Source organism: Enhydra lutris, unplaced genomic scaffold (genome assembly GCF_002288905.1).
Source record: "Enhydra lutris kenyoni isolate GAN:26980312 unplaced genomic scaffold, ASM228890v2 scaffoldscaffold3, whole genome shotgun sequence".
NCBI lineage: Eukaryota > Metazoa > Chordata > Mammalia > Carnivora > Mustelidae > Enhydra > Enhydra lutris.
Window position 1 is genome coordinate 47108175 of NW_019154087.1, and position 72089 is coordinate 47180263.

The 72089-nt window shown below is 36.0% G+C and overlaps 1 protein-coding gene across 1 annotated transcript; it reads right to left on the reverse strand.

Moving 5' to 3' along the window:
* Positions 1-2933: 2933 nt before the first annotated feature.
* Positions 2934-35392, reverse strand: LOC111155684 (microtubule associated protein 9). Its single transcript, XM_022515981.1, has 13 exons — positions 35096-35392; positions 34252-34336; positions 32803-33123; positions 26170-26399; positions 18333-18426; positions 16625-16863; positions 14727-14797; positions 13296-13464; positions 12277-12366; positions 10473-10634; positions 10196-10341; positions 9883-10015; positions 2934-3362 (listed from the first exon to the last, which is right to left on the reverse strand). The coding sequence occupies exons 1-13, from the start codon at positions 35168-35170 to the stop codon at positions 3240-3242; spliced, it is 1938 nt and encodes a 645-aa protein (XP_022371689.1). The 5' UTR covers positions 35171-35392; the 3' UTR covers positions 2934-3239.
* Positions 35393-72089: the final 36697 nt, after the last annotated feature.

Sequence of the window (72089 nt, forward strand, 5' to 3'; positions counted from 1 at the left end):
AAAAGTTTTATTGGGTTCTCAAAATTATGGGATGGGGGCAAATTACAACTAGAAAACTGGACACCTCATCTCTAACTCTGGATTCTTCTGGTTAGTGGTATGGGCGTGGGCAAGTCAGAGTAGTTTTGTTCAACTTGGAAATAGGGTTTGGGCCTGTTTTATTAAAGTATTAAAACCTCCCAGATGCAGTTTTATCACTCTAAGGTAATACAGCTGTGGACACTTAACTGTTATCAGCTACTGCTTTGGCAACAGTGAAAAATATCAGTTTCAATACTATTAAAACAATAAACGAGCCACTAACATTTTCAAAATGTGATATAATACAAACCACTGAAAAATTTTTATCCCTGAACATTTCTTATTTTCTTCAAGAAAACTGCCTCTTCCTTCTGATCTAAAATGCCATATAGTTTCTCTTTATTTAAGTAACACTATTTTCTTACAAACACTATTTTTTATGGAAAATACATTGTGTAAAAAATTTTATTTTTTGTACTGATAAGTAAATTTCTAGGGAAATTCTTTTCAGTAATGTTTTAGAATATTCATTAAATTCTTATTTTCTTTACTTTGAAGTGTCAAGTGATCAATACAATTTACAAAACTAGAAGCTTCACCTGAAAATCTATAGGTTTTTAGTGTCCTTAATTTGAATTCCCTCTTATTATAAATTAATGAAAACTTAATGAGTAAATATGTATATTTACATTTGATACTTTTAAGGATATATGGGGAACTCATACCCCTTAAACAGATAAATATATTCACGAGAATACTACTAGGCTGGATTTGCCCCTTTCGATCTCAGAAAATAAGTAGGACTTTATTTTCACCCAGCTCTCAAAACTCAACTTTATTTCTGCTGCAGGAAAAAAGAGGGTTTCATTCAACTAGATAACCGGCCAGCACAGGTTGCTGTAAACGGGAAATAATATATTATTTATCATAGTAAGACAAACTTCCCCATTTGAGGGAAACAACTTGTTGGGTCTTTGCAAACACCTCAATTTCTCTTTTCATCCTATTTCACAAGCAGTGCTAAGAAATTAGTATTTATGTTTCTTTTTAGGAACTCCCTTCTTGTTTGCTAAAAATGTATGTCAAATAACCATTATCAATGCCGCCTACATTAACCTTCTCACATACATGAAGTGGGGAAATGCAGGGCTCTTGATAGTCCCTAAATGAAAACAATGCCATGTGGTTTACTTTAATTACTAATTTCATTCAGTGCTCACAACTAAGAAGGGATAATGGCAAGCTACTAAATATGATAATGAAGAAGAAAATAATTGGGAAGTGTAAGCAAATATTTAATATGAAATTTATGACTTATTTATGATCTCAGATCCCTGATCTTTTTTTCCTTTTACTTCCCTGGAATTTGCAAATTCCTTTTTAGCTGTGAATAGTTAATTGGATATCAAAAACAACGATTCATTCTGGTAGGCATTATATATATATTTGGTGAAAAAGAGATGAGCTAAATCCCATGTTGATAGTACATACTGATGATAACAGTTTCAATTTCATGAAGTATGCTCCTAGTTCCTGGCAGTGTGCTTCTAGTTTTGTTTATAATTTTAAAACCAATTTATTCGTAGCACTGATGTGATCATAGAAAGTGACCCACGGTATCTCCCTTATTTTGCACATGTACCGCAGTGAGGTTAATCCTCTGAAACTTCCTGAGTGACTATCTCAAAGCCTCTGTTCCACAACCTGCTGGCTTTCCTGACATTCTAACGCTAGGTACAAGGCATTTGACTAAATCTTCAACTATTATGGAAACTTCTTCCACTTTATAGATCTAATAAAGTTCAACATCTCTAAATAACAAACAGATATTTCTTAAAAGAAAGATAATCTCCAGATAACAATACATGATTTTAGGATCCCAGAGGTGATATGTGTTTGTAAAGTTGATATAATATATATTCTGGAGGGAGAAAGACTTAATTCTCATCCCGATTCAATCACATGCTAAATGTATGGCAAGTTATTTCTCCGAGTCTCAGTATTTTTTAATCTGCAAAATAACACCTACACTGAATAACTGTTCTAAAGATAAGAATTGACATCTGTAAAGATCCAGCAGCAAGCATACATTAGGTGCTTAATAAATAATAATTATTTATTCTCATCTATCATTGCGCTGCATCATTGGCTAAAGTAGTACTGCAGCTCTGAGAGCATACATTTGGTTTGTGATAAACCAGCTGACCAGTTCAAGTATGAGTCCAATTAATTTAAAGATATGCAGAGATCAAATAAATAAATAAAGATTCTTTGGGCATTTTCTACAAATTGCCTTCCTATATAGCTGTCTTCTAAATATAAACTATAAGGCTCTGGAATAAGCTAAGAGATTGAAAATTACCTTTATCACCTTTATGGCTTTAGTCTGGAAAAAATTATTAACAGTGATAATGACCTTGAACTCTCATGGAATTTCCATAACTATTGCGTTAAGTATATCACTACCAAGAAATGGATATATTTTTGGTACCACTGAAATAATAAAGTGAGATAGAACTTAGAAGACACATTTTAGAGGTCTACTCATTATAAAAGTGCCTACGATTGTCACCTTAAGTGTGGGACAGATAAAACTCATATTAAAACATAAGGCAAACTTTTGAAATAAAATGCCTCAAAGATTTGAGTTCTACTGAACTACTGCCTTAACTGACTGAAACTCTAACTTGCACAGTGCAAGTGCAACTGCTTGAGCTAAAGATCAGTTTAAAAAAAAAAAAAAAAAAATATATATATATATATATATATGTATGTGTATTTACATATATGCATACCCCCAGAGATGATTCCTTTTAAAACCTGAATCTATGTGCACAATCATTCACAGATTTCATTCATAATTTCTATGATTATAGTACCTAGATGGTTTCCTATTCTGGGGAATAAAACCACTTAAATACCATGCACAGCTTTGGGAAAGTGACCATGGATCATCTGATTGTAAGGACTGTCGGGATGTGATGGTCATTCGAATGTTAAGAGCAATCTGATTATTAGCTTCGCATCTGAGGCAGTTTACCTACAGTCCAAAAAAAAAGCTTTCAATTATTTCACTGATTAAACTCCATAGCATCTTTTCCATTGTTAGTGGAAATGGCTGGCATTTAATAAAAATAGACTCTACTAACTATAACTAATTGAATAAATAGTGGCTAAAATGGTGAATTGATAACTAAATAATGTAAAAATGAGAAGTATCAGAACACTTTTGAGAATACAGTTCTGCTTGGAGGGCTCCAGGGAGGAAGTGCCTCATTTTCCAGAAAGGGATGACGCTTCTTTTGTTTTCGTTCGATTCTTTCCTGCCTTTCTTTCTTTTCCTAAAGAAAAAATAGAAAACTTTAAATTTATATACATATATGAACATTATTTTCAAATCAAGTTGCTTGCTAAAGAACAAAGTAATCTATTATAAGACATTAAAATGTCACTTCCTATTTAACTGGTTATAAAGGAATAGCAGCTGAGTATATTGCTCATCTATATTACCAATAGGTACTAATGCATCACTTAATCACTTATTTTTTAATATTTAAAGTGATAATATTTAAACAAAATTATGAAAAATGGAGGGAAAAGACCTATAATTCCATAACTCAAAGAGAAAATTATGAGAAGTTAGTGATGACTTGAGAACAGAATCTCAGAACTTAATTTACTGGGTGCAAAGGTTGAATATGCCACGACCAGCAGGGACAATTCAAAATTTTTATAAATAGTTGAAAATTAAGTCTCATGTTTCTTTTCTTATTAAGTTTGAGCACATTATATTTTTCTTTAGCCCTTTCGTGATTTTTTTTTGCTTAATTATCTGGCTACAGGTATCGATGGTTTTAATGCTTAGTAATTTGTATATTTTCATATATATTATCTTTGCAGCACACATTTTACCTACATTACTGTCCTTTTTAGCAAAAAAAAAATGAACTATTTCAGCCGAGACAATTGTTTAAAGAGTAACATAATCAAAACTTGTGTGCCTACCACCTGCCTTATGAAAAAAAACGAGGACTTTTGAAGGTCTCTGTGTTCATTCCTCCATCATACTGCTTCCTCTCCACCCCAGTGAGGTAACCATTACTCTCAACTTGATGCTTATCACTTTGGCGCATCTCTTAGTACTTGTATTATAAATGAATTAATCTCAAAACAAGTAATTTTGTTTTGCATGTTTTTATAATTAGAGTAAAATGTAACATGCTGTACTTTTGCAGCTTCCTTTTTTATCCATCTTAATATTTCTAAGAACCACCTATGTGAATTACAGCTCTAGTTCATTGATATTCCATAGAATATTCATAGAGTTCCAGCATGTCAACTTATCACCATTTGTTAACCTATTTTTGTGTTGTTGAAAACATGATTCTTTTTTCCCCCTCGTAAACATCCCTGTTTAATGCCTTGTACTTATAAGTCAAGATTTTCTCTCCAAGTATCTACCTAGGAGTGAAACTGCTGGTATTAATATAATTTGCTGGGAAATGATTTATTTTCCAAACCAGCTGTAGGAATCCACCCCCCAAGCAGAACCTACATGGACTTTTTATGTTAACACATTAATGATTTTAAATTCAGTATCTGTTCATGTTTTCCTTTTTATTTCTATAGCACTTCTCGGTTTAGAAAAGCATCTTATCCCTGTGAGACTTGATAGTGTTTTGTTTTCCTTCAGTTCTTCTATTGTTTGGCATTTTATATTTAATGCTTAGGTGCTTTCGCTTTGCTTTGAAATGATCTCATGCCCAAATGTCACACAAATAACCCAAGTTACAGTTTCCTTGCATCTATTAATTTGTGTTATTTATTATATAGAGCACATCCTTCCTTGTCACAGGTTCTAAGAGGTCCTGGGTGGGGGTGTCTATTATTTTACTGGTATTATACTGCTTTGATTTGTGTTCATTCATCCAACTATTGAGCACCAAGATCCTACTCTGGGTCAAGCAGTATACTACAGGGGACCACATATAACGTGATTCTAAAATCCAAACACAAATTTGGTCCTTGTCGTTCAGGGGATTTTCAAAACAGACAGTTAACAAACAACAGATCATTTCAAATTGTGAGAATTTCTATGGAACATATAAAAAAATTGTTGTGATTGCTAAAGAATAAAACAGACTGCATGACTTCAAAGAAAAGTGGATTCAGGGAAAGTCATTTCAAAGTGAGAGCAGCCAGATAAGAGAAGCCCCTTGTGAGACGCACTGAGGAGAGAGCATTTCAAGCAGAGCGAGTAGTATGTGTGAGGGCTCGGACACGTGGGAGAAACGTGGGATGTGAGAGGAAACAAGAGGGCCACTGATAGCCAGTGTGACTAAACTGGGCAGAAGACAGGAGGAGGTGCCAGAAAAGAAAGGTGGGCGAGTGAGGTGGTATGGGGCCTGCATGCCAATGGTAACATCTGGAACAGAGGTAAGAGAAGAGAAGTCAACAAGTGCCATTGAGGAGAAAGGCAGAGAAATGAGAGACACCAGAGGAGCAAGGTACCCAGGGGATGTGACAGTTGCCAGAAGATGAAAGTGGCTAGGGAGAATGTTTGAGAGGTCTGGGGAATGCAGCAGCAAACAACACGTTGGATTGCTAGATGGTTTGGCAAACTAACTTTCGGAGTATAGTTTCAGTATAGTGATGGCAAAAGAGACAAGGCTGGAGTGTGCTGAAGGTGAAAAGGGTATGGAGTGTAAATAAAACTTCCTTAGAGGTTTAGCTATTAAAAAGGGGTAGTGAGATGTGTAACCACAACTGGAGGCAAATGAGGAATTAAGAATTAAGAATTCTACATCTTGGAAAGTGATGGGACAAATCCAGGAGAGGAGAATGCTGGTTCATGGGAGAGTAGGAGGTAAATTTATACTTTATTCCTTGATAGAAACAGTCCTCTACCTCATCTTATTTTGAAAATATTACCTTCTATATTCTCCCATTTTTATTATGCTGGATGAATTTTAGAATCATTTTGCTTCCCTGCACACACTCCCTTCAAAGAAAGGACTATGTGAGGATTACTATGAAAATTAAACATTAATCCAGGAATTCCTGAAATGTTAGCAGCACTAGCTCTTTTCATCCTGCAGCTCAGATTGTCTCTTCATTTCTCCAAGTCTCTGCTAGCACTATAGAGTTCGGTGGTTTCCTCATATTGGTGATTTTCTCAAAGAGCAGCAGTATCCAGGAACCTTAGATAGTGTCACCTCTACAGGCTGGACGGCTTGGGAGGGGCAGCATCTTGGTACATTATGAGGTGTCTATGATCCTTTCACCAGCAAGTGTATGAAATTAATGTGTCACAAGAAGAATACGATAATGCAAGGCTTCCATAAGCATACAATTATTCACATACAATAAAAGGAATGAAAAGAGGTATGAAATTCTTTTTTACTGTCTTAACATTTTGCCCCATGCTTGCTATTCCTACTAAAGCAAAGAGTGATTCTCCTTTCATAATCCTAACTAAGAAAAAAACAGCAGCAACAACAAACTGGGTCTCTGTTAAACACTGAAGTATCTTAGAGAGCGGCACACCCTCTAGCTAGGGAGCAGAAAAGCAGTGTGGGGATGAGTCCACAGAAACTGACTGCACATACCTCTTTTTGTCCATTCCATTTCACATGCGGAGAGAGAGGGAAACATGAAACAAGTCTGCTCTTAAAAGTAGGTGCTAAGAAAGTCAGAATAGGAAACAGGTAACTAATTATCAACCTTAATATCGATTAAGATGATCAAAAAGGTTATCTGGAGTAATCATTAAATGAATCTTGTTAAACAGTCCTTTTGAGTACTGTTTTTTGGAGTGTGAATTTTTTACTCATTTTCTTATTAATGGTAACTATTCATTAATCTGGGAACCAGCATAAAGAAGAGAGTCTTACTGATCTTTGACTATAACTTTCCCCTAAAACGATAACCCATCCAATGCTCATTACTTAAAGCAGGTTTTATAACAAAAGTTTGAGATGTTTAACTTTACATTAAAGTTGAAGTTCTTAGATTTCCATAAGGGGGTATTTTTCCATTCTTTCTAGAAACAAACTGCAATAAGAAACTGGCAAGTTGGAGGACTAGATCTGTAATGTGACTGGATGTTTTTATAAGTAGCATGATATTTGTCAAGGTTGTACTACATATCAAAACAAGTTATTTTCATCTTTGATAAGTTTTTGTTCTCCAGAGGACTGATTAGAATAAGAAAGTGGCCAAATACTGTAATAAAACATAATGTACCTAGCAGTGACTTAGTCATTAAGAAAATTCTATTCCCATCATCAAAAGTATGTGAAAATAAAACTGAAAAACATGTCAGTTTAGTTGCCCTAAGTGATATAGCACAGTTGGTATATGCTTCCTTGATAGAAGAGTTTTAATTTTTCTTTTTTTTTTTAATTTTATATATTTATTGGACAGAAAGAGAGATCACAAGTAGGCAGAGAGGCAGGCAGAGAGAGAGGGAGAAGCAGGCTCCCTGCTGAGCAGAGAGTCCAATGTGGGGCTCGATCCCAGGACTCCGAGATCATGACCCGAGCTGAAGGCAGAGTCTTAACCCACTGAGCCACCCAGGTGCCCCAAGTTTTAATTTTTCTTGAACCAAGGACTATTTAATAGTTTAAGGAAGCCATCATGAAACACTACCTTTTTCATTCAAACCATCCAACCAATTCTGATCACTTTTTTTTCTTACTGTTTTTCTGCATGGACTTAGCATAAAGTAGCACTAAAATCAATACATAAACAAGAAGAAATTCTGTTGGCCTATTTATTAGGATTGCATTAAATTTGTAAACTACTTCAGGAAGCACGGACATCTATAACATCATTATAAGACTGAGTGTTTCTATCCAAGAGCAGTGTGGATCCATGTTCTCAAGTCTTCATTTGTGTCCTGCAGTAGTATTCTAAAATTTTCTTCATAGTGGTCTTGTACATTTCTTAAGTTTATTCCTAAGTGCTTCATCTTTTTACCCTATCTTTAAATAGACTGCTTTGTGTCCTGCATGCCTCTCTAGCTACTGTTGGTTCTAAAGCTGATGTGAAAAAGTAAACAGTAACAGGGGCACCTGGGTGGCTCAGTGGGTTAAGCCGCTGCCTTCGGCTCAGGTCATGATCTCAGGGTCCTGGGATCGAGTCCCGCATCGGGCTCTCTGCTCAGCAGGGAGCCTGCTTCCCTCTCTCTCTCTGCCTGCCTCTCTACTTGTGATCTCTGTCTGTCAAATAAATAAATAAATAATTAAAAAAAAAAGAAAAGTAAACAGTAACAGTCAGAAATACTTTGAAAGACATGCTAGGAAGAAAGATTAACCAAAACAGATATGAAAACATATGAAGCCCTGATAATGAGACAGTACAGTGCTAGAATATGTACCATGAGATTTGAGATTGACCAATGGGACAGAAAGTCAAGAAATTGACCCTAAAATCTGGGAAGGTATCATATAATAAAGGCAGTACCTCAAATCAATGAATAAAAGATAGGCTATTTCATAGGAGATGAATTTGGAAAAAATAACATCAGAATCATATACCCCACTATTATGAAGGTAAATTACAAGCTGATCAAATGTTAAAATGTCAAGATATTAAAATTATAAAGTTATTAGAAGAAAAATGGGAGTACTTCTTTTAGCCTCAAGTTATAAAGAAAGCCTTTTCAATTATGCTTGAAAATCAGAACCTGAAAGATTGATAAATTTGACATCAGAAAATAAAATCAGTTCTTCATGACATAAAATACTATATGCAAAGTTTAGAAACCAACAAAACAATGGGCAAAAAGTAGTTGTAACTCCTACCAGAAATGATGGGTTAATTTCCCTAATACTTAAACAAGCTTCTAAAAATCAAGAAGAAAAAGACCAACAGAAAAATGTGGAAAGTCTATGAATTAACAGTTTCCACAAAAAATTATAAAAGGCCCTTATACAAATGAAAAGCTGCTCACGTTCAGTCCTAACCAGAGAAATACAACCACAAAATACCCTGGATGATATTTTTAACTAGCAGATGGATGTGAATTAAAAAAAAAAAAAGGTAGACAAGCATTCCTACTGGGAAGAAACCCTACTGGATCCCAAACCCAGCGGAGCAATTTTACACATTCTGGTTGCTGCAACACAGGACGTGCAACCACTCATATGAATGTGTCACCAACTCATATATAAAGTACTTATTCATAGGAATGCATTCTTAGCCAAATATTGATAAACATGCATATTTATAATGATATTTTAAGCCAGAAAATGGTATTTTGCTTAACATCAATGAAGAGTGACCATAAACATAAGTACATTAAAACAAACAAAAAATACAAAAAACAAAGTAATGTTAAGTCCAGCTAGACATTTTCCTCCCACACTTTCTACTTACTTTCTTTCATTAAAAAACACCAAAATGAAACCTTCTCCTTGAGGTCATTAGAAAGATCAAAAGAGAATTTTAAAAATGGAGTAACTTTCTCACTATTCAATCCCGTATTACTATGTGTCATGACGAGTCCCACCTAAAATAGCCTGGCATACCGTCAGCAATGCACTTGTCAGCTCTCCATGATTTTAGACGTAACAGTCATTGCAAAGGAAGAACAGGCGTGATTGGTAAGTAAATGAATGTCAGGATGCAGATAACGAAGAATATTCTGCCTGACATTTGAGTGCTTGAGGAAAGAGTAAAAGCATCAACAGAAATGAGTAAATCGAAGACAATAGGACGGACACAGAGAGAGAACAAGATTCCACAAGGCAGCTTCAGGTAAAAATGGTCAGTAGGCAGAGACAAAGAGAACTGGATGGAAAAGTCACGAATAAAGTGCATTCACAAGACACAAGTGCATTAACAGACAATACCTACCAGCCATTTTTCATATTCATCAATAGCTTGCTTATCTTTATCTTTTTTCTCTGCTCTTTTCAGTTCTTCTCTTCTTTTCTCATTTATTTTCTCTTTCTCCTTTTCTTTGAAAAAAGCATCCTTCTTTTCATTCCTATGTAGGATATTACAGAACACTGGATGGTTAAAGGGGAGGATAGAATAAAGATTCCTGAATATAGCTTTGCAATAATGAGATGGCAATGCTTTAGTAAATTTCAAGCAAATAACCTTTTCAAGAGCCTTAAAGTGTTATTCACTTGGAAACTATCAAATAGCTCTCATTTGGGATTACCATTTCTCAACAGCAGTTAGGTTATCTTTCCTTTTCTCAGCAATCGTCTCCTCCTCTTTCTGCTTCTTTGCTCTTTCATATTCTCTCTCCTTTTTATTTTTCTCTCTAAGATATTCCATCTTTTTCTCTTTCCATCGTTCAAAGGCCTGAAAAAGTACACAATGATTTTCTTATTAACCGTGAAAATGATCAATAAGGAGAGCCAGAGCTAGTCACTAATCTCCAGTAGTCAGAGAAGGCAAAATCATGCCGCCAGGGACTTCAAGCCGCCAAGTACCTGCAGTGCTTCTTCCTTTCTCACGGCATTTTCTTCCTCTGTTTTCTTCTTGTTTTTGGCCTCAAGCCTTTTTTGGGCAGCTATTTTCTTTGCTTCCTTTTCTTTCATAGCCTTCCAGGCTTCAAAGGATGCTAATGCTTCTTCTCGCTTAGCAGCTCTTTTCTGTTTCAAAGATGTAAGAGACAGACATATAAACAAGTGGACAGACAGCGGCAGATACAGACACATACAGATTGTGTTGAATTCACTTCATCATCGTCATTTCTAGACCTTGTTGTTCAGGGCAGGTAATTTTTTTAGAATGGTTGAGACACGTAGATTTAGAAAAAAAGTATTATCGGAATTATTCATTACAGTTTAAAATGTCCTTTTCTAATAAACCCGTTTATTAGATATTGATCTGCTATTCATGGGAAAGAACTCTTTTTTGGAAGCCTACTAAACAAACGTTATCAAAATAAACTATAATGGCCTGAGTGCTACTGCAAAATGCTCAGAATAAAACATTCCATTACAAGGAAAAAATCAGGAAAGTTTCAGGCTTATAAAGTAAGAGTGAACTCAACTGGCCAAGTCCTGCAGAAAGCCCCGGATCTTTGCTTTGAACTTGAATTTTGATTGACATCAAAGCATAAAACTGTTATAAAATAAACACAGCCAGGATGCTGAAACTCAGTGCCAAACTGAGAAAAATGTAGATGAGGGTATGGTAAGTATGTTATGACTTGACTTACCACCATCTAATCCCATTATATTCTCTGCCTTATTGCTTAATGCTAAACGACATGAAGTCTTATAAAAAAAACACACTTTAGAAGTAAAGGTACAAGCCACCTCAGCGAGTTGTGACGATGACAGGAGAAGGTGTCGGGCTCGGAGCTCAGCCATCTAAGGCCGCAAAACTGCTGATGGGGATGCAGGCACACCCCTGAATGCTTCTCCATGCAGTACCAGGCATTGGGGAACCCGGTTTCCTTCTGAATCCTTTTAGTACTGGACAGCACAGGGAAGGGCTTCTAACTCAGAAGTCGGGAGGGAACTAAGCATGTTGTGGACCACAGGCAGGAGTTAGAGGTAGAGACTGAAGTACAGGCCAGAGTAAAATAAGAGTCCACCTCCAGTAAGTGGGAAGGATACCAGTCAAGAGCTCACATGGGCGTTAGTATTTTTTTCCCCCAAAGGCGTTAGTCTTTTTTTTTTAAAGATTTTATTTATTTATTTGACAGACAGAGATCATAAGTAGGCAGAGAGAGAGAGAGGGAAGCAGGCTCCCTGCTAAGCAGAGAGCCCGATGTGGGGCTCGATCCCAGGACCCTGAGATCATGACCTGAGCCAAAGGCAGAGGCTTTAACCCACTGAGCCACCCAGGCGCCCCTCCATAAGCGTTAGTCTTAAGGACACGTATAAAATTCAAGATGGAAAAGAGGAAAACTGGAGGTTCATATCTGCTGATCCTTTATGCTCCTGGCTAAGTTGTAAGACTGAAGTCAATTTTTAACAGTGAAAAGTTAAGTAAGAGTGAATAGGTAGTCACAAGTAATAGTACGTTCCTAAATCAGTAGTGTCGAATATATTCCACACATAAAAAAATCAGAAATCTCTGCATATCTGTTTTCATGTGAGATGGTTATATTTATATCAAACTAAAAATGTATGAAGTGCCAGAGAAATAAAATCAGTAATCAATTCTTATATATCCATGTTATTTTGCCATTTAAAAAACAGTGGATTTAGAAATGTTACTCAGAGATATTTTACTAACTTAAAAACCCAGAATATTTTCCATTTCTATATTTCAGAATACCTGTTCATTTTGGATCCTTAAGTTTTCACTTTCGATCCTTTTAATTCTGTGCATTTCATGTAAATACACATTTTTCTTTTCTAACCACTCCTGTGAAAACAAGAAAAAAGTATATAATATTCAGTTTCCCAAATGACTCAGAATTCTTATTCATTTCTGAAATATTTGATAGAAATTTTATTTTACGATTTTATTTATTTGAAAATGGGAGAGAGAGAGAGGGAGAGAGAAAACAGCAGGGGGGAGGGACAGAAGGAGAAGCAGACGCCCCACTGAGCAGGGAGCCTGATGTGGGACTCGATTATGACCTGAGCTGAAGGCAAACACTTAACCAACTGAGCCACATGAGCACCCAAGAAATTTTAAAAAAGCAAAATACAAAATGTAGAAATTCTATATAAACTAGTATCACTTTTCTTTTTCTGATAATATTCTAATATATAAAGATGAGTTAAGAAAATAAAACTTATCTTAGTTTTAACAACAGACTTTGAAGATTGAACATAATGGCTATATAAATGAACATTTTTCTCCAAAATTTACAAGTATAATTTTCTAAAGTGTACTATTTTGTAAAACAAACAAGACAAAAAAAAAAAAAAAAAGGATGTCTTTGGGAACTGTGAAAAAAAATCAGGAAAGTCTTGTTCTGTATAAGCTTAATGCAAAGTCTCAGGAAAAAATTAAAACTCTTTGTGTTCTTAACAATATACATTTTAAAGAGAAAAAGTATAAAAACATGTATAGACTTTAACAGTATTTTTGCTTTTATCATATTTTCATAAGTTGCTATGGCATATTCTCTTAAACAACCATGATCGGTTCAGCAAAGCTTGGAAGGAAGTATTCTAGTAAAATAAAAAAACCTCTGGGTTGCTCAGGTATTATAAAAGAACATCTTTCCTAATAAATTAAGTATTAAGCCATCATTTCTGATAGGGTCTTTTTATTCCTTGGTAAACAGGTAATCTTATTACGTGATCAGTTCTTCATTTTTTGTTATATGTTTTCCTTTTTACCTGATAAACAGCTGCCCTTATGCTGTCCGCTCTTTCAGGTTCTATGTTCTGTTTCTGTGAGGGCTTTTGGTCCAAGACTTTCAAAGTCCCTAAATAGTGAGAAGAGGTAGTTGTTGATGGAGGTCTCCTTACAGAATTAGATTTCTTTAAGAACTCAGGGGTCATTAATCTGAAAAGATCCAAATAAATCAACAGAAAATATTAGTTGTACTTGGTAGAAGAAAAATTCACTAGAATTCACAACTACTATATTTGAAATTATATTGTAAATTAATAAATTATAAGTATTTTGAAAGTGATGATAAAACAGGAAAATGATGATAGTTTTTTCTTCATCTACTAAAGCTTCAAATGGATGCTCTTTCAAGATATTTATATTAGAACATTTTATTTTTTTTTTAATTTTTATTTATTTTTTTTTAAAGATTTTATTTATTTTTTTGACAGACAGAGATCACAAGTAGGCAGAGAGGCAGGCAGAGAGAGAGAAAGGAGGAAGCAGGCTCCCTGCTGAGCAGAGAGCCCGATGTGGGGCTCGATCCCAGGACCCTGGGATCATGACCTGAGCCGAAGGCAGAGGCTTTAACCCACTGAGCCACCCAGGCGCCCCTATTAGAACATTTTCAAGAAAAATGGACTACATCTCAAGTTACACGGAAAGAAAAAGTATTAATAAAGTAGATTTTAAGTCTCTTGTATCATTTTGTTACAATAAACAACTCTAAATATAAAGTTAGAACAGCATCCTCTATTTCAGGGGTTGGCAGGAAAATATGGCCCATGATCCAGTTTGGTACAGTCTATTTATTTCTTAAGTTTACTGCACCACAACTATTCCCCTGCTACACCAGCAGAACCGAGTAGTTACAACGGAGACCATACGGCCTACAGAGTCCAATACATGTACTAACTGGCAATTTACAGTTAAAGTTTGCGGACTCTAGTTTCATTTGATTTATGGTAATTGAAAAGACTGAGAAGGTTCTGATTATCATTTATGAGTTAGGCATTCGTTGCCATCAGTGGGAATGAAGCAATATGGAGTCTTCTCATCTCAATAAACCAACTTAGTCCACAGAACCTCGAGGTTTTAAGTACAATTTTCATGTGTGGGACAAAGGTGTTTAATAGAGAAGTATAATGCTGGACTTCAGCTTTATTACTGATATGTACTGTCGCAGGAAAAACAGGACAGAAACTCCATCCTAGGAACAATGCAGAGTATAGAGAACACCTAACCAACTCCTTTCATAAAAGAATATGATCAACTGAGGAGTTTTATCATGAAGTAATGACCTCATTCAGTTCATGAGATGGGAGTTTAAAGAAAATCAAATAATATCAAATGAAATTCACTTTACAGAAGTTAAATTAAAACTAGCTTCATTGGAATGTACATTCATTAATGAGGGATAACGACAGCTTTATTACCTGCCAGATGCACTGGAAGCTCTAGTATTTGTTGACTTTTTAGTCTTCATATTTCTATCTTCAATTGTTTTCTATTAAAGAGAAAATACCACAGATGGATTACTCACTGTAACTGTCATAGTTACTGCCTAGAGGCCAGGAAATCAATGTTTTTAGAGCATCTACTATGTGTCAAGTGCAGCGGCTACTGGAAACTAATAAGGATACTACATTTTAGAAAGGGTTGACGGACATGAAACACAAAACCAAATGTGAGTCATGATGGAGATAAACTAGGGTCCAGTGTGACTAGGGTGAGCAGTTACGTTAATGACAATGACCAGGAAAGGCCTCCATGAGGTCTTTATTTTTTTTTTTTAATTATTTATTTATTTGACAGACAGAGATCACAAGCAGGCAGAGAGGCAGGCAGAGAGAGAGGAGGAAGCAGGCTCCCCTAGAGAGCAGAGAGCCCGATGCGGGGCTCGATCCCAGGACCCTGAGATCATGACCTGAGCCAAAGCCAGAGGCTTAACCCATTGAGCCACCCAGGTGCCCCTGGCCTCCCTGAGGTCTTGACAGCAGTGTCAAGAAAAACCATGGCGAAAAGGGGGCCCGCATGAAGGAAGGTCTGTGGGAAGAAAGAAGCAGTAAGTACTAAGAGCCTGAGAAGGGAAAGAGCTTGATAACTTTGAGAAAGAGAAAGTGAACGATGCCAATGCACAGCGAATGGCAGCGAGAGTGGATGAATATATAGTCAGAGAAAAATGGTGTGAGGTCCTGAGGATGTGGGAAGGAGTTTGCATTTTATTCTTCTGATGACAATCCAATCGAGACCTTAGCAGGGGAGTGATGTGATTTAGACTTGAGGAAGATCCCTCAGGACAGAGTAAGGATAAAGCCAAGGATTCAATCAAATGAAATGTTATGCTCTTACTTGTTATACAAAATTGCCTGCTGTTATTGAGAATTGCCGCTATTAGACATTTCTAGGATCCTGTCTGTAAGTTCCAGAATACGCTTTTTCTTTTTAAGGAGAAACTTCTCTACTTTACACAGACAGATCAGTGAAGTGAGACCACAGATGTAAGCACATCACTAACTTGGCATAAGAGACTTTTCCTGAAGAAAGTGGTTATGAACAATATAACTGGAACATGGTTTAATGAACCATCTCCATAAATTTTAATACAAAGCACTAATATTCTGTATTATAAAAGTCCTCCTCAACCACAGGTTTTCAACTAGCGCTGTTACCTTCCCCAAGATTAGGTATACATAGCCACCAGCTAACTATAGCTATAAGGTATAAAGACTAAATTCAAGAGGAATAAAGACTAAAAGTGCTGTACCATAAATTTTAAAAAACTATAGTTTTCTGACACATTATAGTATAGCGACGAGTAATCCTACACACCAAAAATCTGGTTCTCAAGGTAATAATAGTAATAATAATGTTTGTGATAATAATCCTGTCCATCCTTTTAAGTAAGCAAGATGGTGATACCATGTCTTAAGGATTTTCCTTAAAATTTCTAAAATGTTTAAAAATGATACCTAAAAGAATAACTTTCACTAATTCAAAACCTCAGAAGTTGTTCCAGATAGCTATATTTTTATAATACGGAGACCTATAGAAACCTACCCACTTATGAGTTTGTATTTCTGAGATATTTAAGAGTATATTATGATCATATGCCTTTGATAATTTTTAAGAAAATACTTTTATTATATTCACTGTAAACCTTCCCCGAAGTAAAACTCTACTGACTCTATTGTCTACCTGACAATATGTCATTATCAAAAGATGAGTTTTCCACAGACAATTCAGAAGTACATAATGTGGCAGATAAAATATTTAAAAAGGTCTATTTTGAGTTTTAAACTGTAGTATAAAAGGCATAATTTCATATAAATACCTTTGAAGGCTCTGTTGCATCAGTAGATACTAAGATACTCTGAGCTTTCAACAATGGTGGATCAACTGTTAAGTCATTCATCATCAGTTCAGCTTTCTCCTTTTCTTCTTCAAGGTCATCGGTTATCACTTGACTTTCCTGGGATTTCTCAATTGGAGGAGTGACAAAGTCTATTAAGAATGAATTCTCTTCATTTTCATTTGAACTCATGTGGTTTTCAGGGAGTTCTTCATTTTGATCTATTTTGAGACAGAGTCACAAAACTAAAAATCCCTTCTGAACTAATAACAGATTCATTTGCTTTCTACTAAAAGGAGTGTTTACAAACTCTTTGTCTTGCAGAATACAGTAAGGGGGAGCTATTGTATTCAACCTGAATAAACTTTTCTCCAAAGTGATCTATGAAAGAGAAAATGGCTACTCAATCTACAAAAACACTTGACATATCTAACACTTAGAAAAAAATATATGAGTAAAAAAATGGAATAACTATCCTAAAGCAAAAGACACACCAAAAGCTCCTGTTGATGATAAACCAAGTAAGTAGGCCGGCAATATCTATTCTATTCAAAGTCTGGCCTTCTTAGCTGGGACAAGAGGCTATGTAAGCTGGAGGCACACTTCTCTATGTTACCAGAGGCACAATCAGTACTGCTGTAAACTTGTATAGGTGCAGGGGAACCAAGAACCCATGCACTTTTAGAAGAGTCATCACACCAAATAAAGCCATCCTCCAGACAGCTTTATCCCTGCTAAGATGCCTGCCTTTATTAACAGGCACTAAAGGTGAGCCTGATGCTTATCCTTTCTGTGCTCCAAAGGACAGTCTCAGGCTCTGGCATGAGAAGATTCCATTTTGCTATCACAGAACTGCTTCCGTTATTCTGTCTGCCCCACTTTGGAATGTTCAACAGAAAGAAATCAATCACCAACAGCTCTACTCGGAGCCACCTGCTGGCCAACCTTGTCTCTTTATTGTCAAAGTCTTAATTCTGCTGCTTTCATCAAAGCCATCTTTGAAACCTACTTTGCAATAAGCAGGAGTTAAGATAATTTTGTAATAGAGTCAGACCTGTTCATCTGGAGAGCACTCATGACTCCAAGTACCATCAGTGGATTCTTTAGAGCTGCTAATCAATGTGTTCAGTAAAAAGAACAACTATGGAGCCAAAGATTCAAATTACAGCTCCGTTACTGACCTTGGGTATGTTTCTCAATATCTCTGCACTTCAGTTTTTCTCATCTGTAAAATGGCAAAAACTATACTACACAGCAAGCACTTAATAAATGTTACACATCTCGGTCCTAGAAACAGCGATGCCTTTTTAGCTCTCATGAAGCTCTAAGTCATAGGACTAAGGAAAGAAATACATCATCTCTCACACTTACTGCATGCTTACCATGACACTGTTCTCTTGTGCTTTACATGTATCATTAACCCATTTAGTTCTGATGGCCACTGTGTGGGGTAGGTTGCTCTTATGATCCCCATTATAAGATCAGTATACAGGGCCAGAGAGATTAGTTACTTTACTCTTGGAACTGTGTCTAGTTCTGCATCTAAAATCACATGGTTAGTAAATAGCACAATTTGAGGCAAATATAAACCTGTCATTCCTATAACTATGTATTCTTTCTTTTACAAATAGGATTCTAAGCAGTATAGAGTTCACACATAAACTAAGATGTAATAATTTGATACAACCACCTTTTATGGATGCTTTTCCTCCAGATCCTGGTGAAAAGGAATCTCCAAGACTTTCTTTAAGGGACGACGATGATAAACTTGTTAAACATGGATCCTGTTTAAAAAAAAAAGAAAGAAAGAAAGAAAGAATTTACTATGTAGGTTTAGTTCTTAAGATTTGTGGTAGGGCAACAGCATTATTAAGACTATTTTGTAAGTCTGAAATCATCATAATTAGGAGTTTGCTGTTGAAACACCAAAAGCATTAAGCCTATGGAGGCTAACATGCTTTACTTGTAAGACTTGATGGCTTGATCATTAAAAGGGGTCACTAAAGAGCTATTCTAGTTCTTGAGCCAGCATCTCGATATTTGTTTTCAGTGATTTTCAAAACTCTTGCTCTCAAATCAAATCTCATAAATATTTGAGATGAAGATGTGATATCTTTTTCTCTAATTCTTATTTCTAAGAAAGCATAAAGGAGACAGTAGGCAAAAACCCTTGGTGTCAAATATTACTATTTGGCAAATGAAAGCAATTTATAAAACCAAGTAAACAGCTACTACCAAATATTTAGATAGAAATAGTATAGATTTCATGCACTTGAGTTTTCCTCAAAATTCTGAAAATTCTATCTGAAATGAAATAATTGTGTGTCTGAACTACACATCTCTTTAGAGAATAGTAATCTAGCCAAAAGTTGATGGTATCACACTGTAATAAGTTTGACTTTGTTGTATAAATAATAAATTCTATTTTTTATTTCCACAATATTTTATGGTACAAAGACAATTATTTGTTAAAAGCAGTAAATAGAAACCATCTAGGAAGATGACAAAAGGGATGAAACATAGGAATCTACCTCGAGAGACAAAGTTTTGCAGAGGAGACTGGCAAGTTAGTAGCTTTATGTCTGAGTTCACCCATCTGTGCAGCTCAAGTGGTACAAGGTTACAGCCTTACTGGGCTAGCTTAAGGGAGCAGAGGATAGAGTCTAGGACTAGAAGATCAGCCAGTAAGTTTGAGGAAGAGCTGCAGTAGGCATGAACCCCAAAATCTTCATATAAAATTCACTCAAAATTCTTTGCTCATCTATGCATGGCATAGAAAAGACATCAGAGAAGATCCTATAAAATCACAGCAGTTACAAATTGAAAGAACTAAGCAGAGATTTCCATTGGTATCTGGAGCAAGGGAGACAGAGTTGGGAATTTGAGTTCAGCCACAATATCTGTATACTAAAACGTTATTCAGAGGAACATAACAAATCTAGAATCTCTATAACATAATCATTCACAATGTCCTGTATTCAATCAAAAAATTACCAAATAGGTAAAGAAATGGAAAATGGTGGCACATACTCATGAAAATAAAAACAAAAACCACAAGAACAGTCCTTGGAAACCAACCTAGAGATGACCCATATATTACAATTAACCTTTAAAGTAGGCATTATAAGTATGTTCAAGCACTTAGAGGAAATGCACGCATGGAAGCTGACACAAATGGGATCTTAAAGATACTAGAAATATAAAAATACCAATGGACATTATACAGTTGGACACTACAATACTGAAATAAGAAATTTGCTGGATAGATAACAGCAGATCAAGATGGCAGAACATGGCTGTGAACTTGATGACAGAGCAATACAAATTATTCAATCTGAAAAACAAAGGGAATAAAGACTGAAGAAACATAAACAGAATTTTAGAGATTAGATGAGACATACCAAAGATTTCAGTACTAAAAGAAGAGAAAAGAAAACTAGGGCAGGAAAAAATATTTTAAAACTTCCCATTTTCTTAGAAAGTACCAGCTTATAGATCCTGAGAACTCAAAGAAACCCAAGCAAATACTTTTTAAAAACACACACATCTAGTTACTCTGTAGTCAAATGCTGTAATACAAAATTGAAAAAAAATCTTGAAAAGCAGTCAGAAAAAAAAAAAACCAAAACAAGACATATTTAGGAAGGCAACAAAATGAATTATCACTGATTTCTCACCAGAAATAATACAGGCCAGGAACAATGGAAACCTATAAAGAGTTGCGAGGATGAGAAGGGAACTGTTGGCCCCGAAGCATATATTCAGCTAACCATCCTTCAAAAATGAAAATGAAATAAATATTTTTTAGGTAAGTAAGACTGAAGAACCCATCACTAGCGAAACAAAAATAAGTTCTTAAATTGAAGGGAAATAATACTAGAAGGTAATTTGGACTTACAGGAAGGAATAAAAATAAAGATCCTCAGAAATGCTATATTATAATTTAAGAAAACTATAAATATTTATTCTTTTAATTTTTTAAAAGTGGAAGACAAAAAATTTTGTTTAAAGAGAAACTGTAACACTGAATTGTGAGGATTATATCATATATAAATGTAGTGTAATATGACAACAATAGCAGGATGGATGAGGGAATATATGGAACTACACTATCACAAGATTTCTATATTAAATATGAAATAGTATAGTATCTAAGTAGACTGATAATTCATAGCTGCATCTTGTAATCCACACAGCAACTACTAAAAACATAACACAAATAAGTACAGCTAAAAAGGCAACAGAGGAATCAAAATTGGAAACTAAAACCCATGTGGTTAACTCTCAAAAAAAATAAAAAAGGGCAGGGAAAACATTATAGAGGAACAATAAATCAACTAAATAAAATGAAATAAACAGAAAACCCACAGCAACAAATCAGTCCCAAATTAAAAGTAAATGGACTCTATACTCACAAATGGAATAGAATTAAAAAGCAGACTGTCAGACTTGATTAAAAAAAAAAGTAATACCAAATAATTATTACAAAAGTGTTATTATAAAAAATTAAATAAAAAAGAAAGTCACAAATAGTTTGAAGAGAATTATAGGAAAATGTACACCATGCAAATACCAGTAATAAGAAAGCTGAGATATCAGGCTAAGCAAACTGCAAGATAAGGAGTATTACCAGGGGTAGAAACATTTCATAATGTAAATAGGGTTGAGACATAATGATAATAAATGTGTATGTGTCTAACAACAGAGTCATAAAACACTGACAGAACTAAAGGGAAGTGGAGACACATTCACAAACATAACTGGAGATTTCAACACCCCTTAGTTAATATTTGGTAAAACAACTAGACACAAAAACAGTGAGGATGGAGAAGATTCAGAGACATTACCAGCCACCTTGAGCAAACTGAAGTTATAGAACATTACACCCAATGTCTGCAAAAGTTACGTTCTCTATAAATGCAAATTGAACTTTCATAAGATACACTTAGGCTGAGCCATAAAAAAAAAACCTAAAGAATTTTTTTAAATGTGAAATCATGTAAAATATATTCTCTGCTCATAACAAAATCAAATTACAAATCAATACAAAATTACATCTAGAGAAGATCCAAATATTTGAAAATAAAACTAATCACCACAAAATAACCAGTCAAAAAGGAAATTAGAAAATACATTTAAAGAAAATATATTTAAAGAAATGACAGTGAAAATGAAAGGCATCAAAAAAATGGGGTGCTCCTCTACTGGGTATTTACCCCAAAGATACAGATGTAGTGAAAAGAAGGGTCATCTGCACCCCAATGTTTATAGCAGCAATGGCCACGGTTGCCAAACTGTGGAAAGAACCAAGATGCCCTTCAACGGACGAATGGATAAGGAAGATGTGGTCCATATACACTATGGAGTATTATGCCTCCATCAGAAAGGATGAATACCCAACTTTTGTAGCAACATGGACGGGACTGGAAGAGATTATGCTGAGTGAAATAAGTCAAGCAGAGAGAGTCAATTATCATATGGTTTCACTTATTTGTGGAGCATAACAAATAGCATGGAGTACAAGGGGAGTTAGAGAGGAGAAGGGAGTTGGGGGAAATTGGAAGGGGAGGTGAACCATGAGAGACTATGGACTCTGAAAAACAATCTGAGGGTTTTGAAGGGGCGGGGGGTGGGAGGTTGGGGGAACCAGGTGGTGGGTATTAGAGAGGGCACAGATTGCATGGAGCATTGGGTGTGGTGCAAAAACAATGAATACTGTTACGCTGAAAAGAAATAAAAAATTTAAAAAAAAATGGGGTGCTCCTAAAGCAGTGCGGAGAGGGAAATTTATAGTTGTCAATGGTTTTAATAGAAAGGATAAAAGGCTTAAAATCAATGAACCCATTTTCTAACTTAAGGGTGTAAGTAAATTAAACCCAAAGAAAGTAATAATAATAAGTGAAAATCAGTGAAATTAGAAACAAACAATAGTGAAAATTAACAAAGTCAAAGTTGGTTAGAAAAGTTAGGAAAGTTTAATAAAACTGGATAATGCCTATCAAGATTTAACAAGGAAGACAGAAAACATAAACTTTTTATTAGAAATAAAAGATGGAATGTTATGATAATCCCACTGTCATCAAAAGGATAAAAAATATCACAACCTCCCATTTATAAGTTCAAAATCTTAGATGAAATGGACAAATTTCTTAATAAGACATAAATTACCAAATTGATGAAACAGGGAATCTGAATACCAAAATAATGTATCCAAAAATAAAATTTACTGTCAAGTATCTCTTCACAAAGAAAATTCCACATTGATTTCACTAGTGAATTCTCTCAATTAAGGAAAAAAAAATTGATACCAAACTTTTGGTTTCATACCAAACAAACTTTTAGAAAAAAAGAGGAAGAGATATTCCCCAACTCATATGATACCCAAGCCTGATAATAACATTGTAAGGAAATAATTATAGGTAAATAGCCCTGTAAATATGGATGTAGAAGTCTTAACAAAACACTAACAAATCAAATCCCACAATAAAATATTCTACCATGATCAACCAGATTTTATCCCAGGAATGCTTAGTTTGACATTTGTACATATATATGTATCATCTCCACTCCCCTTGCTCTCTTCTCTATCTCTCTCTCACACAAACACACACAAAGGAAAGGTGGGAGATGAGGATGGTAAGAAAGCAAATGTCACCATTTCAAGATCCAAAATTTCAAGATATTTGAAGGAAGATAAGACAGTAGGAGGAGAGGCATGATATCAAGAGGGAGTGTACACAAAGTTAAAAAGTCTTGATCATAGTTGAATGTGGATGGAAACAGACCCTTCCAGTTTTTGACTCTTCCAATAAAGGGCCAAAGGTCATAGATACGGCGAGAGAAGAGTTGAGCGAAAAAATAAATGGGAAATCCTTGAGAAGGTGGGTTTAAAGAAGATTCAGAGCACAGTCAGGAAGATTTTTATAATGAAAAATATGTAACATTTAGATTATTGAAAACAGAAGTATCCAGGGGCACCTGGGTGGCTCAGTGGGTTAAGCCTCTGCCTTCGGCTCAGATCATGATCTCAGGGTCCTTCCTCGGATCAAGTCCCACATCGGGCTCTCTGCTCAGCAGGGAGCCTGCTTCCTCCTCTCTCTCTGCCTGCCTCTCTGCCTACTTGAGACCTCTGTCTGTCAAATAAATAAATAAAAAATCTTAAAAAAAAAAAAAAGAAAATAGAAGTATCCAATATACCCCACAATAACATAAAAGTTTTATATTATGGGCTATGTTATAATCAGTAAGGAGAATATGGTCTCTAGATCACCCAGCAGCATAGAAACACTTCATGATCTAATATTGAGATAAAGAAAAAGCATGATACAAACATTATGTTAAGATGACAAATGTGATAAAAAGTTTAGAAAAATAGGCTAAAAGGGAATAAAACTGATAAACATAGTTACTATGAGATGGTGGGATTATAAGTTGGTATCTTATTTGGTTAAATTTTGTCATAATATGATGTTACTTTAAAAACTTTAGGAATACCGGGATGCCTGGGTGGCTCAGTTGGTTAAGCCGCTGCCTTCAGCTCAGGTCATGATCCTGGGGTCCTCAGATCGAGTCCCGCATCGGGCTCCTTGCTTGGCAGGGAGCCTGCTTCCTCCTCTCTCTCTGCCTGCCTCTCTGCCTGCTTGTGTGTACTCTCTCTCTCTGACAAATAAATAAAATCTTTAAAAAAAAAAAAAGTCAATATTTAAAAAAAACAAAAACAAATCAAAAAAAAAACTTTAGGAATACCTTTTTTTCCCCTTAAATCAAGGGATATGGAAATGTTAGCAAAGATTGTTTAAAGCGAGGAACCAGTACCACTTTCAATAGTGTTCCCTCGAAATTCATGTCTATCCAGAACCTCAGAATGTGATCTTATTTGAGAATAAAGTGTTCGCAAATGGCAGTAGTTAAAATGAAAACATACTGGAATAGGTGGGCCCTAAATCCAATGACTGGTGTCTTTTGTAGTGAAAAGAGAGGGAGACACTGAGACACAGGGAAGAGAAGGCCACATGATGATGGAGCAAAGGATGTGATGCCGCTACAAGCCAAGGAGCACCAAAGACTGCTGGTAACCAACAGCAGGCAGAAGAGGCAAGGAAGGATTCTTCTCTAGAAGCTTCAGAGAGAACGTGGCGCTGCCCATTGGACTCTAGCCTCCAGACCGGAGGCTTCTGTCGTTTAAAAGTCATTGAGTTTGTGGCAGCTTGTTATAGCAGCTACAGTAAACTAACACGAAATCCACTTGACCAGATCATTTTATTAAATATAAAATGACTGGGTTTGAGAAGACCTCTTTTTCTTTTCTTGAATTTTCAGAACAAATTAGGAAAGAGCACATTGAGGTCAGAAAGATTTATATCAAATTGTCAGCTTTACTGGCAAAGCTAAACTACGAAACCAGATTTGAACCTGTTGTCTACCGTGCTCATACTTCCTATCCGAACTGGAAAGGTTTATTTATTTAGTCATAACACACAGGAGTTGCCCCCAGTTTCCCTCTGTACCACCTTCCAGGGACCAGATCTTTACACGCATCACTACCGCAGAGTGAGGAGAAAAAGAAAGAAGCTTAGTCAGGTACCATTCCGTTCCTTTTCCCCAGTTTGCTCAAGCAGATTATGGAGACAGAATGTTCTTCCCATACTTACTCCTTCTGAAATGTTAGGTGGAAGTTCACTAACCACAGTGCAATGTAAAGAGAGGAGGCCCAGCGTTCTCTCCTAATAACAATACATAGTAAACTCTCTGATGAAATCCCAAAGGGTCACATTTACTCCCATTCTGGCAGATCCCCAAAATATAGGACAGTGCCATGATCATTCAATATACCTTTGTTGAGTGAATAAAACCAAATAAATAAAATGACATTGGCTATATTTTCCTTAGCCATAAATAATATAATTCAAAGATATGTGAATATGGGACACTTGGGTGGTTCAGTCGGTTAAGCGGCTGCCTTCGGCTCAGGTCATGATCCCAGGGTCCTGGAATCGAGTCCCGCTTCGGGCTTCTTACTCAGCAGGGAGCCTGCTTCTCTCTCTGCCTCTGCCTGCCACTCTGTTTGTTTGTGCTCTTTCTCTGTCTCTCTGACAAATAAATAAATAAAATCTTCAAAAAAAAAAAAAAGGTATGTGAATAAACCTATAAATTCTTATGATGAAAGATAGTATTGCATAGATTCAAAAGGGCAACTTTTTTTTCACATTTCACTTTCTCTGCAATTGGATGATTCATTTTATAATTACTGGTGTCTGTAGTTTTCTCCTTTCTTAGCAGTACATAAAATAATGCTACATCTTTGTTATATCTTAGAGTTGAAGTTTTAGACTCAGTGGAATACTGTATATTTAAAAAAAAAAAGAAAGCTTTATAGATTTCCCTATCAACTGCTGAAGAAAACATGTGTGACACACACAAACACACACACACATCACATGCATGCACACAAATACTCTCTTTTCCATAATCAGCTGCAAAGACCTCAGTTCAAGAGCACAATCCAGCAATTCAACAGTAGTGCTAACCTCAGGATCGAGGTTTTCGGAGAACAATTTTTTCACAGCTTCTAGTTGTCTGTCACTTAGTTTTGGAAAGGGGGAGGGTGCAGAATGTGCCTCCAATTCTTCATGGAGGGCAGTGGTCTCATCTTTGCCTAGCCCATCTTTCTCCTCCCTGTGGCTGTGTTTTTTCAACATGCTCCGTGGACGAGGTAAAGGCTTAAAGTGCTTGTCTGCTTCAAGACTGCTGCTGTTTTCTGTTGAAAAATAAACCGTTTTAAGGTGAGCATACCGAACAGTGCCCATGACTTCACCTACCACCACTTCGCTGCCCCACTTCTTTCCTGTGCCTGTGCACCGTGGCTCTCTGTCCTGGAGAGCCAGAAGAAGCCCACAAACGTTCTCTACACAGAGCTCCCAGAAGCACAAATAAGCAATAGCTCATGATCAAATTTTCTTTTTTAAAAGTAGCTGCCATCCCGGAAGGAACTAGCATACTTATGTTTTGTGAAAAGTTAACGCTTCAATTTTATGAACTCTCCTAGCATGCAAAAAATAAAAATAAAAAATAAAAAACAAAACCCCAACTATGCCCCAGTTTCTGCCTCTCTAACAGGAGGGGGCTCATCTATGAACCTTCAGCCAGTATCTGTGGCTAGGCCACATACAGATTACTCACATTCCCAGACTTGATAGTCAAGACAATGACCATGGCCCCGTCCAGGGATTTTACAGGTTGGGAGGGGAGGAGAAGAAATTCTAAGAGAAAGGTAAGTTCTGTTACAAGTACGAAGGTGATGTCGGTACTGGGGGCAGAAGTGTTCGCTCTCCCCGGACGGAGGAATGAAGAACTACATTTATGAGCTGCTGCTTTTTGAATCCATAAAACTTCTCTGCAGTTAAAAATTTCTCAGTGACTATTTCCATTACTTCCAAGTTTAAAACAACAATCTAGGGCTGGTATTCGTCCAGCCCTCAAAATATAAGAAAGTTTTTACATAAACTTTTTGCCCAAATTTTACCTGTTAAGCATATTCATTTCTTCATTGTTCTACCAGTGTTTCCCTCTGACAAAATTTCAAAACTGAAATAATCAAAACCTTCATCCTCTTTATCTACACATGGCCTTATGAACACTGCTAGAAGACTCCATCATCATACCAAGTGGCACTACTATAAATGTTCCAATTGCCAATTTTAGCTGTGTTCTAAACTCTGGCCAAACGTTCAAGCCATCCCGGATTCCTCCCTCTGTTCCCCTTATATCTAATGGGTCAGGATACCCCACTGATTCTTGCTACATCTCTCATTTAACCCACTTTCTGCATCCCCACCCTCAGCTCCTCATCCGCTCTTTCCTAGATTACTGCCTCAGAGGTATTTGAAAAATGAAAATCAGATCACATTACTCCTCTCCATAAAATGCCTCAATGGCTCCCCAGCGTCAAATCCTATGGAATAAAAGCTTAAGGTCTTATGGTCTTCTCCTGCTGGCACTGCCTCATCTACCCGCACATCCATTTTGTAATCTATGTTCCAGAAATGCCGGGCTCACTGCTGTCTCACTGCTGTGCCACAATCCCTCCTGCTACCATACCTTTACCCAGTTCATCCCTCTGCCTAGAATGTCTGCTTCCCGCTGCTTCTCCTGACAAATGCTTGCCTGTCTTTCGAGCCTAAGTGTAAGCAGAATATTATATAATGCCTAAAAGAAGGTGTTGAGTCAGGTTTTTTTTTGTAAATTGTAGTAAAAACAATTTTTTTTTTAAAGATTTTTTATTTATTTATTTGACAGAGATCACAAGTAGACAGAGAGGCAGGCAGAGAGAGAGAGAGAGAGGGAAGCAGGCTCCCTGCTGAGCAGAGAGCACGATGTGGGACTCGATCCCAGGACCCTGAGATCATGACCTGAGCCGAAGGCAGCGGCTTAACCCACTGAGCCACCCAGGCGCCCAGTAGTAAAAACAATTTACAAAATTGTTAAGAGGGTAGGTCTGTAACCAGGTCTGTGGTTACAGACCTATCTTTTTAACAAATTTTAAGCACACAATACAGTACTGCTAACTAGAGAATCAGTGTTGTACAGATCTTTGGAATATATTCACCTTCGTAGTGAAACTTTACACCTGTTGAACAGCAAGTCCTCTTTTCCTCGCCCCAGAGCCCCTGGCAACTACCGTTCTACCTTCTGTCTGGAGGAGTGTGTCTAGTTCAGGTATTTCATACATGAATCTTGGCTCCGACATTTACTAGCATTATAACCTTACATGACCATATCTCCACGAGCTCAGTTTCCCCGTTAGTAAAATTAGTTAAGAATTCCTAAGGTACCTGTGGGACCTAAGTGAGAAAATAAAGTGCATAGCACAGTGCCAGACTCATGGTAAATGCTCTCAGTGAACATTAATAACTGTGGTAAACTTTTCTTTTTTTTTTTTTGTTTTTGTTTTTGTTTTTTTTGGTTTGTTTGTCACTCCTGTTTTCTTTGGGGTAGTCTCTCCTCTTCTCCATCCTTGTAATTCTAGTGGGTTAACAAACATCTCCTCTGTACCTCAGTGAGAGGGGTGTGCTCACAGTATGTATCACCCTCCCAGCTTATCACAGAAACATCATTTCCCCTGTCCACAGCAGATGGTCAGGTCAGTATTTTTCTATTTAGAGTTGGAGGATATGCCTTTAAGGTCACAAGGCCCAAAGGATATGATTTGGGGACTACTAGTGGCATTCCTTCCAGCCAGGTGAAGGGAAGTCTGAGACAAAGAGACCCAATGACAAAAATATAGGACCAGCGGATGGAGTAACTGGGCCAGTGACAGGGGTGGGAGGAGATAGTGAGGAGGTCTGGAAATCAGGGAGGGAAGAAGAAGTAGAAGTAGAGAATGCAGATCACATAAAACTACTGTTTACAAACTTAATCAGACCTAAAGAGAGGTCTTTTGACATCCATGCTCAATAAGGTGATAAATTTCTCTTTCCACTTTAGTTTGAGTCAAGTCATTTGCAACCAAGACTCCTGACTATGGGTACTATTATTTCAGTTACAACTATTATTGCCATTTCCTCCAGGAAGCTTTACCTGATGCCCTCAGGTAAACTTAGGTGCCTCCTTTCCTGTGTTCTTACTACACCTTTCATATACCTTCCCATTAAATTGTAAAGTCTTTGCCACAGTCTGAATGCTTGTGTACCTCTCAAATTCTTAGGTTGAAATCCTAAACACAAAGGTGATAGTATTAAGGCAGTAGGGAGGTGACCCTGTCACAAGGGCGGAACCTTCATGAAGGGGATTATAAAAGAGCCTCCAGAGAGCTCTCTCGCCCCTTCCACCATTGTAAAGACACAATGTGAAGTCTGAGATCTGGAAGAGGGCTCTCACCTGACCGTGCTGGCACCGTGATCTCAGACTTGTAATTTCTAAAACTGTGAGAGATAGGTTTCCATTTTTTAAAACCCATCCAGTCTATGGTACTTTCATATAGTGGCCCAAATGGACTAAGACAATCTTGGAGGATCGGTACTACGTCTTTTGGTTTTTTTGTTTTGTTTTGTTTTTGGTACAATGTTTTTTAATGTCGTATTCTTAGTTATCATCACAGTGCCTGTAACATTCTGAAACAGACTGTATTTATAATAAATATGTATGGAAAAATAAAATGATCTGCTTACGAACAAATGCTAATAAAAGCATTTAGAAAAGTGCTTTATGCCAGATTGTTCTAAACACTTCAAATATATAAACTCATTTAATTGTCTCAAACCTTTAGTTCAGGTTCAACTATTATGCCCATCTTACAGACAAATAAAATGAGGAACAAAGAGGTCATATGCCCAAGGTCATAAACTCTAGTTTGTGGGATTAAAGCAAGGGCACCCTGGCTCCAAGTTCATGATTTTAGTCATTTTAATGTTAAAATAAAAGCAACACATCCTGTAAAAATTACTTTCTGCAATCACTCCCCATGTGACAGTTGCTCAATCAAGTGAAGAGTCTAGTTACTACACTTTTAACAAAAGACAGCAAGAACAAAGTAAACTTTCAGGTTCCAGTATTTTTATAAAGCCTTAATTGCTACTTGGCAATGTCTCACATTAAAAATACTAAGTTCCAAACTTCATAAGAAAAAAAGTCTAAAAATTCAAAAAAGGATAAAGCTTAGCTTGTGAACCACACTCTCTTTCATGAATGAAATCATTCACTTATGATTACACTAAAATACTTATTGAATTGTATATGCCAGGCACTAACCACTAATCTCAATTTTTTTCTTCAATCTGAAGAGTCTACAAATAATGACTTTAATATATTTTATACCAAAATTCCACTCCACTCCTAGAAGTACTGTTAAGCTTTCAGAAAGAAAAACAAAAACAAAAACAAAAACACAACTATACAATTTCAAAATGCTTTCTTTCCTAATTAAGTGTAAATGACTAACTGTTTTTGGTAATTATTTTTATATAACATAAAATAAATTGCAAATGGCTAATGACTTTAAAAATAAGTATTGCGGGACGCCTGGGTGGCTCAGTGGGTTAAGCCGCTGCCTTTGGCTCAGGTCATGATCCCAGCGTCCTGGGATCGAGTCCCACATCGGGCTCCTTGCTCAGCAGGGAGCCTGCTTCTCCCTCTGCCCCTGCCTGCCACTCTATCTGCTTGTGCTCACTCTCGCTCTCTCTCTCTCTCTCTGACAAATAAATAAATAAAATCTTTAAAAAAAAAAAAAAAAGTATTGCACATTTGTGTATAATATTTAGAATCTTGGTGCCATCTTGTGGTTTAAAGACAATATTTCTCTATTAATTTTACTTTGTCACATGTTTTTTTTTTAAGTATTAAATAGATAGATTATTAATGATTATCCACCATCCAGTTCTAACTAGATACTTCTATCTAAGACTTTTAGCTTCTGTATGCTTACATTTTCTATGTAAGCATAGAAAGCATACATTTTCTATGTAAGCATAATTTCTGTATGCTTTCATTTACCTAATAAAAAGCTTTTCAGAATCAAGACAAATAAGATAAATACAATCCACAAAAATAGATTTCTAAATTTACTGGAACCAGGAAATACTGTCTGCTCTATTCTTCTTGAAGATACCCCATTCATATTTCTTTATTAATGGCTCCAAGAAGTTTTCCCACTAAGAAATCACTTTAAAATTTCTAAAATTCTGTGTTTTTCCAATAATACCAAGCAACAGACTGTAGAATGTACTTTGGGAAATGGTGAACTACTAGATTATTCACCAAGTTCCATTATGCTTCCTTTCTCTCCATTTTTGGTGCTATTCAGTACACCGGGAAGGTACATTCAGCAGCTTAATTCTGTTTCATTATGTCTTGTGCTTATATTTTTGGTAGAACTATAGAGTTTCTGAGATATACTTCAATAGATTCTTGAAACAATTCAGTAGAAAGAGAAGAGCAGGTTTTATCCTCCTCCTCATGAGGACAATAAGGCCTACCTTATTTGCCTAGGTCACATATAATTAACAATATAATGTCTCTTCTCCTAGTAGTCCCTGCTCTGTTCATATTTGAAAGTCAATGGGATTGTGGGGGAAGGAGTGGTTCCCTTAAAATTTCTGAAATAAAGTTCTGTCTGATGTTACTAGTGATATCTAATATGTGAAGTATGAAATATTTACCAGTAGAATATTTAATGATGATATAAAGGAAAGATATTTTTATGAAGGTTAGTATCAACTAATATTTTTTCTAAAAACAGGAAAAAATGACTACAAGACACCAAAACCTTAAACTTCTATGACCCTGTTTCTGTATGGTGGCCCAGGGGACCTCTTGAGAGGCTGGTTCCTGCTTCACTTCGTCTTTGCTCCATTGTGTCTAGAGCTCAGTAGAACTGTGGAGAAACAACTCTACTCCCAATCATACCAGGAACTTCCCTTCAGAAAACTGAGTTTGAGTGGATTTTCCCAGGGAACAGAGAAACTAAATGGGGATTCTGTTTCCGTAAGGCAAGCTGGAGGCTTAAATACCAACACCAACAACAAAACTCTATCCCTTCACATTCTAAAACGTCAAAAAGATTTTCTGGCAAATGATGGCATGGAAATGACTGAAGGACTAGTTCCTTCCTGCTGTAACTAATTTCTGGAGTGTAAAATGGATTAGAAAGGACTGCATTGCAGTTGCATCTCCAAAAACAAAACTGAAGCCCAAAGGCCTCAGAAGGCTGGACCTAGAAACTGTGGGAGCCCCAGCTGTGGAGGGCAAGGTACTCTGGCCTTCTGTTAGGCACCAGCATACATGCAAGACTAACATGCAACTGGACATCAGAATTATGAGTTTTCTATATGGTTCCATTATTTTGCTTTATAACTCTAAATTACAAAGTTATGCCTATTTCTTAAATATTTACTAGCTACCATATATTTTGTGATTATCTTAAAATAAGTTTTCAAGGGGCACCTGAGTGGCCAGTGGGTTACAAGTCTGCCTTTGGCTTAGGTCATAATCTCAGGGTTATGACCTGAGGAAGCAAGTCTCCTTCTCCTTCTGCCACTGTCCCTCCCACCACTTGTGCTCTCTCTCATTCTCTTTCTCTCACTCAAATAACTAAAATCTTAAAAAAAAAAAATTAAAAATTAAAATAAATAAAATATGTTTTCAAGAAATATAGTAACATGAATTACCTGAAGATTTGCCTTTGACTGGAAGAATTCTGGGTTTAGGTTTCATTTTAATTTTGTCTTTTTCAATTTCTTGGTCTTTATTTTGAGATTCAGATAAGGGAGTTCCAGCCATATCTCCACAACCATCAGGTGCCATTTCCTCATCATTTTTGGTGGAGAATACTGCCTCATCTTCCATCATGTCACTGTTTGATTTCTTGGTTTTCAAAAAAGACAGTTTTGGAGAATTCTTTTCTTCATCATCTGATAAATGGAAATCATTCATCTTTTTCTTATCCAAATTTTCATCTACTGAGGTGTCAGAAAAATCACCTAAGGAAACTGAAAAATGGAAGAGAAAAAACGTTTTCAATAGCCTCTTTAAAGTTGTGAAGGTCGTATTAATCAAAAAGATTACCTTAAAGACGAGAAATGAATTTACAACAATGAATGTACAAGTATTTGCAGCTCTAACACACAACTAACTTAGGCAGTTGTTATTGGTATTTTTGAAAAAAAAAATTCAATTTCATTAATTTATTCATTATTCATTAATTATACTTAGTGAGTGTGAATTATGTGCCAAACTCTCCACTTGCTCTGAGAAGTCATTCAAAGGTTCCTCAAAATAAAGATGACTTGGGTTATTTAAATTAGGTTTTGGACTGTAGAGCTTTTATTTGCAAATGACTTCATTATATAAAATCAAAAACACTGGTAAGTGTAAGAACTTTTCTAGTTATTTGCTAATTAAATTATTTTCCATAAAAACTTTGGTTCTACAATTTCATCCATACCAGAGTATTAGATTTTACTGTGAGAAGAGTATTAAAGAATGCCAATTTAACAATACAGCAATGCTTTAACTACTGTTCTGATTATTTTCACAAAGAACATTAAAAATTATTTACTTCATATTAAAGTATAAAGTGCTGAATTTCAAGTTTGGAATTCTGTGTGCTTACATCTGAAACCTAAAATGTTAATATTTTTACAGTATCGAAAGAGACAAAATTAAGTCATACCAGCACTGATATACTAGGTTTTTAAAACTAAACCCCTATTACAGCCAAAAGAAAATCTGATTTACAAAAAGCATTACAAAAGTGATTATGACATGCACTAAAGTTTAGTTCTCTGGGCTCTAGTTTTTAATTCGCTGTAGAGTCTCATAAGGTTGACACTGTTGTGTCCAACATGGTTTATAGCAGACAGGCATACTTTTACTTCAAACCTGCTATCAGTTAATTTATATTTTCAGTATACACCATTCAGAAATAAACCAAGATAATCATACAACTTCTTGAAGCTTCCGAGTGGCTTTTTACTCACTAAAAAGTTGGAAATTTAGAACCAATTATTTAGAACCAGTTATTTTGACATAACTGATTATTTTTGAAGGGATGAGTTAAACATAACTAAGGAAACAAAAAAAGGAAAAGTGGTTCACTTTTCCACATTGACACATACCAATTTCATCACTGTCAAAGTCATCTGAGTATTCAGAACTCCTTTGCCTGGCTGAGCGAGCTGTAATTGCTTTTATTAGCTCATCCTGAAACGAGATAATTAAAATCAATTTCCATCCAAACATAGAGGTCTCATATTTAGAATTCTTTAAACAACGCTTGATTAATAACTGCTTTCAGACTCGGGTTTCATTCATATAACAAATATTCAATGAAAGCCTACCTTATGCCATGCACCCAAGCCCTCAGACTCAATGTGTAACATCACAGACAAGCCCCTTCTCCTTATGGAACTTCCAGTTCAACAGGAGGAGACAGGCAACAGCAAATAAATTAGTTACAGGGTGTAATTAAGGCAGGAGAGTAATAAACAAGATAGGACTCAATTTAGACAAGATTTATTACAAACTGGCATTTTGGAAGAAACTGGTACTTTTTAAGATCTTTTGTTTTAGCACACTGCAGTAATAAATGTAACTAATACTGCAAACTTAGAGGCTGAGTTCAAAACTGTAGTGACTGGATGGAAAAAACTGAAATGTTATTATAACAGAAAAAAACTACATGCAAATTTAAAGTTGCTATATAACTTAACTTTTAAAAGTTGATTTAAATTTTTAACTTAGTAAGAACCTAGTAGTTAAGCTAGTTAAGTAGTCTTCTGTAAGCCACACAGAAGAGAGTTGGTAACACTTGAGCCCAAACAGGACCACCTGCAAAACCTCCAAAGGAATGTAAGATACACTCCTGTGTTACACAGGGCCCTTTGTAGAATCATTTTAAATCCAACATTGCTAACACAATGTTTACCTTTAAAATCACTCAAAAACGTTGGAAATACTTACCTGGAAAGTAGTCCTTTTGGTGACTTTTGGACTCTTTGTATAAGCCAAAGTTGTGCTAAAAACTTCATCGGACATAGTGTTTTTTGATTTTTACTCTACCTTTGTAAAACAGCTAATAAATAATAGGAATAATTCAAAACTCTAGTGGTATCTGAAATAAAAAACAAATCAGACTTTTTTGCATATTTGAGAATTTCTATTACTACTCTTTAGTGCTAAAAAAAAGAGCAAACAAAAAAATTAAGAAAAGCATCTCATAACATCGCGCTACATATTCACTTAAATATTTAGTGTTCTTATAAAGAAATATAAAATTTTCACAAGTTTATTATCAAAAAAAGGAAAAATCAAATTGAAGTTATCCTAAAAGAATATGGCAATTATTTTAAGGATGAGCAAATAAACGACTGTAACAGCTTAGTATGGTAAAATGTTGCCAGTTAAAATACAACACCTTATTTTTCACTTCTCTTCCATTCAGAAAATACAACAGTGCCCATGAAACAGCCATACCTTGTTTTAAAGGAGATTGGCAGCATAAAAGATACAGCTAGAAGGACAACCAAAACAAACAAGCAAACAAGCAAAAGCTTGCGTACAGCTCTAGTGAAAGACAAAGATAATGCTAAACTTTAATAGCGATATATATATATATATATATATATGTATATATATACATATATGTATATTTTTTTTCCCAATCGCTCTTCCCTCTCGCAACAGTGCTCACAGGGCTAGATAAAACAAAACGAAGTTTCCATGATAGGCAGTATTAAAATCACTGCACGAATGGGCCCGTGAACTTTTCCCGTGCTCGGAGCGGAGGCCTGGGCTTAGGCGACCCAGCTGTCCGCAGCAGCGCGCCACCAGGGACCGCGCCCGCCGGGCCGAGTGGCGCCGGGTCCCCGCCGGCTCCGCACTGCACCGCGCCGCCTGCCCGCCCAGCTCCCAGCACTCGCCAGGCCCGAGCACACCGAGAGCCATCCACGCCCCGTTCCTCCGAGACCCTCCAAGACCCGCGTTCTGTACCCACCCCAGCCGATCCTACGGAGGGCTCCCGCCACCCACTGAGCTCCTGGCCTTGGACAGGAGCCTCCCGCCCTGACCTGGGCCTGCCGGCTCTCGGGTACTGGCACCGGACTGAGCAAAGGGGAGGGACTAAAAAGCGGAGATGGGAGACGGTTGCTAAGAAACCGCGTCTCCGGAAGGAAGTGACTTCCCAACCGCCAGGTCTCTCGGGTACCCAACGCCGCTCTTCCGCCTGAAGCGTCGCGGAAGGAACGGCTGAAGGAAATGACGTCACCCCTTTGGGTCCCTGGAAAAGGGTGCATTATCGTCCGCAGCGCTACAGCTGTTGCCTAGTAGACAGGACCCTCCGGCTCCCACGCGGAACCAGGAGCCTTCAGTTTTTTCGTGGAGTGAGATCCTTACCTCCACCTGCTGCTCGAGCCAAAGCACATTTACCATTTTGCCAGAGTTGGGATATGTAGTCTGTGAATCGGAATAGTGCACTGACAGAATAGCGTACAGGCAGATGGGACGGAATAGCTACATAGTGACATTTGCAGGCTGAGGAGAGGAACTGCTCTGTTGAATCCTGGTACTCCTTCCCTATACCCGTGTGATGTCAGGCAAATTATGTTCCAGTTTCCTTTTCTGGGAAAAATATAATAATGATGATAGCCACCTTAGAGAGTTGCTGTGAGTACCGAATGGAATAAGCAGGTGGGATACCTGCAAGGGCGCCTGGGATTGCATTCAGTCAATATTAGATACACTTTTTATGCAACTCAGTCACAAAGCACCTGGAAAGAAATCATCCCTTGTGGACACAGGTGAAAACCATTCCAAGTATTTCTTTAATGTAAAGCTTCCCCCTTTGTATAGGAAGTGGATAATCTGGTTAAAATCAAACCAGTCAATAAACAAAATGGTCTAAGACTGGAGCACCACATGCTGCTAAAGGAACCCAGATCAAGATCACTTAATTAGCATAGGGAATCCTTCCAATAAACAAAAGACAAACACTTCTTTAAAGACTTCAAAATAACATGGATTTCTACTATTTTTAATTTAAAAGATATTTAATCCAAGCTAAATTGTCCAAATAAATATATTGACCAGTAATTAAAGTTGTACCTGGTATTTTTCCCATATCTCTAAAATTTATTAATTTTTCACTCATTCAACAATTATTTATAAAAAAATCCCATTGAGATATATGGTTTAATAAACAAATGTATTAAAAACTAAATGTGCACAAAAATATGAAATTTAGTTAAAAATTATGCTTTTAGCAACATTTACAGTTCAACTTTTTCAAAATTGTGTTTGGTTCATGTTCCACTTGTTTGGAAAATGAAGTTTGATCAACATTTGCTTAATTTTGGAATTTTCAAACATTTTTGAGTGAGTCATTACATAAAGATTTCTCATTCCTACCAGTTACTGTTAACTTTCTAATTCATATAAGTTATTAATAAATAAGTATGATGGGGCGCCTGGGTGGCTCAGTGTCTGTGTGTGTCTGCCTTCTGCTCAGGTCATGATCTCAGGGTCCTGGGATGGAGCCCCGCATCAGGCTCTCTGCTCAGCAGGAAGCTTGTTTCCCCCTCTCTCTTCCTGCATCTCTGCCTACTTGTGATCTCTCTTTCTCTCTCTGTCAAATAAATAAATAAATAAAATCTTTAAAAAAAAATAAACAAGTATGATTCCATTGTGGTACCTGAGCCCACAGTGAGAAGACAGGATCTACATCATCCTAATATGCGAAGTCCTAATTCGTTCGTGTTGGATATTTATATCCATTCAAAAAAACTGTTCATTTTTAATCCACCTGCCCAATATGTAGTTTTCATTTACATATGATTTAAGAAAATAAAAGTCACACAAAATATTAATGAAAAAGCCTTTAAAATCCTCTTTTCCATAGAACCCACTGGATTTTTAATTTCAACTTAGTACAAAATAATTAATAAACAATATCCAACTATGGCTTACAAAGCTATAGTAAACAAAAGCAGTTAACCTGACCTCAACCCTATTTCTACACAAAACCTAAAGCACAGTATTTTCCTACTGTTATCTTAAGCGGTAGAATATTATGTACTTTATCAATATTTTCAGGTAGCTTCAGTATAATATGTTAAAAATGACATTATATAATACCTGAATTAATACTATGATTTTAGCTAACTCATAATTTGCAATAAATGCATAATTGTTGCATGAACTCATGCATAAACAAATAGCATTTTAAATGAAAAATAATTTTTGAAACATTTCCAAAGGCCACATATACTCAATTAAAAAAAAAAAAAACAAGATACTACAACACACACAATTTCAGTAGCTTATGTAACATCTTCTCTTTATTTTCTTTTTCTTTTTTCAAGTATATATTTGATCTCAGACATATTTGCTTAGCAAGTATTTTTTGAGTTTATGCCCTTTTCACTTCTCAACCTTGCCTTCACTCATTCATTCATTCATTCATTTAGTACACCCATATCAATAACATTCTAGGTCAGATCTGGAGAGTTCAAATGTAAACCGGAGTAGGTCTCTGCCTAGAGATCTTATAGACCAGAGACAGCTGGAAGGTTGGGTAAGCACACAGTGATTAGACATTGTGCTAATTTCTCTGTAGAAGTACAAAGAGAGAAGGTCTCAAGAGAGAGCAAAGAATTCTTCCTGAAGGCACTACTAAGTTTTCACAGAGAAACTAAGTGTGAGTTGATTAATGAATTTAGGAAGTAAGAGAGATCAGAAGTATATTTTAAGCAGAGGAAATGGTCTATGAATTTGAAGTCTATCTCATTGCAGATATAAGAATTTGAACACAGTGATAGTGTGTTGCCTTTCAGGTCACAAGGGGAATGAGAAGATCTATTTCCAATCATAAAGCAGCTGAGCAATGACTCTTCTTCAAAAGTTCCCTGCCCTCCCCTCAGCAAGCAAATTATTTATTGTCCTGTGACTGGCAGCACAAGTTAGAGATGAAGGATGTTGTACTCACAGCCAGTCCTGGGTGAATAAATAAAGCACATGTCTAACATTTTGAGAAGTGCACTACAAAAAAGCAAATCTTCATTGATGTCAAATGATAAGGACTATATATACATTAAACACTGAATGCTAATGCTGGAAGAGAATGAGAGTAAACAACCAAGATACAAGTGCATTTCTCAATACCAGTGCCAACTTCCGGGGTGAGAACTTCTAGAAGGGAAGTGTCGGAATCTTGAGGAATCCAGTGATAAACAACTACACTGATTAAAAGTGTTTATCAGCTTCCGATGAATGAAGGAAACCAGCCACTGTTAGTCTATTATACCAGTATGTCTAATGTACCATTTTGAGACTCAGGTAGTTTTGAAAAAATATTATTCAACTTGATAATCAGGTAGTTATTTTCTTCTGTGAAATGTCGGACAAGACTGGTTTGTTATATTGACTTTATGATTCTACTGAAGTTTTAAGAAATCTTTAATTTTATTAATTTTTTCATACACACAATGACATTATTCTTACTTGGGAAGTTGAGCTAGTGTGTTCTTTCTTTCCTGATCTATTAGCCCACACTGTGGAAATAGTTTTACATGTCATTTCTTCCAAGTGTAGCTCCCTCTTTCATATACCTTTTTGGAATTGCTCAGTCCCTTCCTGCTTTGTGCCCCTTCACCTTAAGACAAATCTGGTTTGGGGATAGAAAAAGACAAACTATTACTGTTTTTGCACAAAAAATGCTTGAGTTTCTGAGGAATTAAGACACAGTGTTGAGGAAAGCCCAGGCATTGGTCAGTCAGAGTTTCCTTGTAAAAGATCACCCCTTTCAGGATTTTCAAAGAAAGAGAGGCCAGAATCCAGCTGTAGGTAGTGTGAATAAAACATATTTTTCAACACTATGGAGAAAATCTAATTTTGCTTTAGCATTTCACTCCTGCGAGAATATAAGTTTTCCTTATTTTCCTAATCTGGGAAGTCTTCCAGGTTAAAAGAAATCCATGGCATGCATTAGTAACCTACTTCCAAAAGATGGCAGCAAAGGATTTAGCATCCTGGAATATAACAAGAACATGATCATTAATATTTTGGGGATGTTTTATTATGCTTAGAGTGATTAAAAATTACACTGAAAAATAATCTACTTTTAAAATAATTTTATAAAGCTTTTTGAATGATCAACATTTTCCTTATATTAGAATGTTAGGAATTTAGTTTAATGTGACAAGAAAATATTTTTTTTAATAAATATTTTTAAAAGACTTGCGTAACTGCTCATACTCCAAGCTATACTCTACTCTCCTGAACTCAGCGATGGTCATTGTTAAGAGTTAGCATTCTTTTACATATTATTTTTCCTATTCACATAAAAATGCCCAGGTTACACATAACCTGGTCTTTTCACCTGAGTATCCTTTCATGTTAATTAAATTTGAATTGTGCATTACTTTATGGTTATACAATTATGGATATTCTAAAATTATTATTGAACGCTCTTTAGATTATTTCCAGCTTTTATGAGAGCTGGAATTGTTGGGTCAAAGTATGAGTACATTAGCTGGCTTTATATTCATTTCCAAAATGCCTTCCAGAAAGGTTTTTACAACATATGCATAAGAACATAAGAATAGTGTTCACCTAAATTTATTCATGACTTAGATACCTTATTGTTCCCTTATAAGATGCAATTGTGTAGACTAAACCTTTCTTCTCATTTTATTATATAACTCCAGGGTTAATTGTCTCTTTTTAAAAAATGTCATATATTGGCACCAAATTAAAAAAACTACACATCAAGTAAAAACATGAATATAAAATATTTCCTTCAGTTTTTAAAAGGAAACATTAATGGTTAAAGAAAAAAGGAATTATTTTAAAATCTAACAGAAAAATATTCTTCTGGAGGTAAAAATAAAACATTTCAAATCTCCTAATTCCATAACTATTATTCCTAACATTAGGAAGGCACTATTTAATATAGTGCTCTTACGGAGATCCATCAGGTCACAGAACTGAAAAATAACATAAATTAAAACTCTTCATGTTTAAAACAGGCAATGATGAATGCTAAAGCATTACTAAATAGTTTATGTAACTTCAAAGACACTACATTTGCCCAATCAAGGATTCAATTTTAGGCATTTTATATATATATACTGTAGCCAAACTTAGAATAAACATTCGTAAAAACTTTCTATTATGCAAGCTTCTTAACCTTAAAATGAACTTTTATGATTCCTGAGTAAATATATAAGGTGATGCTTTTATTCCTTGACTTGGATTCAGATGTCAGCCTTTCATTTTAAACAGCATGTCCATACAACCCATAGCCAACTGATTTTTTTCTATTATGGAGAAAAAAAAGAGGAATGTATTCTATAAAAATCCGATGCAGCCTTCTTCTTTTTATTACCCCCTGCATTACATATTATAATGTTTCTTTTCCTTCTATAATGAAAACCCACAAAATTTTCCCTTTAAGATAGCCAATACTATCTGTTAGATAAGATAAAATTTTCCCTATTAGCTGCCAGTGAATCTATTTTTTTTCCTGTTTTTTTATTATGTTGTTTTTATTTTACATTTTGAAGTATTATATGTCAGGGGTTGGTAAAGTGATGTCTAAAAGGTTACAGATCGTACAGATTTTGTTTTTCTTCTCCTTCTTCTTTCATTTTCTTTCTTTCTTTCTTTTTTTTTTTTTTTTTGAGAGGGCTAAGATTGCAAAACCTAAATCTTTTGGAAGTTTGGACTTAACCTTTTTAAAAAGGAAATCTCACTGTTTTAGGTGGAGTGAGACAATGAAGTAATGAGACATGATTTTGCATCTGGTTTATGAATATCAGTTTCGAAGTTTATATTTGAGTATGTTTTAGATTCTTTTCTTTTAGACAAAGCAATTTAAGAACATTATGTCTCACTTAGAGAGTTCTGCTGTCTAAATGAAACTGTGTCACCCCTCAAGAATAAGTTAGAATCCTAGAATGCCATAGAAATAATAACATAATTCTTGGTATATGAATTGACAATGTTAAGGGAAAATACGTGTTGGAATACTTCTAATGACATAGATGGAATACACCAACACCTGATGCATGTTTTCATTCTTAGCTTTAATTATCACAATTTTATTCTTCATACTTAATCAAAATGTGCTATTCTACTTTATATACATTGATTCTAGTTCTATGCTGCAGAATTTTAGAGCGTAAATCTAATACTTCTTTCACATGACAAAACTTCCATTTTGGAAATATTTAGCATACTCCCTCTCCCCATTCACCTTTTCCCTTTACTGCTATTTTCTGTAGTTTCAAAAACCCATTATCATCCTGGTTGTTCTTTTCTGGATAATGTAATTTGATTTTGTCCTTCAAGAGTTGTGTCTAAAGATAAGCAGAATAACAACCTAGATGTGGTTTAACCTATGTAAAATAATGATTCCTTTCTAAGGTATGAAAACTGCTAACAGTCTGAGCTTATGTTGATGTCTTTCCAGAAGATGGGTTCTACCATTGGTTCATGTTGTGGACTTGTATTCAACCAGATGCTGTGATTTTTTTAGGTACCATATGATTCAAAAGAAACTGAATCAAAATGTGGGATGTGATATTTTAATGTGTTAAATATCGTTGTATGGTTTGGGACAACTCTTTTCAATCTCTCACTCTATAGAAAACTTCTTGAGTTCTTATTTTGTCATCAAGCATACATTTTTTCACTTTTGTATTATCTTTAAATTTAATAAGGATATGTATATGGCAAGGATATTTACTAAAAATATCATTCGAATGTTTAATTTATCCACATTCAGGATGTCTTTCTAACCAGAGTTAAAGCCAAGTTTATTTTGCTATTTCCCCTTTGGCAGTGGTTTAGAGAAATGGAATCAACTTCTTTCTCCTTCCTAAGTCAGCAATAGCAACATCAGGGCTCCCTTGCATTTGGTTCTCTTGTCCTTCAATGGCACTTGGAAATTGCAGTTATATTATTGCTTTATGTGATTGGCTGTAAATAGGCTCAGTAGTTACATAATATGATTGAAACTTAAAACATTGTATAGAAAATCATAAGTGTCCAAGAAATGTTTAACTGAATGAAACTTCAGGGAAAATAGCCTATGTATTTACTATAATCTATAGTTTTGTCATTTCTCTCTGCTGAGGTTTAGTGAAAATTGCTTTTCCTTTCTAAAAATTCCTCAACACTATCTACTAAGAAGTTGCTATGACTGAGGTCAAAGAGGTGTTGCCTATGTTCTCCTCTAGGATTTTGATAATTTTCTGTTTCACATTTAGGTCTTTCATCTATTTTGAATTTATTCTGTGTATGTTGTAAGCAAGTGGTCCAGTTTCATTCTTCTGCATGTTGCTCTCCAATTTTCCCAACGCCCCTTGAAGAAACTGTCTTTTCCGCTGGATAGTCTTTCCTGCTTTGTCTCTTGAGGCAAGAGAAACAAAAGCCAAAGTAAACTATTGGGATCTCATTAAGATAAAAAGCTTCCACACAGTGAAGGAAACAATCAGCAAAACTAAAAGGCTGCATTTGGAATGGGAGAAGATCCTTGCAAATGACATATCAAATAAAGGGCTAGTATCCAAAATCTATAGTAACTTATCAAACTCAACACCCAAAAAAACAAATAATCCAGTTAAAAAATGGGCAGAAGATATGAATAGGCATTTTTCCAAAGAAGACATCCAGATGGCTAACAGACACATGAAAAGAAAATAAGCTCAACATCACTCATCATCACCAGAGAAATAAAAATCAACACTATAATGACATATCACCTCACACCAGCAGAATGGCTAAAATTAACAACACAGGAAATGACAATTGTTGGCAAAGACACGGATAAAGGGGAACCCTCTTACACTGTTGATGGGAATGCAAACTGGTGCAGCCACTCTGGAAAACTATAGAGGTTCCTCAAAAAGTTAAAAATAGAACTGTCCTAAGACTCAGCAATTGCTTAGTAGGTATTTACCCAAAGGAAATAAAAATACTGGCTTGAAGGGATACATGATCCCCAATGTTTATAGAAGCATTATCAACAATAGTCAAATTATGGAAAGAGCCCAAATGTTCATTGGCTGATGAATAGACAAAGAAGAAGTGGTATGTGTGTGTGTGTGTGTGTGTGTATATATATATATATATATATATATATATATATATATTACTCAGCCATAAGAAAAAATGAAATCTTGTCAATTGAACTGACATGGATGGAACTAGAGAGTATTATGCTAAGCAAAATAAGTCAGAGTAAGACAAATACCATATGATTTCATTCATGTGGAATTTAAGAAACAAAACAGATGGAGGAGGCGGACAAAATCGCAGAGGAGTAGGGGACCCTATTTCAACTGGTCCCCTGATTTGAGCTGGATATCCACCAGAGCACTCTGGACACCCATGAATCCCACCTGAGATGTAAGATTATATATGTTTGGATCTCTATGGGGCAGCAGATCATCAGTTGAGAGGTACAAAAGACAGAGGTGGGATTGTGCAGAAAGATATAAGGAGGATAAACAGAAGGGGAAGGGAGCCACCAGAAGGGAGCTATTGGAAAATAATACCCCAATGCGAAAGTGCCCTGTGCTTGGGGACCAATGATACCTTGGGAACTAGTGGCTGCGGGATGAAGAGAGACTGATAATAACACTCAAATAGAACAAAAGGGCTTAATGGACAATTGCTGGGACAGGGGAGGGGAACCCTGGGGGTGCTGCAGGCACAGACCTAAGCATACGGTCGTGGTACTAGCTGCAGCTGCCACCCAACTGTGCTTGAGAGGACCCAGCATGGAGTTGAGTAGGCAGTCCGTGCAGCTGGCAGCTTCAGTCTGTGGTCCCTGGGGCTGGCAGGTGCTGCTGCCAGCACAGCCACCTCTATGGCTGCCTCCACCACCCCTTGGGGCTGAGAGGACCCCACGAGTACTTGAGTCTGGGTCCCTGGGGCTGATGGCTACCACTGCCACCATAGCCACTGCTGCCACCTCTGCCACTGTGGCAGAGAGGACCAGGCTTGGATGGAGCCCACACTCCCAGGATCCACAGCCACTGGGGCCAGGCTTGCCCACACTGTATTGCTCATGGTTTTGGTGGCACAGGGGAACAGAGACAAGAAGGGCCTTGGGGGACCACTGAAAGGGTTACTTGGGGGCATGCACTACCTGTGGAAACCTGCAGTGTTCACCAGAGCTTGCAGAGGGGGTGTCTGTGTGCTGGAGGATTCAGAGATGAGCAGTCTGTTTCTCTCTAAGGCAAAGGTCTAGGTGCAGACAGTTTACTTTGCTCTGACCCTCCAAAAAGGTGCGAAAATCCACCAGAGAATAAGAACCTTCAGAAAACAAAAGCCCCGAAAAATAGTTTCCATGGAGCCCAGTCCCTTGATAGCCTACAAGGCAACTATGCCCAAGCAGGACTGATGGAACAGCAATGCAGCAGGTTCCTCCCCCAAAAGACAAGCTGAAGGAAGAAGAGGACAACAACCATAGGGTTCCCATAAAACTGTAAAACCCTAACACCAGGGAAAACAATATATTAAGCTATTGTCTAACAGCCTGTATATTTCTTAGATACAACTTTTCTTTCTCTCTCTCTCTCTCTTTTTTAATTATTTTTCATGATTCTTGTTCTTTTTTTTACCTACTTATCATTTCAACTAGATATTTAATACAGCATATTTCATAGTAACTTTTTAACTTGAACATTTTCATACACTTTTATCTTTTTCTTTACATCTGTAGCTATAATATAGATATAAATAGATATATAGATATAGATATAAGCTTCAATGTAGTTCTTTTTTCCCTACTCAATACTACCTTTATATATATACCAGTTTTAATTTCTGTGTATCTCTGGAAAGTTGAGTTCTCAAACAAAGATAACAAGATACACCCAGGAGGAACTGAAATACCCTTCCTCACCCATACTGAGGGATAATAACCACCTTCCTGCTACCCCACCCCTTTTTAATTTGGATTGTTTTTTCTTTTGTTGGTATTTTGTTCATTTGTTTGGTTTTGTTTTTATACTTTATAAATCTTACTCTTGGGACAAAAGATATGGTTTTGGATTTTTTTTTCTTCTCTTTTCTTTTTGGTGGTGACTTCCTATTGTTCTGAAACTTCCCAGGATACACCTTGCCTGGATAGTGGTTGAAATTTTCGACTGTACATCCCCTCAACCACAACTCAACAGAATGACAAGGAGGAGGAATTCTCAACAAAGAAAAAACACAGAGACAATGGCCTCTCCAGTAGATCTAATGGATATGGATCTAAGTATGATGTCAGAAATAGACTTCAGAGTAGCAGTTATGAAGACAATAGTCAGGCTGGAGAAAACTATTATGGCAACATAGATTTGTTAAGGGCAGAAGTGATAGCAGATTTGGCAAAACTTAAAAACTTGTATCAATGGGATACAATCTATCTAGATACTCTAACAGTTAGGGTAACTGAGGCAGATGAATGAATTAGTAATCTTGAAGACAGACTGATGAGGAGAAGGAGGCCTGGAACAAACAGCTTAAAATCTGTGAAGACAGAATTAGAGAAATAAATGACACCATGAAATGCTCCAATGTCAGAATTATTGGGATCTCTGAAGTGGTGGAGAGAGAGAGAGAGGACTAGAAAATATATTTGAACAAATTGTAGCTGAGAATTTCCCCAACCTGGGGAATGAAACAAGCAATCGTGTCCTAGAGTCAGGGAGGACACCCCCCAAGATCAGTGAGACTGGACAAATGCCCAGATATACACTAGTAAAACTTGCAAGTCTTAGAACCAAGAAAACCATTTTAAGGGCAGTTAGGGGGAAGAGATGCCTTATGTACAGGAGGAGGAACATCAGAATAATGTCAGACCTGTCCACAGAGACTTGGCAAACCAGAAAGGGCTGGCAAGGCATATTCAGGTACTAAATGAGAAGAACATGCAGCTAAGAATTCTTTATCTGGCAAGGCTGTCATTCAGAATAGATGGAGAGATAAGAAGCTTCCAGGGCTGGCAGACACTGAATGATGCATGACCATTAAGGTGGCCCTGCAAGAAATATTAAAGAGGGATCTATAAAAGGAGAAAGACCCCAAGAGTTATATAGAACAGTGATATACAGAGATAATCCATAGAAACAAGGACTTAACAGGCAACATGATGACAATAAAATCTTATCTGTCAATAATCACTCTCAACGTGAACAGCCTAAATGCTTCCATAAAACGGCACAGGGTTACAGACTGGATAAAAAGACAGGGCCCATCCATATGCTGTCTACAAGAGACTAATTTTGAACTAATGTACATCCAGACTGAAAGTGAAGGAGTGGAGAACTATCTTTCATGCCAACTGATCTCAAAAGAAAACTGGGGTAGCAGGTTTCTACTGCTGCTTTCTAATATCAGACAAATTAGATTTTAAGCTAAAGACTGTAGTCAGAGATATAGAAGGACACTATATCATTCTTTAAGTGTCTATCCAACAAGAAAATCTAACAATTGTAAATATCTATGCCCCCAACATGGGAGCAACCAACTACATAAGCCAACTTTTAACCAAAATAAAGAGACATATTGATAATACATTAATTGTAGGAGACCTTAACATTCCACTCTCTGTAATAAACAGATCAACTAAGCAGAAAATCAATAAAGAAACAAGAGCTTTCAATGACACACTGGACCAGATGGACCTCATAGATCTATACAGAACATTCCAGCCTAAAACAACAGAATATTCATTCTTCTTGAGTGCACATGGAACTTTCTTCAGAATAGACCACATACTAGGTCACAAATCAGGTCTCAACCAATACCAAAAGACTGGAGATTATTCCCTCCGTATTCTCAGACCACAGTGCTTTGAAACTGGAACTCAATCACAAGAAAAAGTTTGGAAGAAATTCTAACACTTGGAAGCTAAAGACCATCCTGCTCAAGAATGTTTGGGTCAATCAGGAAATCAAAAAGGAACTTAATCAATTCATGGAAACCAATGAGAATGAAGACACTTTGATTCAAAATCTATGGGATACAGCAAAGGAGGTCCTAAGGGGGAAATACATAGCCATCCAAGCCTCCCTCACTCAAAAAAAAAAAAAAAAAGAAAAGAAAAATCCCAAATACACAAACTATCTTTACACCTTAAAGATCTGGAGAATCAACAACAAATTGAACCCAACCCATGCATGAGAAGGGAAATAATTAAGATTAGAGCAGAGATCAATGAATTAGAAACCAGAAATACAATAAAACACATTAACAAATTAGAAGCTGGTTCTTTGAAAGAATTCATAAGATCAATAATCCACTGGCCAGAATTATCCCCCCCAAAAAGAGGAAGGACCCAAATTAATAAAATTATGAATGAAAGGGGAGAGATTATGATTAACACAAGGAAAAAAATACAATGATCAGAAATTATTATCAACAACTATATGACAATAAATTAAGCAACCTGGAAGAAACGGATGCATTCCTAGAAACCTATAAACTACTAAGACTGAAACAGGAAGAAATTGAAAGCCTGAATATACCCATAACCAGTAAAAAGATTGAAGCAGTAACCAAAAACTCGCAAAAAACAAGAGTCCAGAACCTGAAGGATTTCCTGGGGAATTCTACCAAACATTCATAAAAGAAATAATACCTATTCCCCTGAATCTGTTTCAAAAAATAGAAACAGAAGGAAAAGTTCTAGACTCTCTATGAGGCCAATATTACCTCGATCCCAAACCAGGCAAAGACCCCATCAAAAAGGATTTCAGACCAATATAGCTGATGAATACGAATGCCAAAATTCTCAACAAGGTCCTAGCTAATAAGATCCAACAGTATATTAAAAGGATTATCCATCATGACCAGGTGGGATTTATCCCTGGGATGCAAGGGTGGTTCAACATTTGCAAATCAATCAATGTGATAGAACACATAAATAAGAGAAGAGACAAGAACCACATGGTCCTCTCAATTGATGCAGAAAAAGCACTTGTCAAAATATAGCATCCTTTTCTGATTAAAACTTTTTAGAGTATAGGGAGGGAGGAACATTCCTGAACTTCATAAAATCCATCTATGAAAAATCCACAGTGAATATCATTCTCAATGGGGAAAAGCTGAGACCCTTCCCATTGAGATCAGGAACACGAGGAGGATGCCCACTCTTGCCATGCTTATTCAACATAGTACTAGAAGTCCTAGCAACAGCATCAGACAACAAAAAGAAAAAAAAGGTATTCAAATTGGCAAAGATGACGTCAAACTCTCTCTCTTCGCAAATGACATCATGTTCTATGTGGAAAACTCCAATATCTCCATCACCAAATTACTAGAACTCATATGGCAATTCAGCAATGTGGCAGGATACAAAATCAGTGCACAGAAATCAGTTGCTTTCTTATACACTAGCAATGAAACTGTGGAAAGAGAAATTAGAGAATCAATTCCCTCTATAATAGCAAAAAAAATCACAAGATACCTTAGAATAAACCTAACCAAAGAGGTAAAGGATCTATACTCTAGGAACTACAAAACACTCATGAAAGAAAATGAAGAAGACACAAAAAGATGGGAAAACATTCCATGCTCATGGATTGGAAGAATAAACATTGTTAAAATGTCTATGCTGGCGATAGCAATCTATAGTTTCAATGTCATGCCAAACAAAATACCAATGGCATTTTTCAAAATGCTAAGACAAATAATCCTAAAATTTGCATGGAACCAGAAAAGACCCAGAACCACCAAGGAAATGTTGGAAAAGAAAAACAAACCTGGGCATCACATTGGCTGATTTCAAGCTATATTACAAAGCTGTGATCACCAAGACAGCATGGTACTGGTACAAGAACAGACACATAGACCAATGAGAGGCCAGATATGGACTTTCAATTCTATGGTCAACTAATCTTTGACAAAGCAGGAAAAAATATCCAATGGAAGAAAGACAGTCTCTTCAATAAATGGTGCTGGGAAAACTGGACAGCTATATACAGAAGAATGAAACTTGACCATTCTCTTACACCATACACAAAGATAAACTCAAAAGAGGTGAAAGACCTCCATTTGAAACAGGAATCCATCAAAATCTGGAGGAGAAAATAGGCAGTAACATTTTGACATAGGCCACAGCAACTTCTTTCAAGACACGTCTCCAAAGGGAAACAAAAGCAAAAATTAACTTTTGAGACTTCTTCAGGATAAATATCTTCTGCACAGCAAAGGAAACAGTCAACAAAAGAAAGAGGCAACCTACAGAATGGGAGAAGATATTTACAAATGACACTACAAACAAAGGGCTGATAGCTAAGATCTATAAAGAACTCAAACTCAACACCTAAAAAACAAATAATCAAGTCAAAATATGATCAGAAGACGTGAGCAGACACTTCTCCAAAGAAGACATACAAATGAATAACAGATACATGAAAAAGTGTTCATCAGCATTAGTCATCAGGGAAATTCAAATCAAAACTGCGTTAAGATACCACCTTACACTAATTAGAATGGCAAAAATTGACAAGGCAAGAAACAACAAATGTTGGAGAAGTTGTGGAGAAAGGGGAACCCTCTTACACTGTTGGTGGGATTGCAAGTTGGTGCAGACATTTTGGAAAAGAGTGTGAAGTTTCCTCAAAACATTAAAAATAGGACTACCCTATGATCCAGTAATTGTACTACTGGGTATTTAACCCAAAGATACAGATGTAGTGAAAAGAAGGGCCCCTGCACCCCAATGTTCATAGCAGCAATGTCCACAATAGCCAATATGTGGAAAGAGCCAAGATGCCCTTCAATAGACGAATGGATACAGAATATGTGGTCCATATACATAATGGAATATTACTCAGCCATCAGAAAGGATGAATACCCAACTTTTGCATCAACATAGATGGGACTGGAGGAGATTATGCTGAGTGAAATAAGTCAGAGAGAGTCAATTACCATATGGTTCCACTTATTTGTGGAACATAAGGAATAGTATGGAGGACATTAGGAGAAGGAGGGGAAAAGTGAAAGGGGAGAAATCAGAGTGGGAGATGTACCTCTGAGAAACAAACTGAGGGTTTTGGAGGTGCAGAGGGCTGGGGGGATGAGTGAGCCTAGTTATGAGTATTAAGGAGAGCCTGGATCACATGGAGCACTGGGTGTTTGTTCGCAAGCAATGGATTGTGGAATACTACATCAAAAGCTAATGATGTACTGTATGGTGACTAACATAAAACAATAATAAATAAATAAATAAATAAATTTGACAAAGCAAATAAATAAATAAAGCAGATAAAAACATGGGGGGAAAGAGAGAAAGGGAAACCATAAAACAGACTCTTAACTGTAAAGAACAAACTGAGGATTACTGGAGGGGAGATGGGTGGCGGGGATGAGTTAAATGGGTGATAGGGATTAAGGAGGGAGCTTGTTGTGATGAGCACTGTGTGTTGTATGTAAGTGATGAATCACTAAATTCTACACTTGAAGCTAATATTATACTGTATGTTGACTAACTTGAATTTAAATAAAAACTTGAAGAAAAAATTTCCTCAACACTATTAAATATATTTAAAATTAATATAATTAATTTAGTTACATATAATTAAATTACAGATAAAATTTAAGATGGTTTGGGAGGGATAGAATTACACTGCAAAAAATTACTATTACCAGACACGTTGAATATTGAACTACTGAAAGTTATAGTAATAGTTTTATTTTAGCAAATAAAGAATTTAAGCATGGAGTCAGAATGAAAACAGAAATTCTCCTAATAGTTGTAGAATTATTTAAGGGACATCGATAGAGTAGGCAGAGTAAATTTCAAAAATGTAAGAATTTCTTTTTTTTTTTTTTTTTTGAGTGTTACATATAAATTATTCCAAATCCTAGGATAAGCTGCATTTCTGTTACAGGAAACGCCAACAGACATGCTTCCATTTCTTTTAGTTTTTATCTTTAGACATTTGGTTATTGATGAGAATATTTATTTCTACTTGATTTTATAGTTAGACTTTTGTTGCAGAAACACATAAATACACACAAGTCTTTCATAGTTTTTGAGTAGGATTCAAACTATCATTGAATAAGAAAGCTTTTATCACTTTGGGCATTGCTTTTATTTTTTGGAGTTAGATTTTACCTTATTCTATCACACTACTCTCACCATAGTTATCCCAATAAAATCTCCACTGGATTTCTTGTATCCATGCCAATATAAAGCTACATCTTGAAAAAGGGGAATAGTGGGGAGCTTCTTTTTTTTTTTTTTTTTTTTACCACAGGCATGCAAAGAGGACCATGGTGTGGTTGCAGGTTCTGCTCTCTGGAAGTTCACAGAGAACTGGTAGAACCAACGGAGTAGTGAGATCAGGCACAGGAAACAATAAACAGGACTGGATAATCTCCTCACCTATTCAACAAATCAGTTGGAAATTAGATATGTCTATTTCTAAAATGGAGGTAATAGGAATATATGTAGAGTGGAAGAATATGAAAACCAAGGAGTGCTACCCGGAAGATGGAGAGAATGAAACACAGGGTAAAGGAGGGAGCAGAAAGTGCTTTCAACTACATCAGTGTCTGTGTGCAAGGAGGGGCAGCATTTCCCAAACTGTGAATGTGACCCACTAATGACTTATCACATTAATTAGTTCGTAATCAATATTAAAAAGAAATTCCTGGCATAAGCTAGATTAGAACAGTGTAAAAATACACAGACATTACAAACCAGAAAAGTATGTGCTATTTCAGAAAGCCTATATTCCACATATATAATGAATATATTATAAATGGAAAATATATAACAAATATTTATAATACATTACATAATACACAAATATAATATGTATAAAATAGAAATTTAATACACATATTGTATATGCACATATGTTGAGGTGGTAGAATAAAATATATTTTTTTCAGTATGTAGGGGCAAAAATTTTGATAGCCACTGAATTGTTGAATGTAGTCTGCTTTTGTAGGCAAGAGAATGGGAGGAGAAAGATAAGAATCTCCTAGTTCTTATACAACCTGAAAACCAGTTTCCCTAAAACCGCAATACTTAATTTGTCTACCATTATGGGAGGACAACTCCAATTTGTGTGACGGCTTTACAAATGGAAATGGACTAAGCACTCTAATCTTGCAGGGGTTGATACAATTAATAGCATCAAAAATGTGAATAAAAGTTAGAGAAATACAGAACTCCATGACTACACACCTGCTTCCAACCCCACAATCCCACTCTTTTCAGGCAAACCTATGTTTTATTATTACCCATACACTGTGTTTTGGAAGCATCTTTTAAATAGAAATGCCATTTCTTCTAATCCTCCCACATACCATCATTCAAAATTCTTTCCCACATTTATATCCTCCACAAAAACTTTCATAATTAACCAAATACAATGTGATAATTTCTCCCTGAGTATCCACCTTTATTCCACACTATCCAGATCTTAAAATAGATAGATTCCATCATTTAATCTCTATTATATGTGGGTGTTTATAGAAAAAGTGAAATAATTCTTATATATAACTTCCATGGATTCAGAATTAGGGATATTGTGTGTTCTCTGTGTGTAGATATGATATAGATCTTACATAATTACATGTCTTTCTAGTCAAATGTTACTTCAGATAAAGGTTGCATTTATTTCGATTTGTGTATTTTTTAGTGGAGAGGGATGAAATTTGCTTAACAGTCTTTCCCAAGTGCAGCGCAATGGACATAAGAGTGATTAGCTACTTTTAGATTCTGGTAATGATAGAAAAGGTGCTAATTTCACGCTGAAGAACAGATTGTTTCTTGAATCAGTTACCATAACTTCTTTCAGGAATCTTATTCCGTATCTTTTTCAGCATAGAGTATTTTATGATTTTTTTCTTACTATGCTCCCCAAATCATGCAAGCTTGGACTACTTTGTAATATATTAAAATATATTAAAAGTGCTTGCAAATATGATAGTCAAAAACAGTACAGAAGACATTTACAACAATTGCACTGCATGTGTGTTAGAATAAATCTGTGAACTCACCCCTGCTTATCTTCTTGTATCCTGGCTTTTTCTTACTGGTTTATGGGTGGAACATTCCTCTTTCAGTGGTTCAAGAGATTTTACAAGATTAAATTGGACATTTATGATTCAGAGATGGCATTAATTGTTGATATTCCCTTTAAGTTTAGAATATTCTTATTGTTGGACTTGTAAAATGGCAGATACAGAAAAATAAATTTTTGAAAAAATGAATCAAATTATATTTTAGAAAGAAAAAGATCAGAAACAAGATAATAGGCAAGGTTGGAAATCAACTCAGTGGGGGCAAGAGTGTTGATTAATTAACAGGAATAATGCTGTAAGACCATACTCATACCTGTGGCTCTGCTCACCAATTCTTTGTTGTAAATCAATGGGCTTCCAAATCAGAAATTTTCTCAATGCCTGTTGAAACTAGATATAAACCTATCAAATTTTATTCATTTATATGAGTAGCTCTTTAGATTTACGTACCATTTTTGTGTCCTTATTCATTAATTTTTTCTATTTGCTTATTAAATTTAAATCTTCTGTATTCTTTTTTTCTTTTTATAAGTTTTTAGACTTTTGTTTCATGTTTCACTTTTCTTTACATCTTCAATTTCAATGTAAACATTTAAAGTAGATGTTGCAATTTGGCACTGTGTTCATGTGTCTTGCATAGTGGCATTTTGTTTGTTTTAATTTGTCAGTTAAATTTGGGCAATAGGATCAGAACTCTGTGTTAAAATCTTGGCTCTTCCACTTAATAGCTTTGTGAATTTGGGTAAATTACTCAACCTTCTGAAGCATCCTCCTTTGCAAAACAGAAAAAAATGAAGATACCTCTCTCTGATTGCTGTTGAGAAGATTAATAAAGATAAGATGGAAAACATTTATTGCAATGTTAGAGTCAATGATGGAGCTGTGCATATGTGTTTATATGTGATATACCTTTCAGTTTTATATTACATTTTCTGTCATTTATTATATGTTATATAATATATACTGTATGTTCCAGACAAACTCCTCCTATCTCTATAGACACAGCCCAACTGCCCCTTAATTAATCAAGATCATTTACTCTCTTCTTGCAAAAGAAACCCAAATGCCCAGGTTACAGTCTTAACTTCTACATGGGACCACTGTTTTATCTCCTGGGTGAAGCATTAATCTTTTGGGAAGCAAGACCTTTCAAACAGACAGAACCCACCATTTCAGGGATGAGAAACACAATCTTCAGGTAATTTATTAGGAATAACAGTAAGATAAGATTTCCTTCTTCCTTGCTTGTTCCTGAAACTGTGTACCTTTGGGACAGCTAGCCATAATATCTGTCCCAGTTTAATGCAAGTATTTCATCATGTGGGAGAGTACCCTATTCTGACCAGTACAGTAACTGAGATCCATTCAACCATAACACAAGAGCCAGTTGCTTCTGAGTAAGGGGAAACATGACACGAGTGATCCCATGGGGTCATTGTAGTACATCATTTCTTTCTTCTGTAAAAAGTGTTCCTCAGTCAAATTCAGTGCGCTGATGGATACCATGATGGTAAATATGACATTCAAAAAAACTTTTGGGTGGTGTTTCTGGCAAAGCAATCTAAACAGAGAAGACAAAGCCACATGCAGAATAAGTATGTATATTTCAGTAATCACAAATCTCAACTTCCTCCACAATGAGTATAGTCCAGTAGAATCAAACTGTAAGTGGCTGGTTGGTCCCGTCTGCATATGGTGCCCTAGCAGGGGCATGTTGTTGGTGTCTGCTGTAGGAAGGTTAGACATTCAACATTAACAAGCCAAATCAGCCATGGTGAGGATAAATTTAATTTGCTGAATTCGTGTATAACCTCCCTCCTTGTTGAGGATTCCACTTTGAACAAACACGGGGGTAGCTGAAGAAAGGCTGACTAACATTCACAGAGCATTAGCCAATCTTATCCACCTGATTATGAATAGAGTCTTCCTGGCTTTTTTTAATATAGCACTCAGAACAACATACTAAAAATTGGGGCCCCTTCCAAATGGCCTATCCACAAACCTTCTTGTCATCGATTCTGTAATATTTTATTTCCAAGAAATCATCAGACAGATCAGTGCCTTGTTGTAAAGGAGCTGCCATCCCTCCTTTATTATACCAAGAGTGAATAAGCAGATCAACTGCCCACAGTGATCCTCCTCACTGGAGGATTTCTCACCCCCACTCTCCTCCAGGGGCTGTCATTTTGCACGAGTCCACTACTGACTGATATCAGCAGATTGCCTGCTTTTTTTCCCACCCCACACCCCCATAACTGGTCCTAGGGAATTCCCAAAGTAGTCTTTGTTTAGTTTGAGGAAGAAGTGAAATACCGTTGGAGTAGATGCCACAATAATATGAAGCATCTACTCCTGTAACTTCATGTTTGCCTTCTGGACTGTTACTTGTCCTCTCACATTCTCAGATCCTACTCCCTCCCAAGTAAAATTAAGGAGTGTGTTTCATGGTATAATATCTACCATCATTTCGGGCCTGCAAAGAACTATGTTAGAGCTCTTGAAGGATTCTGGAGCTCCCCTCACTGACATATGTCAGTGCTGCAGAAGAGAGTCCTTCTGGATTCTTCAGGGCATGTATTAAGGGTTGGTTGACTAACCTACACATAATAAAGCTACTCCAACATTTCCAACTCCTTATTCTATAGATTCCTTCGTTGGGTTGTACAAAGGAAGTTCTGGAATCTCAAGTTCATTGACTACACAATACCATCGAATTCAGATTTCCATTGGTCAACCAATATTAAAACTACTTCTAGTGCTTGAGCTAACACATTAAACAAAGACACTCTGATAAATATGACATTAAAAAATTCCATCTGACAGAGTGTTAGGCTACTTCCTCCCCCAGTTTAACACTGATAGAATGCAATCCCACAAATATTCTCCAGGTTTGCACTGAAATATGTTGAAAACTATTGTGATTATTTTGGTCTTCATGTGATCTTTTCCTTTTCCTTCTCTATACTTTTTCTTGTTCATATGCAGCATATAGGAGTCTGACTCTAGTTACAGATCTAGAGCTATCAAGAAGTGTGGAGAACAGGGACATCTGGGTGCCTCAATCAGTTACATGCCTGCCTTAGGCTCAGGTCATGATCCCAGGGCCCTGCCCCACATCAGGCTCTCTGCTCAGTGGGGAGCCTGCTTCTCCCTCTGCCTGCCACTCTCCTTGATTGTGCTCTCTCTGACAAATAAATAAATAAAATCTCAAAAAAAAAAAAAAGACAGTTTTTAAAAAAGAAAAGAAGAAGAAGTGTGGAGAACACATTTTGAGGCATAAGAAAAATGCCTCAAATAAAGGCAATGAAGGATTTCCAAGGAAAGAAATCTAATGCACTGAGACTAAGAAAGTCAAGCCCTTTCTCTCGGACAGTCATAGTGGAATTTAAAGGATAAAGGTCACCAGATTATTCTGAATCTACCCCAATTTCTCACGCCCAGTTCTTTAGGACCCACACTTTCTCAACCATGTCCTGACTTTCATAAAGAAGACCTGCTCAGACTATGAATTCAAGTAGCACTATAATTCAATTTGTGCTATAATTATAAGCAGAAGCATAAAATTTAGATTTGCTTTAGTAAACAGTGGTGTTGGAGCTATGAGGGAAAAGATTGTCTTGGGTAGTTATGGGAGCTCTCTGAGAGGCCCAGAACTATTTCTGGTAGCAAATGTTCCATGAGCCAGGGTTCAGTAAGAAGAGCAGAAAACATTCCAAGTATTGAAAGCCAGAATGATATCATATAGAGAATTAGGGGATTAAAAAAAAATCTATAGAAAAACCTTTAGGTAGGAAGAGCAGAGGAGCTACTTCAAATTTTAAGGAAGTCAAGTGGTGTGAGGTATGAGGAACAACTGTTAATGCTTTGTGCTGCCCACAGTGTGATGATGGCTATTCACTGGAGGCTCCCGAGGACACGTCAGGCCGGCAGTGTTCTGGCCCACATACTGGCTGATACTCCAACACTATGCTCTAAAGGAATTATTTCAACCATAAAATGTCTCTGCTTGACTCCCTTTAATGGGGTAATCAAGACTATTGTGTGCCTCTGGAAACAAACACATAATTTATTTTGATTGACAAAATAAACAAGAAAACTAAAAATAAAAAAGAATTCAAGAACAGAAAACCAAATACAACATAAACATTTTCTTTTGTGGTCTGTTTTTATTTTTAGTTCCTTAACTGTTACTCTTATAATGCTCTCCTAAACATTTAATCCAATAGTCGATGTTGTATTCATTTTAGGAATGCAATCTAAAAAACAAAATGAGGACTGTTGGGAAAAAATCACCTTGATATTATTTACATTGCTAAAATAAATGAGTGATTTTAAAATTAAAATACTTTTATTCTGATGGTTCAAATAGGGAAATTTTTTCTCCCACTTTGGTTCCTAAGAGGAAGAATTTTTCTTATTAAAGTATTGTGACCCCTTAACCCATGCTTTACTCCTCTCCACAGATGTGGGATGAATTACTTTATGAAAGCCATTGATCTGTACTTTTCATGTAGTTGGAGCTAACCATTTTAAAATCTGAAAGTAAAAGATCTCTTTCTAGAGATCCATCTAAAACACGGTGAGGCTGCAATCCTGAATAAAAGTGGTCCCATACATGTTGGGTGAGGTGGTGCAGGATCTGGGCTGGAGAAGGGGGCAGGGAGGAACTCCACTTAATTCTCACATTTCAGCTATAGCCTCCCTTATGGCTTCATCAACAATAAGGCAGATCTGCCTTCCTCTAACATCTGTCTCACAGGTGGCTTTGAAATCAGATTTGTAAGAGGAACCCAACGACACAAGGACAAAGTGCTCAACTGAAAACAATGGGACAATGTAATGTACATTGTACATGTAAATATACATTGTAATGTAATGTGAATTACATTGTACAATTACAATGTAATGTACAATGGTGACTATAGTTAATAATTCTGTATTGTATATTTGGAAGTTGCTAAGAGAGACTCAGATGGGCCAAGGACTTGATGAGACACATTTTCAAAGAAGATAGTCAATGGCCAATAAATACATGAAAGATTCTCAACATCATTAGCCATTAGGAAAATGGCTACTTTTTCCCATTCTCAAATGTAGAATTTCCCATTCTACATTTCCTAAAACCACAAGATACCACGTCAAACTATTAAGAAGGCTATAATTTTTTAAAAAATTTAAAAATATTTTTTAATTTTCAATTTAAATTTTAAAATTAAATTTTAAATTTTTTAAAAAATTAAAAAAAATTTTAAATGGAAAAAAATAAATGTTAATAAGAGTATGGAAAAATTACATTGCAAGTGAGAATGCAAAAGGGTGTAGCCACTATGGGAAACATTTTAGCTGTTCCTCAAAAAGTTAAACATAGAATTACCATATGATTGAGTAATCCCACTCCTTGGTGTACACCCATAAGAACTAGAAATAGGTATTTAATAAAATAAAATAAACTTATACACATATTGCAGAGGAACATTATTCACAATAGCTCAAAAATGGAAACAACCTAAAAGTCCAACAACTGATGAATGCATAAACAAATGTGGAATATCCATACAACGGAAGGTCACTCAGCCATAGAAAGAAGGAAATATTAATACATGCTACAGTATGGGTGAAGGTCAAAAACACGACCCGAAGTGGAAGGAAACATACAAAGGAGCATGAATTGTATGACTTCATCCGTGTGAAATGTCCAGAGTATATAAATCCCTAGAGATGGAAAATAAACTGATAGTTGCCAGGGGCTGGAGAAAGAGGGGAATGGGGACTGAATGGTCAAGTATGTAATGAGGCTTCTTCTGGCTGTGATGAGGATGTTTTGGGATTGTAGTGAGGTGATAGTTGCAGAGCGTTGTGAATAGACTAGAAGCCAATGAACTGTACATTTGAAAGTGTTTCATTTTATGTTTTATGAAGAAAAAGAAAACCCTATATGTGGTTCCTTTACACGTGAACCTTGAGAATCAGATTAAGTAAATTTTGTGAAACAAAATATCACACAGAGGCTTTGAGCAGTGGGGATGTGCAGCTTTGTACCTTAGGCTTTAGCTAGCTGGACAACATGGGATTTGTAAAAGGCCCATCCCGGCCTTAAGCGAATATGCATGAGCTTACTGAGCCTTAATAAGCATGCAGAGGCAAGGATTCTGCTGTACGAAAATACTAATCTCTGCACACCAGCCTGTTTAGCTCCTGGGAATACATATGTGAAGGGCTTTCCTTGTGCATTTGACCCAGGATTCTCAAATTTCAATGTGCTTGCAAATCCCTTCAACAGCTGGTAAAAATGTAGATTCTGATCCAGTAGGTATGGGTGGAATCTGAGCTTCTGAATATCTAATAGGCTCCTAGCTGACACAGACACTGCTGGTGCACAGATTTCTTGAGTGGGATTAACCAGCCTATTTGGATCTGCCGTTTTTAGAGGGCCAGCACCAAATAGTGACTGGAGTGCAAGGTGAATGGATACGCCTCCCTCTGGCTCCCTTTGGGCGATGTTGTCCTTATAGGGTCCCTCTTTCGTATTTAACTATTATGGACTCTCATTAAAAATGTAGAGGTGGTATTATTTTCAATAATCTTAGGAACTGAAATGATAAAATCGTGGGAGAGCAATGCCTACCTGCATTTTCTCTTCTTGACTTGTCATGGATCTTTCTTTCTCTTCTTCCCATCTGTCCTTTTGCCTATCACTTTGCCTTTCTTCTCTTTCTCTTTGGTCCACTCTTTGACCAACTCCATCTGCCTCTCTATTGTACTCTTTTTTGTAATAAAGGGACTAAGAAAGAATAGACCAAAGGCTAGAGAGACACTCTTGTACTGTCAAGGATCAATTGACTGATAGATGCAGAGATAGAACCCAAATTTCCAAATGTATATTTCTTTTAAAAAATTACACTTTTACAAAATTTCTGCAGATATAATTTAGCAAGACATCCTATTTGTATAGAATCACCTATTTTAAAAATATAACAATTAATTCACTGCCCCTCTTTCATTTCTGTTAGAATGACCTATTGTCCCTGGTATGCTTTGCTAATCTGGAGGATAGAGCTAGTATAGAACAGGAGAGATGAGAGAAGAAAGACAAAGCTTCATGGCTTTTGCTGCCCTATTATCTATGTAACTGCAGAAATGACCCCAATTCTTCATCCTTCCCTATTCATGCCCTTGCTATATGACTTCTTTATTCCTCTCATCAAAGGTAGAGTTTATTTACTTGCTTCTTGATTTTGGATCAGCCATTTGACTTGTTTTGACCATTGGGGCTATTAACAAATGTGACACCATGTAATGGTTAATTGAGGTTAACAAAATGTAAACAAGTTTTGAAATCTACTGTCAGCAGTGTACATACTAAAATTATCAGAATACATTTGGTAAGCTTGAAAATTATCAGTACGGTAATATCATTTCTTGTTTTTGATATTTATTTCAACAAGGACCATTATATTATACTCTTCAAAGTAGAACATCTATAAGGGTTTTGGGCAAAATGTTGCCAAAATCTTATCTATAACAAATTGTCCCTGAACTTTAGAAAATGAGTGTAATGTAATTAGGATAATGCCTTTTTCTCAGATGTTGTTATGATAATGTTCTAATTCTGTCAAGTGTATAATTATAACATACTTAGATTCCATTAGAAACATTGGATAGTTTAATAATTTCATGATATCAATATTTATGAAAATCTAGCAGTTTTATCTCATTGAAATTTATAAAAATTTTTGGATGTCAACTTAAACATGTGAGAGAGAAACATAATTTATAAACATTCATTTAAGAGATCATGAGCAAAATGTTCAAAGACCACTGAAAGGACTTAATTCAATTTGGTTCATATGACTGCTAGCTTATTGTAACAGAACTCAGAACCCACTGATAGTTAAATGAAGATTAGAATCAACTTCTTTCCTATAATCTTCATGAAGTTATAATGAAACCGAGTTTTATAGACTCTGTACTTCTATATTCTTCCACAAAGAGGCATTTATCAGCAAGCAAGAAAAAAAAATCATATATTTTTTTTCTGTAAGCTCAATGAATTCCCAACTTTCTGTCTTTCTTTGGTGCTTCAAAAATGCCTTGAATGAAAATTTTGCTTCAGAAAAGTAAGACATTTCAATGTCAGGATTTGGCCCATCATCCACTGAACTCAAGAAATTAGAAATCATCTGAGAACCACTGGTAGGATATAGGATATTTTAGGGACCAAGTCTTGGGTACCAACTCCTAGCATACAGTCTCCTTTACCCAATAGAGTCTTAATCCTAGTTATGCAAGAATGAACACTATCAGTTTTACTAATGAAAATCCATTCCCAACATCTATTAATCTTAGTAAATCCTCTAGTGTTAATGGAAGGTAAAAATCTCTGAATTTTTTGTTGCAGCTGAATCTTGAGCATAGCTTCCTGATTAGAATTCTAACTAATCACTAACATTACCAACTAAAATTAGAATTCCCATTAGAGTCTGAATTCCTAATTAAGGCAATTGAGCCAACCTACAGTACAACTGAAATTGACACATGCATAAATTCATACTTTCTGTGCTTTCTGTATGCTTAACTTAATTACATATGTCATAAATCATTGGGTGTAAGAATATATAACAAAGTTCTATCAGATTATTTTTCAAATTGACTGTGCCAGTTTAAATTTACAAGAACAAAGAATGAGAATATCAAACCCCACAGTTTTGCCAATAGTTTTTGTTGTCTAATTTTTGAAATTTTTTTACATTCTTATGAATTTTAAATGTGTGTCTTTCTAATTAGTAGTAAATTTGGACATCCTTCAGACCACATTTTCAGAAAAATGTTAGTCTTTTGGGCTTCCCTTTCTGTGAATTACAATATATATAATTGCATATATAAATATTCAATTTATTTAAACAAAAAAAGTACCTATTTCTTCCACCCCCCACTCCCCTATCTCTGACAATCACTAACCTGTTCTCTGTATCTATGATCTAGGCTATTTATTTATTTATTTATTTAGATGACACCTTAAGAGAGATCGTATAGTATTTGCCTTTTCTGACTTATTTCACTTTTCACAATGCCCCTGAAGTTTATCCATGTTGTTGCAAATGGCAAGGTTTCATCCTTTTTTATGGCTGAATAATATTCTATCATATATTTCTGTATAAACATACATACAAACCACAATTTCTTTACTCATCCCCTCATAAACACTTAGGTTGTTTCCTTTTCTTTGTATCTCTATCGGGTTTCCTGTCTTTGCCTTGTTGACTTACACTCATTAATAAATATTTCATGTTAATTAGGCTCTTCATATTTCAACAGAGACTCAGGTTCTGTTAAGAGAAAAATACATATGAAAATAAAGAAGGCGGACACCTGGGTGACTCAGTGGGTTAAAGCCTCTGCCTTCAGCTCAGGTCGTGATCCCAGGGTCCTGGGATCGAGCCCCACAACGGGCTCTCTGCTCAGCGGGAAGCCTGCTTCCCCTCTCTCTCTTTCTGCCTGCCTTTCTGCCTCCTTGTGATCTCTGTCTGTGAAATAAATAAATAAAATCTTAAAAAAAAAAAAAAAGAATAATGAAGCCATGTAAGGAAATGGAGAATGAGTGGGGATTGTCTTCTTATACAGAGTGATCAAGAAAGAACTTTCTGAAGAGGTAACTAACATTTGAACAAAGACCCAAATGGTTTAAAAATGGTTTAAATGGGAACTGTTATATACATTTCATCACAATAAAAAAATGAAATAGAAAAGAGTATGACAGGGGCGCTTGGGTGGCTCAGTGGGTTAGAGCCTCTGCCTTCGGCTCAGGTCATGATCTCAGGGTCCTGGGATTGAGCCCCGCATCGGGCTCTCTGCTCAGCAGGAAGCCTGCCTCCCCCTCTCTCTCTGCCTGCCTCTCTGCCTACTTGTGATCTCTGTCTGTCAAATAAATAAATAAAATCTTAAAAAGAAAAGAAAAGAAGGCAAGCAACTTTGGAGCACAACCTCTTGGGAATCAAGAAACAGAGACAACTTACTTGATTGGAATCTATTTTTACAACCAGAAAAACTCTTTTTAGCTCCAAATAGCTCTGGAGATAGATTCACTGCTTATCTCTTAGCAAAATGTATTGATAATGCTCCAGCCAGATTTCCTTGTTTTATTTGCTTGTCACCTTCCCCTCCTTTGAAGTATTTTCCACGTCTAACAGCCAGAACATGCAACTGTTTCTCGGGTTTCTATTTTGGGCAAATGGATCCTTCTCTGTTTGTGTGCTAAAAGCCAAAAGTCCGTAGAAATACGTGCGTTTTCAAGTTAGCCTGAACAAGTGACCAACTGGCCTGTGCTTAGGAAAGCCTTATCTCTCTTACCTACCATCAGATGCCTACCGATCTACACACCTGAGTTCCCCTGCAAGAGCAGTTGAGGCAGGGGATTCGTCCTCTTTGCCAATGTTTTCCATTTCAGCACTGAAAACCCTGTATCTAGGAATTGCCCTTGGTCCTAGGCAAGCCTACCTGGGACTTTGCCTGGCTTCACATTCTTGCAGAACATCCTCTCCTCTGTCCAGCTTCCCACACCTCTCACTAGTTTGTACTCTGAGTAATTCCTTAACAAAGGACTTGCATGCAAAGTTGTCTTTGGAGTCTGTTTCTGGGGAAGTGACCTAAGACACTCTCTTAACTCACGCCTTATGTTATTATGACTCAGCTGGTTTTCTGGCCTTTTGGCTTTTTTTCATGCTATTACCAGTTTTTCATTTCCATGAAGACAACCATGTCCTGATTGGTCCAGTTAGTCAACATGATCATGCTGGGAAGAATTTAGCTAACAAAAACCCTGTAGCATATTTAGCAGATATTTTTTGTCATAAAATAGCTTCTACTGAAAACAACACCCCAAAAAGCCTATATTTTATTATTATTTCATTAAATGCTAAGTATTTTATGAATTTAGGAATTTTTGACAATGTTACCCAAGGGAATACTTTTAGGTAAAAGTAATCATAATAGATATAGGTCAAAAGGCAAAGCAAAAAGTAGTGGCATAGGAGGCATACAATAAGAAGAATGTAGAAGTGGCAACATATTCTAATTAATTGCATTTCATTCATTAATGTATACTCTGTAACTTCACTTGAGACAAGCGGTTCCTTATAGTACAGCTTATGAATACATAAGCATTAAAAATTTTATCTATTTGTATGTTCTTAGACAAATCTACTTAAGGCATTTGTGGTTTTGGTGTGAGATTTTTGCAGCTATGAAACTTACTTTCTTTTTCAAGCTCGCAATTTACTTGAAGTTGTTTATATAAGGAACACCAAATTAGCTTGTTATACTTAGAGTCATTCAAGTATTTCCACCTTGCGTTCCGGTGTTTGAATCCTTGAATAAAATACAATTTAATTTTTTTTCCATTGCTTTCTCTGGCATCTTTAAAAATTAAAAATGACATACATATTTTTAGATGTTTTCTAGCAATGCTTCTCAGAAAATTTACCTAATTCAGAAGATTTTACCTTTTATTTTAAACCCATTTCTTTTTTTGGGACAACGATGAGATTCTGAAGATTGAAACATCTCTAAGGATTTTGCATCGGTTCCAAAGCTGTATGCCTATGGGAGCAACTCTTACAGCATCTATTGTTTTAATACAGGATTAAACTCAGACCGTTAGTGTGGGTATTGGGGGTACCATTAAGAGATTTTTTTTTATCACCCCCTTCCCTTGTTTTTGGACATCAATGTGATTCCTGGATGTTCTTCTCTAGCCAGCTCTTCATATTGTCAGAAAATCCCCTTTATTTTACTTAATAATTGCTTAGACATTTACTCTTCTCTATAAAAATCTTGGTAATTTTCAGCCTGAAACAACAGAACTTCTGCTCTTTGAAGCATACCTTGGCCAACAGAATATCTAAAGTAGGATACAGCTGCCTTTAGTCTGTTGTCTGCCCCTACAGCCCATCTTTTTTTGTTTTTAACTTCCAAGTTTTTAAAGTAACTAATACATAATATAAAAATACAATAGTCTGAAAAGCTTGCAATAAAATGAGCGGGTTCCCTCATTCTCCCAGCCTACCACTCCTGGCCCTCTGTCCCTCTAAAGTCAACAATGTTTTAACTGAGGCTTTATTTTTAATGATTTCCCATAAAAAAATCATCTCTAAAAAATATGATTCAACTACTATATCTTGAGTTATAATTTTTAAACATCTACTTGCGTACTTTCTGGTGAAACAGATACAATTTATCTCACTCATACTCTGCCACCAATATGGAACTGTGTCACTTTTGGATTCTTCAACATCCTTTAAAGTTTAAAACAAAACAAAACAAAAAAAACACAAATTGACATCTCTCTCTCTGTCTCTTTTCCATTCTCTTTTACTTTGTAGAAACACACATAGTGTATTACTGAAAGCCAAAAGAGAAGACAGAAAAATAGTTCGTTGACCCAAATGGTAAAAAGGGTGCTAGTGAGATTTAGGTCATTTTTGTTGATATTTACAACAATGTAATCCTTAGTGGCATATCGTTACAGGTAGCACTTAATACTTCAGTCTTACTTCCTATCTTGATATTTTTGAGTAAGACAAAGAACAAAAACAACAGTTGCCACTACACACTACAACAAAATGCGTGACCTTTTCTATGTTCCTTCTATGTATTTTTAAGTCCACACCTATGTATTTAAATCCTTTAAATACCCACCACATCCCGACGTAAGTGTGACTGTGCCCATTTTACAGATGAGGAATCAAAAGGAAGGGAGGAAGGTGTCTTGGCTAATAAAGGAGAAACTGAATTGCTTCATATAACCAGCAATGGAAGTCATGCCATCTCACTTCCTTGCCCTCTATTGAGTACAAAAAGTGCCTCTTATGGTAGTTTTATTTTTTATAATTTGAGGACCTTCCATACTGTTTTCTGTTGCAGCTGCACAAGTTTTTCATTCCCAGTAAGAGTGCACAAGGACTCCAATTTCCTCACATTCACACCATCAACTTGTGTGTGTGTATTTATAATAGCCATCCTAGGAGGTTTGAGGAGATATCTTACTGTTTTGATTTGCGTTTCCTAAATGATTAGTGCAGGACCATCTATTCAGGTATCTGTTAGCCATTTGTATGCCTTCTTTGGAAAAATGGCTAACCCTTAGTGCATTTTTAAATTGAGTTATTTCGGGGTTTTTTTTTCCTTAAGATTTTATTTATTTATTTGAGAGAGCGAGCACAAGCAGTTGACAGGTAAAGGGAGAAGCAGCCTCCCCACTGAGCAGGGAGCCCAATGCAAGACTCGATCCCAGAACCCTGGGATCATGACTCAGGCTGAAGGCAGATGCTTAACTAACTGAGCCACTCAGGTGCCCAAGAGTTTGATAATAATTGGAATTAATTAATTAGTCTTTAAATGTTAAGTAGACTCGATCAGTGAAGCCATCTTATTCTTGACTTTTCTTTTGTGGGAAATTTTGGCTATGATTCAGTCTCCTTACTGGACATAGGAGTGTTCAGACTTTGTATTTCCTCATGATTTAGTCTGGTAGGTTGTATGTTTCCAGGAATTTATCTATCTCTTCCAAGTTAACCAGTTTCTTGGCATATAGTTGTTCACTATAGTCTCTTATGTTCCTTTTTATTTCTGAAGCATCAATTGTTATATATCCTCTTTAATTTCTGATTTTATTTAATATTTTCTTTTTTTCTTAGTTTAGTTGATAGTTTGTCAATTTTATCTTTTTAAAACCCGAACCCTTAGTTATCATGATTTTTTCCTATTGTTTTTCTATTTTCTTTTTCATTGATTTCTCCTCTAATGTTTATTGTTTCCTTCCTTTTAACATTGGATTTTGTTCTTTTTCTACTTTTTTGAGATGACATGTTAGATTGCTTACTTGAGATCTTTCTTCTTTTTTAATGTAGGTATTTATTGTTATAAATTCCCTCTTAGTCTGCTTTTGCAGCATTCTTTAAGTTTTGGTATTTTGTGTTTTTGTTTTTGTTGGTCTCAAGATATTTTCGGATTTCTTTTTTGATTTTTTTCTTTGATTCATTGGCTACTGAAAGTGTATTAATTTTCACATGTGTGTGAATCATGCAGTCTTCCTTTTGTTATTGATTACTAGCTTCTTTCCATTATGATTGGAAAAGATACTTGGTATGATTTCAAATTTCTTAAATTTGTGAAGATTTGTCTCTTATCTAACATGTGATCTATCCTGGGGAATATTCTTTGGACTCTTAAATATATTCTGCTGCTATTGGGTGGAATGTTCTATCAATGTCTTTTAGGTTTACTTGGTCTATAGTGTTGTTCAAGTCTGCTGTTTCTTTGTTGATGTTCTTTTTGGTTGTTTTATCCATTATTGAAAGGTGAATATTAAAATTTCCTAATTTTATTGTATTGCAATTTCTCTCTTCAGTTCTGTCAATATTTGCTTTGTATATTAGGTACTCTGATGTTAGGTGCAAATACACTTATAATTGTTACATTTTTCTGGTGAGTTAACCTTTTATCATTATACAATATCCTTCTTTGTTTTTGTTACAGTTTTGACTTTTGGTCTGTTTTGTTTGGTATAAGTATAGCCATCACTGATCCCTTTTGATAGCCATTTTTGTGGGATAATTGGATAATCCCATGGAATTATCTTTCCGGGATAATCTTTTCCATCTCTTGGGGATAATGGGACTATCCACATATGGGATATTACTTTTTCCATCCCTTCACTTCCAGTCTATGTGTGTCCTTAAATCTAAAGTGAGTTTCTTATAGGTGACATATTGTTGTATTTATTTTTTTAATCTATTCAACCACTCTATTCTTTTAGCTGGGGTGTTTAATCCATTACATTTAAACACATTATTCATAGGGAAGGATTTACTCTTGCCATTTTGTTAATCATTTTCTGTTTGTCTTGTATTTTGTTGTTATTGTTGTTGTTGTCATTCCTCTTTTCCTTTTTCTATCATTTTGTTTTGTTAATGTTTTTGTATTCTTTGATTCCTTTTTCTTTATCTTTTGTATAATTTCCATAGTTCTTTTTTTTTCCTGGTTACCAGGAGGACACATAAAAATATCTTATAGTTATAGTTATAACTATAGTTATAATTATAGTTATAGTTACAGTCGATCTTAAGCTGATAACTTCAATAGCACATAAAAATTCAGTTTTACCTCCCTCCCACTTTGTTATTGATATCACAATTTAAATCTATTCATATTATGTATCTATTGATATATATTTTAGTAATAGTTATTTTTAATACTTTTGTCTTTTAAAGTCCACAACAATTAAAAGTAATTTACCCTCTACCATTAAATTAATAGAGTATTCTATATTTGTCTATACATATATACCTCTACCAACACGTTTTATACATTCCCTTGCTGTTATGTTACTTTTGTATCAAGCTGAAGAACTCTCATTAGCATTTCTGTAAGGCAGATCTGGTGATAAACTTGTCAGCTTTTGTTTGTCTGGGAAAGTCTTTATGTTTTTAATGGATAAAGTCTTTTATCCATTAAAAGAAAAACATAAATTTATTTTTTAGAGATGTTTTAGGTTCACAGTAAAATTGAGAGGAAGGAACAGAGATATCTCATATGCACTTTTCCCTTTATACATGCATAGCACCCCACCCCCATTATCAATATGGCCCACCGGAGTGCTATGTTTGTAACAATTGATTAATCTAGATTTACACATCATAATCACATAGAGGCCATAGTTTACATTAGGATTCACTCTTGGTGTTATTCATTCTATGGATGTGAATAATTATATAATGACATGTACTCATCATTACAGTATTATTCAGAGTATTTTCACTGCCCTAAAAATCCTCTGTGCCATGCCTCTTCATCCTCTTCTCCCTAAACCCTGGCAACCATTGGTCTTTTTACTGTCTCCATAGATTTTATTCTGCCTTTTCCATAATGCCATGTAGTTGGAACCATATAGATGCAGTTTTATCAGATAGGCTTCTTTCATTTAATAATATGCATTTGGGGTTTCTGTATGTCTTTGCATGGCTTGATAGCCCTTTTATTTTTAGTGCTGAATAATATCCTACTGGCTGCATGTGCCATAGTTTATTTATCCACTTACTCACTGAAGGACATCTTGGATGTTTCCAGGTTTTGGAAATTATGATTAAAACTGTTATAACATCTATGGATTGGCCTCATATAGGATAAGACTTTCACCAATCAATGTAGCCAGAGCTTCTGTGGGCTGCTGAAAGCTTTGTAGTAGTACATCCTTCCAGTCTTTGTTCTCACTGGCCCCTAGGTCTCTGCAGCATGCTAACTCCCATCAATGTTCTAAGACAGAAAAGATAAAATCTCATCTCTTGATCAATTACTGGAAAGGTTGGAACATTTGATGTGTGGGCCAATTCTCTCCTTTCCCAGGAAGAAGCTGGGAAATCTTTTTTTTTATGTCTACCCACCTGCATTGAGCCAGGAAGACAAGCGATAGCGAGGGTCCACACACTGGTTCAAACTGCTGCTTCTGTTCTCTGTAGACCCCAGGAGTCTGGAGCATGCCAGACCCTGCTAGTGCTCCTAGACAGGTGAGAAAAAAAGCCATCCCCTCAAGTAGTATCTGGGAAAGTTGAAAGTCAGATGGGCAGTCCAACTCTTTCCCTCCTCAGGAAGAAGCTGTGAGCTGGAGGTTTCCTTCTAGGCATATGGTACTATGCCAATGGGGGTATTATGGCAAAAGGGTGTCTCTCATTTTCCTTCCAGTTTTAATGCAGCTGGTTTTGCACTTCCCCATGGTGCAGGAGCCTTTCAACTAGTTACTGGATTTCTTACAAATAGAATTGATCCATGAATTGCTGTTCAATTGGTACATCCATGGGAGGAAGAAAAGTCCAGGGGCTCTTTTTAGGCCATCTTGCTGATGTCACCTCCAAGAACTTCTTAAGATTAGGTACATGGCATAAATTTTTTTCATCCTTATATGTAAAAAATTTCTCACAGTTCAATAAAATAAGCTGACATTATTATTTCTTTTTAGAGAGAGAGAGAGCAGGGGCAGGGGTCAGAGGGAGAAAGAGAATCTTAAGTAGGCTCCATGCCCATCTTGGAGCCGGATGTGAGGTTCAATCTCATGACCCTGAAATCATGACCTGAGCTGAAATCAAGAGTCACACAGTTAACTGACTGAGTCAGCGGCTAGTTGCCCCTACATCATGATTTTTAAATAAGAAACTATATATATATATATATATATATATATATAGTATTTGAAGAAATTATATTCATGTCCTTTGTTATCAGATTTTGTTGTTGAGAAATATAACTTCTCTTTTTGTTATTTTTTTCTGAAAGATTTTAGAAATGATGGTTTTATTACTGGTATTCTAAAATTAACAATGGTATGCATTAAAGTATATGTAATTTCATTCTTTGGTCTTAAAATTTGGCCTGCTTTCGATCAACATCCCTTTCTTTCAGTTTTGGAAAGCTATGTCACTATGCTTTTGATAATTCCTTTTTTACATCTTCAATTTTTTTTCTTTCTAAAACCTTCCTTATTTAGAAACTGTGCATTGTGGATTGATCTTTCAGCCCTTCCCTATACCCCCTTCCAACCGCCCTTTGCTCTTACTCTTCTATTAGGTGCTTTTCTATTTTATTTTTAAAAGATAACCTAAAATCTCTCTGCCAGCCAATCTTTATGTTTATTTCTGCTTACTTCTACTACCTTTGTCTTTTGACTCTTTTATCTTTTCATATCATTGTGAAAACATTAATTAACACTTTATGTGACTTTTTAAAAAATTTGTTTCTGGGTCTACTGCTGTTTTCTTTATATTTGGTATTTAAAAAAATTTTTTTCAGACTTGAGGATTCTTCAGATGCTTATAATTAGTGGTCTGTTCCATTCAGAAGTGAATCTCTAGAAAGCTAATTGGAAGCTCTA

Coding starts and splice junctions, on each gene's coding strand:
- LOC111155684 (XM_022515981.1), bottom strand. CDS start 35,170: ATGTCCGATGAAGTTTTTAGCACAACTTTGGCTTATACAAAGAGTCCA. Junction 10,342..10,472: donor GAAAGGAAGAAGCACTGCAG/GTACTTGGCGGC, acceptor GTACTTTTTCAG/GCCTTTGAACGATGGAAAGA. Junction 3,363..9,882: donor ATGAATATGAAAAATGGCTG/GTAGGTATTGTC, acceptor TTTTTTCTTTAG/GAAAAGAAAGAAAGGCAGGA.